This window comes from Ranitomeya imitator, chromosome 2 (assembly GCF_032444005.1).
Source record: "Ranitomeya imitator isolate aRanImi1 chromosome 2, aRanImi1.pri, whole genome shotgun sequence".
Taxonomy (NCBI): domain Eukaryota; kingdom Metazoa; phylum Chordata; class Amphibia; order Anura; family Dendrobatidae; genus Ranitomeya; species Ranitomeya imitator.
This window is the reverse complement of record NC_091283.1, coordinates 77,321,639-77,393,727: the sequence shown is the minus strand read 5'-3', so window position 1 is coordinate 77,393,727 and position 72,089 is coordinate 77,321,639. Positions and strand designations below refer to the sequence as shown.

The following is a 72,089-nucleotide window of genomic DNA, read 5'->3' as shown; positions in this document are numbered from 1 at the left end:
TCTCGTCTGGACTATTGTAACTCTCTACTAATCGGCCTCCCTCTTGCAAAACTCTCCCCGCTCCAATCTGTCCTGAATGCTGCAGCCAGGATCATATTCCTCACCAACCGTTACACCGATGCCTCTACCCTGTGCCAGTCATTACACTGGCTACCCATCCACTCCAGAATCCAGTACAAAACTACTACCTTCATCCACAAAGCACTCCATGGCTCAGCACCACCCTACATCTCCTCCCTGGTATCAGTCTACCACCCTACCCGTGCCCTCCGCTCCGCTAATGACCTCAGGTTAGCATCCTCAATAATCAGAACCTCCCACTCCCGTCTCCAAGACTTTACACGTGCTGCGCCGATTCTTTGGAATACACTACCTAGGTTAATACGATCAATCCCCACAGTTTTAAGCGTACCCTAAAAACTCATTTGTTCAGACTGGCCTACCGCCTCAATGCATTAACCTAACGATTCCTGTGTGGCCTATTTATAATAAAAAAAAAAAAAAAAGGTTCCTCGCATCATGTTCTCATACACTTTATGCAGTATTAGCCCTCTGTGTCTGTACTGCTACATGCTGGTTCATGCAGCTTTACATGAACACCTGAGCCTTACACTATAGCTGGTCCGAATAACTAAAGCAATTGTTACCATCCACCTCTCGTGTCTCCCCTTTTCCCCATAGTTTGTAAGCTTGCGAGCAGGGCCCTCACTCCTCCTGGTATCTGTTTTGAACTGTATTTCTGTTATGCTGTAATGTCTATTGTCTGTACAAGTCCCCTCTATAATTTGTAAAGCGCTGCGGAATATGTTGGCGCTATATAAATAAAAATTATTATTATTATTATATAAACACAGTGTACATACACGCAGGGCCGTATTTGCCACTAGGCACTTGAGGGCACGTGCCTAGGGTGCCAGGATGCGGGGGGGCGCACTTGAGCAAGTTACGTTTTTTTTGTTTATTATAAAGTCCGTGGCTTATATATATATGCCACACACACATGCCCCACATGCATGTGTGTGTGGCATATATATATATATATATATATACATACACATATATATATATATATATATATATATATATATATATAGCTTTCTTGCCACAAAAGGAGGGGGGCCCAGACACATTTCTTGAACAGGCCCCAAGCTGTCAGTGTCCGCCCCTGCCCAGGGATCACTTGTACTTGCATCTTACAGAAGTGAGTACAATTGAGGCTCTGACTGCTGGGTCAGAGCGACGTGAGCAGCGTGATCAGATCATGTGATCACGCTGCTGACGTCGTTCACTCACGCTGCAGAGGTGAACACTGGTGATAAGTGCTCCAGTGGAGCAGAAGACACTGAAGATTAAGTGCACGAGGGGGGGAGCAATTTGAGTGGAAATGGGGTTATTTATTTTGTGCGGGGAGAACAGGAATGGAGATGGGGGATTTATTATGTGTGGGGACAATTGGAGTGGGGATGGAGGGATTTAATGTGAGGGGGAGATTTGAGGACACAAAATTAACCCCTTAAGCCCCGAGGGTGGTTTGCACGTTAATGACCGGGCCAATTTTTACAATTCTGACCACTGTCCCTTTATGAGGTTATAACTCTGGAACGCTTCAACGGATCTTGGCGATTCTGACACTGTTTTCTTGTGACGTATTGTGCTTCATGTTAGTGGTAAAATTTATTCGATATAACTTGCGTTTATTTGTGAAAAAAACAGAAATTTGGCGAAAATTTTGAAAATTTCGCAATTTTCCAAATTTGAATTTTTATACCCTTAAATCACAGAGATATGTCATGCAAAATACTTAATAAGTAACATTTCCCACATGTCTACTTTACATCAGCACAATTTTGGAACCAAAATTTTTTTTGTTAGGGAGTTATAAGGGTTAAAAGTTGGCCAGCAATTTCTCATTTTTGCAACACCATTTTTTTTTTTAGGGACCACATCTCATTTGAAGTCATTTTGAGGGGTCTATATGATAGAAAATACCCAGGGCCGGCGTCAGCACCCGGCGCACCCGGGCAAATGCCGGGGCCCTGGCAAGACGGGGGGCCCATTGGTAGTATCGTTCGTATGTGTACACACTCGTCGGTCAGCGGCCGCCAGCGCGCGTCACTCACTACATCCCGACCACGTCCCCCGGCGGCGCCTTCGCCTTGGCTGCAGGGGGCCGGCTGCCGGGGCACAGTCAGCTGTGTCTCTGAGGACTGAGTCACTGAGGCCATTTCGCTGGCGCTGCGCAGCTGCAATAGCAGCTGCAATACTCACCGCCGCCCGGCCCTCACCATTGGATAGAGAAGAGAGAAGACACTTCCGGTTCCGGGTCGCGACGCTGGCTGGGTCATCTCTCCTCCTTACATCCGGTCGGCGGGCGGAGAGGACAGAGAGATAGAGAGCTGCGGTTCGGAGTTGGACCGTCCGCGGTCCGCGCCGCTGAAGCCTCCCTTCCCATTCCAGGCACAGGCAGTCCAGAAGAATCTATCCGTCCAGGCTGCGTCCACGGTCCACCATCCAGATGATCCAGCACAGCACAGCCAGGAGACTAGGACAGATCCGGACCGGCAGCAGCGCCAAGCAGGAGGAGAAGAGGACGAGCAGCAGCTGCTGCAGCCTGCAGTGAGGATGGTGCACCCTCTCCTGCTGTGTCCACAACGAGGGGGCCAACGAAGCAGTGAGTACTGACACTGTCTGTGTGTGTGAGTCTGTCAGTGAATCATCTTCGGTGAGGTAAGGTTAAAAGAGGGTGAGGGTCCGTCCCAGACCAGTCCCAGACTCGTCCCAGACTCCCAACTCCCGGGCCGAGTCCCAACGCTTCACTTTGCGCTATAATAACTACTGAGTCAGTGGTGGAACTGGAAGTTATAACTTATGACTAAGAAGACAGTAAATGTGAATCTAATGTATTCAGCCAGCCACCTGTGATGTTTTTTTTTTTAACAGATTTAAATCGTGAACTGAAAGTCTGAAAGTCACATCTGTGCACTCACTGTCTGCACATATACATCATGGTTCGCTGACAGTGTAGACTCATGGGCTGTGCGCTATATCCTGCGTGGGCTGTGCGTTATATACTGCGTGGGCTGTGTCTGTGTTATATACTGCGTCACAGTGACTCACGGGCTGTGCGTTATATCCTGCTTGGGCTGTGCATTATATCCTGCTTGGGCTGTGCGTTATATCCTGCGTGGGCTGTGCGTTATATCCTGCGTGGGCTGTGCGTTATATCCTGCGTGGGCTGTGCGTTATATCCTGCGTGGGCTGTGCGTTATATCCTGCGTGGGCTGTGCGTTATATACTGCGTGGGCTGTGCGTTATATACTGCGTGGGCTGTGCGTTATATACTGCGTGGGCTGTGCGTTATATACTGCGTGGGCTGTGTGTAATATACTGCGTGGGCTGTGTGTAATATACTGCGTGCGTGGGCTGTGCGTTATATACTGCGTCTGCGCGGGCTATCTATCGCTCATGTAAGAAGTTAAATCTGGCATTGTACTATACTTTTTTTATTTCTTATCTGTGCATCATGAATCGTGGTATAAATGTGTTAAAGGGGGGGTTGGGGGGGCCCACTGAGACTCGTTCGCCCAGGGCCCTCAAAAACCTGGAGCCGGCCCTGAAAATACCCAAGTGTGACACCATTCTAAAAACTGCACCACTCAAGGTGCTCAAAACCACATTCAAGAAGTTTATTAACCCTTCAGGTGTTTAATAGGAATTTTTGGAATGTTTAAATAAAAATGAACATTTAACTTTTTTCACACAAAATTTATTTCAGCTCCAATTTGTTTTATTTTACCAAGGGTAACAGGAGAAAATGAACCCCAAAAGTTGTTGTACAATTTGTCCTGAGTACGTTGATACCCCATATGTGGGGATAAACCACTGTTTGGGCGCATGGCAGAGCTCGGAAGCGAAGGAGCGCCATTTGGCTTTTCAATGCAAAATTGACTGGAATTGAGATGGGACGCCATGTTGCGTTTGGAGAGCCCCTGATGTGCCTAAACATTGAAACCCCCTACAAGTGACACCATTTTGGAAAGTAGACCCCTTAAGGAACATATATAGATGTGTGGTGAGCACTTTGACCCACCAAGTGCTTCATAGAAGTTTATAATGCAGAGCCGTAAAAATAAAAAATCATATTTTTTCACAAAAATGATCTTTTTGCCCCCAATTTTTTATTTTCCCAAGGGTAAGAGAAGAAATTAGACCACAAAAGTTGTTGTGCAATTTGTCCTGAGTACGCTGATACCCCATATGTGGGTTTAAACCATTGTTTGGGCGCATGGCAGAGCTCGGAAGGGAAGGAGCGCCATTTGACTTTTCAATGCAAAATTGACTGGAATTGAGATGGGACGCCATGTTGCGTTTGGAGAGCCCCTGATGTGCCTAAACATTGAAACTACCCAAAAGTGACACCAATTTGGAAAGTAGACCCCCTAAGGAACTTATCTTGATGTGTTTTGAGAGCTTTGAGCCCCCAAGTGTTTCACTACAGTTTATAACGCAGAGCCGTGAAAATAAAAATTCTTTTTTTTTTTCACAAAAATGATCTTTTTAGTCCCCAGTTTTGTATTTTCACAAGGGTAACAGGATAAATTGGACCCCAAAAGTTGTTATCCAATTTGTCCTGTGTACGCTGATACCCCACATGTGGGGGGGAAGCACTGTTTGGGCGCATGGCAGAGCTCGGAACGGAAGGAGTGCCATTTAGAATACAGACTTAGATGGATTGGTCTGCAGGCGTCACGTTGCATTTGCAGAGCCCCTGATGTACCCCAACAGTAGAAACCCCCCACAAGTGACCCCATATTGGAAACTAGACCCCCCAAGGAACTTATCTAGATGTGTTGTGAGAACTTTGAACCCCCAAGTGTTTCACTACAGTTTATAACGCAGAGCCGTGAAAATAAAAATTCTTTTTTTTTTCACAAAAATGATTTTTTAGCCCCCAGTTATGTATTTTCACAAGGATAACAGGATAAATTGGACCCCAAAAGTTGTTGTCCAATTTGTCCTGAGTACACTGATACCCCATATGTGGGGGGGAAGCACTGTTTGGGCGCATGGCAGAGCTCGGAAGGGGAGGAGCGCCATTTGGAACACAGACTTAGATGGATTGGTCTGCAGGCGTCACGTTGCATTTGCAGAGCCCCTGATGTACCCAAACAGTACAAACCCCCCACAAGTGACCCCATATTGGAAACTAGACCTCCCTAGGAACCTATCTAGATGTGTTGTGAGAACTTTGAACCCCCAAGTGTTTCACTGCAGTTTACAACGCAGAGCCGCGAAAATAAAAAAAATCTTATTTTTCCCACAAAAATGATTTTTAGCCCCCCACATTTTTATTTTCCCAAGGATAACAAGAGAACTTGGACCCCAAAAGTTGTTGTCTAATTTGTCCTGAGTACGCTGATACCCCATATGTTGGGGTAAACCCCTGTTTGGGCGCACCGGAGAGTTCGGAAGGGAAGAAGCACTGTTTTACTTTTTCAACGCAGAATTGGCTGGAATTGAGATCGGACGCCATGTCGCGTTTGGAGAGCCCCTGATGTGCCTGAACAGTGGAAACTCCCCAATTCTACCTGAAACCCTAACACAGCCCTAACCCTAATCCCAACGGTAACCCTAACCACACCCCTAACCTTGACACACCCCTAATTCTAATCCCAACCCTAACCCCAACCGTAAATATAATCCAAACCCTAACTTTAGCCCCAACCCTAACCTTAACTTTAGCTCCAACCCTAACCCCAACCCTAACCCTAGCCCCAACCCTAACCCTAGCCCCAACCCTAGCCCCAACCCTAGCCCTAACCCCAGCCCCAACCCTAGCCCTAACCCTAGCCCTAACCCTAGCCCCAACCCTAACCCTAACCCTAGCCCCAACCCTAATGGGAAAATGGAAATAAATACATTTTTTAAATTTTATTATTTTTCCCTAACTAAGGGGGTGATGAAGGGGGGTTTGATTTACTTTTATAGCGTTTTTTATATCGGATTTTTATGATTGGCAGCCGTCACACACTAAAATACGCTTTTTTTATAGCAAAAAAGTTTTTGCGTCTCCACATTTTGAGACCTATAATTTTTCCATATTTTGGTCCACAGAGTCATGTGAGGTCTTGTTTTTTGCGGGACGAGTTGACGTTTTTATTGGTAACATTTTTGGACACGTGACAGTTTTTGATCACTTTTTATTCTGATTTTTGTGAGGCAGAATGACCAAAAACCAGTTATTCATGAATTTCTTTTGGGGGAGGCGTTTATACCGTTCCGCGTTTGGTAAAGTGGATGAAGCAGTTTTATTCGTCAGGTCAGTACGATTACAGCGATACCTCATTTATATCATTTTTTATGTTTTGGCGCTTTTATACGATAAAAACTATTTTATAGAAAAAATAATTATTTTGGCATTGCTTTATTCTCAGGACTATAACTTTTTTTTTAATTTTTTGCTTATTATGCTTTGTGGCGGCTCGTTTTTTTGCGGGACAAGATGACGCTTTCAGCGGTATCATGGTTATTTATATCCGTCTTTTTGATCGCGTGTTATTCCACTTTTTGTTCGGCGGTATGATAATAAAGCGTTGTTTTTTGGCTCGTTTTTTTTTTTTTCTTACGGTGTTCACTGAAGGGGTTAACTAGTGGGACAATTTTATAGGTCGGGTTGTTACGGACGCGGCGATACTAAATATGTGTACTTTTATTTATTTTTTTATAAAGAAATGTATTTATGGGAATAATATATATATTTTTTAATTTATTTAGCAATTTTTTTTTTTTTTACACATGTGGAATTTTTTTTTTTTACTTTGTCCCAGGGGGGGACATCACAGATCGCCGATCTTACAGTTTGCACAGCACTCTGTAAGATCGGCGATCTCACTGACATCGCTGCAGGCTTACCAGCACCTGCAGGCGACCCGGAAGTACTCCCTGCAGGACCCGGATGCAGCCCCGTGGCCATTTTGGATCCGGGGACTGCAGGGAGAAGACGCTCGGTACACGGTGAGTACGTCACCGTGTACTGATCGTCTCAGGGAAGCACGCAGGGAGCCCCCTCCCTGCGCGATGCTTCCCTGTAGCGTCGGCACATCGCGATCATGTTTGATCGCGGTGTGCCGGGGGTTAATGTGCCGGGAGCGGTCCGTGACCGCTCCTGCACACTGGCACATAGTGCCGGATGTCAGCTGCGATAGTCAGCTGACACCCGGCCGCGATCGGCCGCGCTCCCCCCGTGAGCGCGGCCGATCGCATATGACGTACTATCCCGTCACTGGGAATTAAGTCCCAGGTCACCTGGACGGGATAGTATGTCATATGGGATTAAGGGGTTAAGAGCAAAGGGGAGATGGGGAAACAGTACAGGGGAATGGGGGCATGTATGAGGAAACAGTACAGGGGAATGGGGGCATGTATGATGAAACAGTACGGGGGAATGAGGGCATGTATGAGGAAACAGTACAGGGGAATGGGGGGCATGTATGAGGAAACAGTACAGGGGAATGGGGGGCATGTATGAGGAAACAGTATGGGGAATGGGGGCATGTATGAGGAAACGGTACTGGGGAATGGGGGGCATGTATGAGGAAACAGTACGGGGGAATGGGGGCATATATGAGGAAACAGTATGGGGGAATGGGGGCATATATGAGGAAACAATATGGGGTGATGGGTGCAGTCGGTATGGGGAGTGAACGGGGGAATGTATGCGGACACAGTATGAGTACCGATGTGAAAATTGGATGTGGGCAGATTACAGGGAGTGAGGGTGATGGGATGTGTGCAGACACAGTATGGGGAGTCAGGTGAGCAGGCAGTATAGAAAGTGAGGGGGTAAATATATGAGGAGACAGGATGGTGAACAGTGGGAATGTGAGAGGAGACAGTAACAGGAGGGAGGAGAATAGTGTGAGGAGACAGCATGGGGCAGAAATGTGAGTGGGGGCAGAAAAGTGAGTGGGCACAGAGTTGAAACTGAGTAGTGAGGGCGTAGCATGGAGGGACAGTGTAAGGGCACAGCCAGGAGGGGACAGTATACCAAGGAGGGGGAGTGTGATGAGAGAGTATAGTATAAATACTGGGCCCTATGGGGGGACACAGTATAAGAGGACAATGTGAAGAGGGGGCCGGTATGCAAAGGAGAGGTCAGTGTGAAGAGCATGTACCTTAAGAGGGACAATGTGGAGGTCATATTTTGTGCAGACAATATAGTGAGGGGCAATTTTTTATTCAGGAGCATTAAATTGACACATATCTTTAAGGGAATCATGTGGAGATTTTCTGCAAAAGAACAGAGAAGATGTAAGTCTGCAGAGACAGCTGTGGACGAGAAAACTCATCATGGGGTCTGGACAAGATGAAGAAAAGAAGAATGACTCCAGAGACAACATCATCTATACAATGCCTGGATGTAAATGTTATTTGTGATGCTGACTAACTCTCATGTTTTTATTTATGTTAGGAGCATTAAAGGGGATGTCCAGGTTTGTAATGAGTCTGCAGTCATTCTTTGTGACTTCAGAATTCTGAATTCTCACAGTGCACACTGCACGCTGTCAGGATTGTCTCGTGCTGGCGATTTACATACATGCAGTCACGTGCCGACTAGACATGTGTGGCCTCATTCAATGAAAATGAACTGAGTGAGGCCGGGCACGTCTAGTCAGAATGTGGTCAGAAGTATACAGATCACATACTTGTGCTGACATGACCGTCCACCGACAAGGGAGAATCCTAAAAGTGTGCAGTGCATGCGTTGTGAGAATTCAGAAGCCTGCGATGTCAGGATTAAAGGGAACCTGTCACCTGAATTTGGCGGGACTGGTTTTGGGTCATATGGGCGGAGTTTTCGGGTGTTTGATTCACCCTTTCCTTACCCGTTGGCTGCATGCTGGCTGCAATATTGGATTGATGTTCATTCTCTGTCCTCCATAGTACATGCCTGCACAAGGCAAGATTGCTTTGCGCAGGCGTGTACTATGGAGGACAGAGAATGAACTTCAATCCTATATTGCAGCCAGCATGCAGCCAGCGGGTAAGGAAAGGGTGAATCAAACACCCGAAAACTCCGCCCATATGACCCAAAACCAGTCCCGCCAAATTCAGGTGACAGAGTCCCTTTAAGCTCTGCAGGTTCCAGCAGTCATCACATGGACACTTCGCTCATATGTGATTTTCATACTTATGGTACTGTGACATTGAGCTTCTCTTCTGCTTCTCTGTTTTTCACTGAACATTGAGAGCATTAGGGAGAGGAGCTCGTGGGTACATGACTAAGTGTGCAAATTGCATATGTCCTTGAGGGGGAGGGGGCACCAAAATGAATTCTCTGCTGGTATGCTACTGCGAGCGGTGATTACCGGGTCCGGTGGAGGGATGTCTGTGCACAGGCAGTGAGGCAGGGACTGAGGGTGTGCACTGAGAGAGAATGGAGACCCAGAGACTGCCAGTCCCAGTCTACACCGTAGCCTGGAGCCCTCATTATCGTAGGAATATGTCAGTTAATAAATTGTTTTTCTAAAGCTTTATTGTGTAGTTTTAGGTCAGAGGGATGGTTGGGGATGAGCTAGCAAGGTGCAGGGACAGCAAATGATGGCTACTTGCGGACATGTGCCGCACTTGCGGTTTTGCACTTGCGGTGAGACAAAAAAACACTGCTAGCAGTGTTTTTTTTCTATTGCTGCAAGTACCACATTTGCTGAATCACGGCAAAACCGCAAGTGCTGTACATATCCGCAAGTCCCATAGGGAATGAATGAGGCCAAACGCAGTGTTGCCGTAAGTGATCCGTTAGCATTTGGGTCTGCAGTGCGGTGTTGCGGAATTCTTCCCGTAAGCTCCGCCTACTTCCACATGCATCCTGCGTACCTATCTTTAACATTGGGTACACAGAGACATGCGTTGTATGCGGATGCATCCGCTTGCATTGTTTTGACGTGCCTGCCAAACACAAGAAAATACATGTTGCATTTGGCGGGCACGTAAAAATGACGTTCGCGGACGCATCCACATACAACGCATGTCCCTGCATACCCAATGTTAAAGATAGGTACGCAGGATGCATGTGGAAGTAGGTGGAGCTTACGGAAAGAATTCCGCAGCACCACACTGCGGACCCAAACGCTAATGAGAACCCGGCCTTAGACAACAATGGCGAATATAAAGTCCTGTAAACTATCACATGTCGAGTGCCTTCACCAGTCTTGTGATTTAAGGGGCTGACAACTCTGATCCTCCTTGACAAATGGTGACTGATCTTTTCCAGCCATGGAGAAGTGGAGAAATGTCCTGGGTTTAAATTTGACCAAGGACAACATCTGCAAGGAGTTTGTTGCGTGGTTTTCCTCTGGGTTCACTGGTTTCCACCCACATTCCAAAGACATACTGATAGGGAATTTAGATTGTGAGCCCCATTGGGGACGGCAAGATCATGTCTGTAATGCGCTGCAGAATATGATTGCGATATATAAGCAAAGCATAATAAATGGCCGGATGTGTGAGATTTTGTTTTCAAACATAAGGGAGTCGCTGACTTGACGATCTCTATAATTCTCATAAATTTCAGTGGAGAGAGTAATGGCTGACCACTTCCCCTATAGTAGGGGTCAGGTGAGGTCTGCGATGTAGTAGTGAAATTCTTGTCAACCATAAACGTTTAGTCCAGTACTAACATATTGAAGAACTATCCTTATGATATGTCATCAATATCAGGTTGTTGGTGTCTTTGCACCTGACACCTCTACCAGATTAGCTGTTAGGCTACTTTCACACTTCCGTCGGTACAGGGCCGTCGCAAACCATCGGCCTGGCGTACCTACGGAAGTTGTGCTAAGTTTAGCACAATGTGGGCAGCGGATGCAGCACAATGTGGGCAGCTTTACAACGCATCCATTTCAAACTGAGTGTTTTTGGTTTTACTATTCTCTTTTGTGTCTTCAGGTTTCTTGGTGGTGTGTGAACATGATCATACAGACTTGTTCACTGTGCAAGTAGCCCATGTGTTCCTGTTTCCATAATTGTTCTCTTGTGTCTACAAGACTGGGGAGTTCCACCACTCCTCTTGGGCTATCTGCACAAAAGCTGTTCTACCCTGTATGCACACATGGATTTTTCCTCTCTGAACCCTGTTCACACAGGTTATATACAGATGATCAGGTTTTTAAATACATCAGATAGGGATTGCATACATTAGTTAGGACTGCTCTGATAAGGGTATACCGTGAAGATTGGTAGAGCAGCTTAGTATACATTTTTTGCAAAAAACGTATCAACCAAATACCCTGTTTTTTACATCTTTTACTAGCACTTGCGGATTACTGCAACATTTTTTCAAACTGAGTGTTTTTGGTTTTACTATTCTCTTTTGTGTCTTGAGGTCTGCGATGTAGTAGTGAAATTCTTGTCAACCATAAACGTTTAGTCCAGTACTAACATATTGAAGAACTATCCTTATGATATGTCATCAATATCAGGTTGTTGGTGTCTTTGCACCTGACACCTCTACCAGATTAGCTGTTAGGCTACTTTCACACTTCCGTCGGTACAGGGCCGTCGCAAACCATCGGCCTGGCGTACCTACGGAAGTTGTGCTTAGTTTAGCACAATGTGGGCAGCGGATGCAGCACAATGTGGGCAGCTTTACAACGCATCCGCTGCCCATTGTGATGAGCGGGGAGGAGGGGGCGGAGTTTTGGCCGCGCATGCGCGGTCGAAAATGGTGGACACGTCGCACAAAAATGTTACATTGAACTTTTTTTGTACGTCGTGTCCGCCAAAACACGACGGATCTGTCGCACGACGGATGCGACGTGTTCCCATCCGTCGCGAATACAAGTCTATGGGCAAAAAATGCATCCTGCAAGCACATTTGCAGGATGCGTCTTTTGCCCATAACGACGGATTGCGACGGAGCCCAGAAGACGGAAGTGTGAAAGTAGCCTTATCAGGTCCTTATGTAAGTGCACAGTGTTCAGAGCCTGGATATCATAGCTTTTAACTCTGTATAGAAGGGGATTTTGGGTACTACAGCTTAGTTTCCATTGAAAAGGATGGGATCTGAGCTGCAGTGTGTGTGGAAGGAAAACACCATGAGGAGCAATATCATTATTCTGAAAAATAATCGCTATCTTTAATTTCTTATACCCTCATAATGTCCCTAATCCTTTGTGACAGAACAGGTTGTGTCATTAATGTTACTCCAGCCTATAGGAGTAGTGGAAGTGCATGAATTCATGCTGTGTGTAGGCAATAGATACCGTAATTTTCGGACTATAAGATACAATTTCTCCCTCTAAAAATGTGGAGGAAAATGGGTGGTGCATCTTAGAGTCCAGATATACCTGCTCTGGCTGTGGATGGGGAGGTGGGGGAGCAATGGGGGAACAGTGAGTATTCCGGCAGCTCTCCTCTGCTTGTAGGCAGCACATGACATCACTGTCATGCACTGCTTTCAAGCATTAATCAGTTGCTGGAATCGGAACAGGAAGCTGCGAGGGAACACAGGAGGGTAAATATATATTTTTTAATGCTTTTCTGATGATATGCATACCAGGATGGAGATGGGGGCCCTGCATACCAGGATATGGATGAGGGGGCCATGCATACCAGGATGGGGCTGAGGGGGCCATGGATACCAGGATAGGGATGAGGAAGACCATGCATACCAGGATAGGGATGAGCAGGCCATGCATACCAGGATGGGGCTGAGGGGGCCATGCATACCAGGATGGGGCTGAGGGGGCTATGGATACCAGGATAGGGTTGAGCAGGCCATGCATACCAGGATGGGGCTGAGGGGGCCATGGATACCAGGATAGGGATGAGGGAGACCATGCATACCCGGATGGGGCTGAGGGGGCCATGCATACCAGGATGGGGCTGAGGGGGCCATGGATATCAGGATGGGGCTGAGGGGGCCATGCATACCAGGATGGGGCTGAGGGGGCCATGGATATCAGGATAGGGATGAGAGGGCCATACATACCAGGATATGGATGAGAGAGCCATGCATACCAGTACAGGGTGAGGGGACCATGTATACCTGGATTGGGGAGTTATATATATATATATATATATATATATATATATATATATATATATATATATATATATATATATATATACACACCAGGATCAGGGATATTAGTACAGAATTGTCCACATTTTTTTGTTTCAATTTTTTTTCTACTTTCCTCCTGTAAAACCTTGGTGCGTCTTTTGGTCTGGTGTGTCCTATAGTCCAAAAAATACAGTACATTCTAAAAATGTTCTCCATTGCAAGGGCTGACATATTACTGGATCGCCCCCCCATGGGGCCGTGGGGTACTCGGTACCAGGTCCTTCTGTTCACAGTTGGGGATGTCACAGTGGCTGACCTAGTCCGTGGCCCGTGGGACATCCGTATTGGTGAAGTGTATCCCCAGGGCTTCCCAGTGTATAGATGGTGGATGGTGTGAGGCGCAGTGAAGAATGAGGACACAAGGTTGCAGTCTCTTTACCTTTTACTGAAGACTCCAGCATCCACAGTCCAGGGCACCAGACCACAGGGCAGGCAAAGTCCGGCCGGTTTGGAGGCAAATCCAGAGTCCCCTTGTCCAGCTAGAAATCAGTAGCCTTCCTCTAGCGCCGTGTTGTAGTACCTTACTGCTAAGCTTCTCATAAGGTCCTCACGACTGTTGTAGATGTTATAGATCAGTGGTCCCTAACTCCAGGCCTCGAGGGCCGCCAACAGTGCAGGTTTTCAGGATTTCCTTAGTATTGCACAGGGGTTGGAATCATCACCTGTGCAGATGATCACATTACCACCGATGCAATACTAAAGAAATCCTGAAAACCTGCACTGTTGGCGGCCCTCGAGGCCTGGAGTTGGGGACCCCTGTTATAGATGTTATGTCTCTCTCTCTGTCCCCGGATGGATAGGACAACCCATTTGACCGGTGGCGTGAGGCTTTTTACAGGGACTCTATCATGCCCCGGCCTCTCGTGGGTGCCACCTTGCCTCCTGGGTGTGGGGCGGATCAGTAATATGAAATTAGTTGTCCTGCCGGTCTCTGGAGCAAGGCATAAAGGACTGTTGCTCCCTCGGTGTTCCGGCTATCGGATCCTGCGCCTCAGAAGGAGGCAGCCTGTGCAGGGCAGAACTCCTTCTGGTATCCACTCCTTTGCTATGACTTCTTCACCCTCTCTACAATACAGTTCTCTTTCGTGTCCTTTCTTAGGAAACTGCCGCACTTAGGGCAGGCACAGCTCCGCGTCCTTCAGTCCAGGCCTCTGACAGGCTTCCACCCCTGTCAGGGACTAACCACCTGAGCGAAGCTCAGCCAGCAACTGCCTAACTTCCTCTTCAGGCCACCAGTTTTACCTAAGTGTGAAGAGTGCCCTAATAAATAGGAGCATAGCTCCCCCTGGTGGACTGGGGTATGAAATGTATTGTATGTTTGTGTTACCTGGCAGAGATCTCCTTTATTGCCTCCAAACGTAACATCACTCCCCCTAGAGGAAAATGACATTACTGCAACGACCAGGACCCTGGGGCGCTGCATTACCGTTGCAGCAGCACTGAGGCCCGGTGGTGGAGGGGGCCAGCCTTTGCCAGTGACTATTTCAGCTGGATGCATGTCCAAGGATGCACATTGAACTGAAATGTATTGCACCGCAGGGACCCTCCAGTTCCCTGTATTGCAATACACGCCGCTGGCTAATCCGAGGCCGGCAGCGGACATTAACGTGTTGTGCCTGGGGCGCATGGCAGTGACATCATGTGCCATGGCAGGGATGCTGAGGTCAGCTGCCGGCTCCTGTGCTGACTGTGGAAGAGGACCCACCTGGCATGGTAATGTGGAGGAAGGCGAGTAGGAAAGTTTGTTTGTAATATATTACAAAACAGGGCACATTATACTAGGATAAGGCACAGTTGAACACAGAGAAACACAATCCATTTATGCCAATAAAAATAAAACTAAATTTTATTAACATCAGTTTTTACAATATAAAGAGAAATATATGGAAGAATAAAATGGATACATATAGGTCTCAATAGTGATGACCCAATGTTTCAAACAAGGGGGGCCAAAGGCAGAGCAGGACAAAATGTCATATGTCCAACTACAGTGTAAGAGGAGTTGTGACCTAAATGTACATTACCATGATGAAATAGCCATTGGTTGTCATGTGGCGCTATATAGACCCTTAGGGATACTAATGTATCGTGCAAACAATCAAATAAAGTGCAAGTGCATAAAATGAACTGGGCACAGTTCCTATTAGGGCATATTGCTCAAAGATTAAGCATAAATAATAAGCATAAAAAGCAGTATTTACCTATGTTGCGCATCCTGCCTTGGCGTTGGTCCCGTTCCCCAACGTACGTTACGCGTATGTCGATTCTTCAGCAGGCACAGTGTAGCAGGAAGGGGGCATATACACCAGGATGGGGAAAATTATCCCAGGAGGGATCAAGGATAGGGCACATTGTACCAAGAAGGGGACCAGGATGGGGCACATTATATCAGGATGGGGGCATATATACCAGTGTGTGGCACATTATACCAGAAAGTGGCACATTTCTGAGGAAAGGTCCTTGTCCTTGGGTAGGGAACATTATCCCAGGAAGGAGCCCAGGATAGAGCACATTATCCCAGGAAGAAGACCAGTATGGGGGACATTATTCTAAGAATTAGGCCAGGTTAGGAGACATTATCCCAGAAGGGGGGGACATTATTACTGAAAATGACCTCCCTTATTACTTACCATCCTAATTATGTATGGGGTGGTCCCTTATTATATAGCTTCCTCTGCTGTTATGTACAGTGCTTTCCCATTATTACATACTACTATCTCTTGCTATATATAGCACCATCCCTTACATAGCATATGCTTTTTTTTGTTGATCACTGCGCCCTCTCTTTATTACATGTTCTTCTCTTCTGACATATTAAATGACTGCTGATGGGGAAGCATCTGACCAGACCAGTCCATCACTCCTCCAACAGAAAAGAAGCTTTCCCATGCTCCATCAGCAGTCATTTCAGTTTACATGTAACAAGACAGGACGGTATGTAATAAAGAACAGGGAGCCAAATAAAATCAACAAGAGAATCCGATATTTAAGGGACAGTGCTATACATAACAAGAGAGGGCAATGTGCAATAAGGGGCGGTAATTCACATAATGAGGAGAAACTATGTATTTATAGCTTGGTTGTCATAAAAGGAGGGGCCCCAAACATTTTTTGCGTGACAAATGCAGCTGTGGCACCCAACAGCTGATTATCGGAAGCGCTCCAGGTATCTGGGTTCCCGATGCAGCTATTCGGTAAGTGCTATAACTATTTGGATAAGGAGTTATCCGAAGCTATTTGCTCAGCCCTACTGCTGAGCACATACAGTCATGGCCAAAAGTATTGACACCCCCGCAATTCTGTCAGATAATACTCATTTTCTTCCTGAAAATGATTGCAAACACAAATTATTTGGTATTATCTTCATTTAATTTGTCTTAAATGAAAAAAACAAAAGAGAATGAAGCAAAAAGCAAAACATTGATCAAAAATTGGCCAGACAAAAGTATTGGCACCCTCAGCCTAATACTTGGTTGCACAACCTTTAGCCAAAATAACTGCGACCAACCACTTCCGGTAACCATCAATGAGTTTCTTACAACGCTCTGCTGGAATTTTAGACCATTCTTCCTTGGCAAACTGCTCCAGGTCCCTGATATTTGAAGGGTACCTTCTCCAAACTGCCATTTTTAGATCTCTCCACAGGTGTTCTATGGGATTCAGGTCTGGACTCATTGCTGGCCACCTTAGAAGTTTCCAGTGCTTTCTCTCAAACCATTTTCTAGTGCTTTTTGAAGTGTTTTTTGGTCATTGTCCTGCTGGAAGACCCATGACCTCTGAGGGAGACCCAGCTTTCTCACACTGGGCCCTACATTATGCTGCAATATTTGTTGGTAGTCTTCAGACTTCATAATGCCATGCACACGGTCAAGCAGTCCAGTGCCAGAGGCAGCAAAGCAACCCCAAAACATCAGGGAACCTCCGCCATGTTTGACTGTAGGGACCGTGTTCTTTTCTTTGAATGCCGCTTTTTTTCTCCTGTAAAATCTATGTTGATGCCTTTGCCCAAAAAGCTCTACTTTTGTCTCATCTGACCAGAGAACATTCTTCCAAAACGTTTTAGGCTTTTTCAGGTAAGTTTCGGCAAACTCCAGCCTGGTTTTTTTATGTCCCGGGGTAAGAAGTGGGGTCTTCCTGGGTCTCCTACCATACAGTCCCTTTTCATTCAGATGTCGACGGATAGTACGGGTTGACACTGTTGTACCCTCGGACTGCAGGGCATCTTGAACTTGTTTGGATGTTAGTCGAAGTTCTTTATTCAACATCCGCACAATCTTGCGTTGAAATCTCTGGTCAATTTTTCTTTTCCGTCCATATCTAGGGAGGTTAGCCACAGTGCCATGGGCTTTAAACTTCTTGATGACACTGCGCACGGTAGACACAGGAACATCCAGGTCTTTGGAGATGGACTTGTAGCCTTGAGATTGCTCATGCTTCCTCACAATTTGGTTTCTCAAGTCCTCAGACAGTTCTGTGGTCTTCTTTCTTTTCTCCATACTCAATGTGGTACACACAAGGACACAGGACAGAGGTTGAGTCAACTTTAATCCATGTCAACTGGCTGCAAGTGTGATTTAGTTATTGCCAACACCTGTTAGGTGCCACAGGTAAGTTACAGGTGCTGTTAATTACACAAATTAGAGAAGCATCACATGATTTTTCAAACAGTGCCAATACTTTTGTCCACCCCCTTTTTTATGTTTGGTGTGGAATTATATCCAATTTGGCTTTAGGACAATTCTTTTTGTGTTTTTTCATTTAAGACAAATTAAATGAAGATAATAATACCAAATAATTTGTGTTTGCAATCAGTTTCAGGAAGAAAATGAGTATTATCTGACAGAATTGCAGGGGTGTCAATACTTTTGGCCATGACTGTATCTTTGTTTTTTTTTGGACCGTGTGTTCATGTAAACCACACAGAAACATGTCCGTTTTTTTTAAAAAGCAGCATTGATGACAAGGGCCAATAAAAGTCTATGGGTCCATGTAAAACACATACAGCACATGGATGCCATCAGTGTACAGTCCATGTGCCATCCGTGTGTACGTATTTAACATTGCAAACTATAGGAGAAGCTTTGTAACTTCTCTTTCTTTTGCCAAATAGGAATAACTCTGATGGCACACTGATACTGTTTTTTTTCTGGTACCGGTTTTATAGGGACATGTGAAGGAGGCCTAAGGCTCGGTTCAGAAGAAAGTATGAAAAAAAAATTGTCTATTCCTCACTCTGAAAAAAGGACTATTTTAGTCTTATCCATATTCCATCCACGTGTTATCTATAGGTCTTTTTTTTTACATCTGTATGACATCCATATGGCATTCGTTTTTATACATCAACAGTTAACAAAAGTTACAAACCCAAGTGCAATGTTATATGTCAATAATTGCAGTATTATAGAGATTTGTACAAGATCCTTATTTTTTTTCTTTTTGCCCACCAATAGAGTTGAATGGGTGAATCTCATCCAAAACTACAGATGAGACTACTGAATGCTGCATGTGAAAAAAACTAATCTTATCAACTGATTTCCATAATACTCATTCTAGTGTTGTCTGTGGTCCTAGAATATGGGTCCTAGTGCTGAGTACTGGATTGAAACCATTGGATGAGAATACAGCCAAACAAGAGCACATTTACCTGTGTTTCCAAAGTGCTGTAGATGTGAATTTTTCTACTACCGGTATACAAAATATTATATAGGGGCATTGCTATATGGGAGTACAGAAGTATCTGTACACTGGTGCTGGATGGCTAAAAAGAATTTTAAAAAATTCACCCCCACTGCATAAGGAGACACCGGTATTATAACTGGCAAATGGTAGGTGGAGGTTCTGTACAGATTTATTTAGTAATGGAGCCCAGCCAGGAGTTGGTACTTTTATAGAGAGCTTGTTGATGACTATGTACAATGCCTAAGTCACACAAGGTGCAGTCTAGATATATATAAGTCATCTCTGCAATATTTCTTAGCGTAACCACGGATACTACTTTTGACGAGTAGTTTCACCCCTACTAGAACTCTAAAAAGTCATAGATGGCTAAACAAGCATCATCCATGGAGGCAAACCACAAACACAATAATCCTTGATGATAAAAAAGAAATAAACCAAGACATAAAGATATTATATTTCATAGCAATCTCTTTAGTCAGAAATATGACTTCTCGTCCATTCCTAGGACACGGGGTGGGTGGCACACATCGTGTATGGGCAGTGAACAGATCTTTATGGAATAATCTAAGTAGGTCTTCCTGAAAACATTTTCAGTTGCTTCCTTTCGTCTTTGACTCCGTAGCTAACGCTGCTATCTCTAGATGAAGATGACCATTTTTCAATAGTCTTCCGTTCTCAAATATCATCATGAGAGTTCTTCAGAGGTAAGGCTTGAATGTTTGTTTTTGTAAAGAATAAGGTACTTAAGTTCTTCCATGAAATCAAAGCCATTTTTTGACTATTTCCCCTGATTCAAATATAGGAGAAGCTTATAGCTGTTTTACTGATGAAAATCTTCTAAGCTGATAATTTTGGTCATGCCAAGTCAAAGAAGTCATCACATCAATGTCTCTATGTACAAAGGAAACACTTTGTATATAGTATATGGCCAATTACAGGACCATGATAATAAATGTAAACTCCTGTCACTCTCTTTAATGATGATGGTCACAAATGATGGCTACTTACTTGCCCACTCTATTCACACAGTTCTTCTCCAAATTCAGTTTTTTGGGCCCTTTTTATCTTCACTTGTTACAAATCACTTAAGTGATTAAGCAGCAGGCGGTTTGACATTACAGCTTATCTATAATCTATGTAATGAACTACCAGGGTCATTTTTTGCTGTTTTCCAGTAGAAGCCATTGTGTCCTTTCTTGGAAAGGCCTGGCTAAAGCATTGTTGGATTCTGCCATTTTCTTTCATTTGTAGGTCTTTCGAGTGTCTTGAATTTAAAGTCAAGTCACTATCATGTTGTTCTGATTCACATTTCAAAAGAGCTACAAGACACCTGCGAAACTGAAAAAGAATGAACAGAAAATAAAAAATATCAACATTGTTCACGATTCATACAACAGAAGGTAATGAGTAGAGTTGGGAGGATCAATTTATGGGACTCCGGTCCATTGGCCAATTGAGGTGTCTGTGGCCGCTGGACAGGAGGCTCATGAATCTCTTACCTTCCAGGATCTCGGGAGCGGCTTCTGATTAGAGGGGCTGGCGAAAAGCCATCTATGCATTACTCTGTAATCATGACGTTGCGCCAGTCCAACTAATCAAAAGCCGCGCAGAGGATCCCGAAAGGTAAGGGATTTATAAGCCTCCCATCCGGTGGCCAGAGACTACAGACCCGGCCGATGGTCTGAAGCCCCACAATCCTATCTGCCCATCTCTAGTAACAAGTACATATTCATTAACTTAAGCTTAAGACCCCTAAAAGTGAGTGATGAAGTGGGATACACTAAAACACCTTTGGAACTATTTTTTTAAATTTAACTATGTATTTTGGGCTAAAAATCATTTTTGCATGTTTGTTTAAAAATGTTGCATCTTTGCATTGTACATGCTTCATTTTCAGGCACATTGCTTGGTATAGAATATATTAATTGAGAATCCATCAGTGAGCTTGCTCTGACTTGGAGTTTATATCTCTTTTATCTGTATCTTTAAAAAAAAAAAAAAAACTCTTGTGCTGATTTGTGATCACAGATCACACCAAAGTTGAGCTGATCTTTGGTGTGGTCATAAATCAGCTGAGGGGAGTTCAGAAAAAGATAAAGGAGTTACAAACTCTCTATTAGAACCAGCCCGCTGATGGATTCTCAGGTAACTCATTCTGCAGTTAAACAGTGCAACACTTTGTTCAATGAAAATCAATTGCAAAAATCATTTGTATCCCCGAAAATGTGAATTTAAACAGTAACCGTTTTTTTTTTCTTCATAAATGAATAGTTCATGTAAAAATAAGAAACTTTGTAATTTATCTTATCAGACAAAACTGTTTCTTTGTCCCTTTCTCCTCCTGGACTGATCTTTCATTCTCAAAATTCTCAATCCATAGGTAAAATCTGTCTTCAATGAATATAGATTTTCCCATTACTGAGACAGGAGAGGATAGTTGGTGCTCATAAAATTCTATGGAGAACTGTAACTATCATTTCAGCAGAATGTCTGTGTGTTCCTCTAGATCCTCACTCCTCATTCTATTCCTGTTTCATAGAATTTTAACCCCTTAATCCCATATGACGTACTATCCCATCGAGGTGGGGTGGGCCTTAATTCTCACCGACGGGATAGTACGTCATAGCGATCGGCCACGCTCACGGGGGGAGCGCGGCCGATCGCGGCCGGGTGTCAGCTGACTATCGCAGCTGACATCCGGCACTATGTGCCAGGAGCGGTAACCCCCGGCACACCGCGATCAAACATGATCGCGGTGTGCCGGCGGTACAGGGAAGCATCGCGCAGGGAGGGGGTCTCCCTGCGTGCTTCTCTGAGACGATCAGTGCAAGGTGATGTACTCACCTTGTACCGAGCGTCTTCTCCCTGCAGTCCCCGGATCCAAAATGGCCGCGGGACTGCATCCGGGTCCTGCAGGGAGCACTTCCGGGTCGACTGCAGGCGCTGGTAAGCCTGCAGCGATGTGAGTGAGATCGCCGATCTTACAGAGTGCTATGCAAACTGTCCGATCGGCGATCTGTGATGTCCCCCCGGGACAAAGTAAAAAAAGGTTTAAAAAAAAATTTACACATGTGTAAAAAAAAAAAAAAAAAAAATCCTAAATAAATTAAAAAAAAATATTATTCCCATAAATACATTTCTTTATCTAAAAAAAACAAACAATAAAAGTACACATATTTAGTATCGCCGCGTCCGTAACGACCCAACCTATAAAACTGTCCCACTAGTTAACCTCTTCAGTGAACACCGTAAGATAAAAAAAAAAAACAGCGAAAAAACAACTATCATACTGCCAAACAAAAAGTGGAATAACACACGATCAAAAAGACGGATATAAATAACCATGGTACCTCTGAAAACGTCATCTTGTCCCGCAAAAAACGAGCTGCCAGACAGCATCATAAGCAAAAAAATAAAAAAGTTATAGTCCTCAGAATAAAGCGATGCAAAAATAATTATTTTTTCTATAAAATAGCTTTTATCGTATAAAAGCGCCAAAACATAAAAAAATTGATTTAAATGAGATATCGCTGTAATCGTACTGACCCGACGAATAAAACTGCTTTAACAATTTTACCAAAACGCGGAATGGTATAAACGCCTCCCCCAAAAGAAATTCATGAATAGCTGGTTTTTGGTCATTCTGCCTCACAAAAATCGGAATAAAAAGTTATCAAAAACTGTCACGTGTCCAAAAATGTTACCAATAAAAATGTCAACTCATCCCGCAAAAAACAAGACCTCAGATGACTCTGTGGACCAAAATATGGAAAAATTATAGGTCTCAAAAGGTGGAGACGCAAAAACTTTTTTGCTATAAAAAAAGCGTCTTTTAGTGTGTGACAGCTGCCAATTCTAAAAATCCGATATAAAAAACACTATAAAAGTAAATCAAACCCCCCTTCATCACCCCCTTAGTTAGGGAAAAATAATAAAATTAAAAAAATGTATTTATTTCCATTTTCCCATTAGAGCTAGGGTTAGGGCTAGGGTTTGGGTTTGGGTTAGGGCTAGGGTTGGGGCTAGGGTTAGGGCTAGGGTTAGGGCTAGGGTTAGGGTTGGGGCTAGGGTTGGAGCTAAAGTTAGGGTTAGGGTTGGGGCTAAAGTTAGGGTTAGGGTTTGGATTACATTTACGGTTGGGATTAGGGTTGGGATTAGAATTAGGGGTGTGTCAGTTAGAGGTGTGGTTAGGGTTACCGTTGGGATTAGGGTTAGGGATGTTGTTGGATTAGGGTTTCAGGTAGAATTGGGAAGTTTCCACTGTTCAGGCACATCAGGGGCTCTCCAAACGCGACATGGCGTCCGATCTCAATTCCAGCCAATTCTGCGTTGAAAAAGTAAAACAGTGCTCCTTCCCTTCCGAGCTCTCCGGTGTGCCCAAACAGGGGTTTACCCCAACATATGGGGTATCAGCGTATTCGGGACAAATTGGACAACAACTTTTGGGGTCCAAGTTCTCTTGTTATCCTTGGGAAAATAAAAATTTGGGGGGCTAAAAATCATTGTTGTGGGAAAAATAAGATTTTTTTATTTTCACGGCTCTGCGTTGTAAACTGCAGTGAAACACTTGTGGGTTCAATGTTCTCACAACACTGTTATGATCTGGTGGCCTTGGAGCAGCATGAGACACACTCTGGAGAAGGTGGCACCTGTACTGACCGCAAACCCTGAACTTAGCACTGCAACTAGAAGTAGCCGTGGGGGGTACCTAACACTCCCTAGACCCCTCGACACAGCCTAAGAAATAACTACCCCTAAAGACAGAAACGGGAAAACTATCTTGCCTCAGAGAAAATCCCCAAAGGAAAGACAGCCCCCCACAAATATTGACTGTGAGAGGAGAGGGAAATAACATATGCAGAAATGAAATCAGGATTTAGCATAGGAGGCCATACTAGCTAAAAAGAAAGAATAGGACAGAGTACTATGCGGTCAGTATTAAAACACTAGAAAATATCCACCACAGAAAATACAAAACACCACATCTGACTAAAGACATGGAGAGTATATCTGCATCTCCAGAGAAATAGCTAGGCTGCAAAAAATCAAGGCTATATAGCCCAGCCCAAATTGCAAAAAATAGATACACCTGATAAATGCTGCGATCCAACTACCGCAGCACTACCACTCATAACTACCAGAGGGAGCCCAAGAGCAGAATTCACAACACAACACATCTAGATAAGTTCCTTGGGAGGTCTAGTTTCCAATATGGGGTCACTTGTGGGGGGTTTCTACTGTTTGAGTACATCAGGGGCTCTGCAAATGCAATGTGACGCCTGCAGACCAATCCATCTAAGTCTGTATTCCAAATGGCGCTCCTTCCCTTCCGAGCTCTGCCATGCACCCAAACAGTGGTTCCCCCCACATATGGGGTATCAGCGTACTCAGGACAAATTGGACAACAACTTTTGGGGTCCAATTTATCCTGTTACCCTTGTGAAAATACAAAACTGGGGGCTAAAAAATCATTTTTGTGAAAAAGAATTTTTATTTTCACGGCTCTGCGTTATAAACTGTAGTGAAACACTTGGGGGTTCAAAGTTCTCAAAACACATCTAGATAAGTTCCTTAGGGGGTCTACTTTCCAAAATGGTGTCACTTGTGGGTGGTTTCAATGTTTAGGCACATCAGGGGCTCTCCAAACGCAACTTGCCGTCCCATCTCAATTCCAGTCAATTTTGCATTGAAAAGTCAAATGGCGCTCCTTCCCTTTCGAGCGCTGCCATGCGCCCAAACAATAGTTTACACCCACATATGGGGTATCAGCATACTCAGGACAAATTGCACAACAACTTTTGTGGTCTAATTTCTTCTCTTACCCTTGGGAAAATAAAAAATTGGGGGCAAAAAGATCATTTTTGTGAAAAAATATGATTTTTTATTTTTATTTTTACGGCTCTACATTATAAACTTCTATGAAGCACTTGGTGGGTCAAAGTGCTCAGCACACATCTAGATAAGTTCCTTAAGGGGTCTACTTTCCAAAATGGTGTCACTTGTGGGGGTTTCAATGTTTAGGCACATCAGGGGCTCTCCAAACGCAACATGGCGTCTCATCTCAATTCCAGTCAATTTTGCATTGAAAAGTCAAATGGCGCTCCTTTCCTTCCGAGCTCTGCCATGCGCCCAAACAGTGATTTACCCCCACATATGGGGTATCAGCGTACTCAGGACAAATTGTACAACAACTTTCGTCCATTTTCTCATGTTACCCTTGGTAAAATAAAACAAATTGGAGCTGAAATAAATTGTGTGAAAAAAAGTTAAATGTTCATTTTTATTTAAACATTCCAAAAATTCCTGTAAAACACCTGAAGGGTTAATAAACTTCTTGAATATGGTTTTGAGCACCTTGAGGGGTGCAGTTTTTAGAATGGTGTCACACTTGGGTATTTTCTATCATATAGACCCCTCAAAATTACTTCAAATGAGATGTGGTCCCTAAAAAAAAAATGGTGTTGTAAAAATGAGAAATTGCTGGTCAACTTTTAACCCTTATAACTCCCTAACAAAAAAAATTTTGGTTCCAAAATTGTGCTGATGTAAAGTAGACATGTGGAAAATGTTACTTATTAAGTATTTTGCATGACATATCTCTGTGATTTAAGGGCATAAAAATTCAAAGTTGGAAAATTGTGAAATTTTCAAAATTTTTGCCAAATTTCTGTTTTTTTCTCAAATAAACGCAAATTATATTGAATAAATTTTACCATTATCATAAAGTACAATATCTCACGAGAAAACAATGTCAGAATCACTGGGATCCTTTGAAGCGTTCCAGAGTTATAACCTCATAAAGGGACAGTGGTCAGAATTGTAAAAATTGGCTCGGTCATTAACGTGCAAACCACCCTCGGGGCTTAAAGGGTTAAAAGCACCAACTATCATCTCCTATCTTAGTAATGTGAAGATCTGTCTTCACTGAACTCAGATTTTCCAAAATTTACTCATGAACTGAGAATGAAAAATCAATCCAGGCAAAAAAATCTCTGATAAGATGTATGACAAAGTTACTTATTTGTATGTGTACTATTGATGCAAAATATATGGATGTGAAACCTGGACGACAAAGAAACAAGACAGAAGAAGAATCACCACCCTCGAAATGTGATGCTGGAGAAGGATGTTATCAATAACATGGATGGCAAGAAGATGAAACAAATCAATTTTGGAACAAATCAAGCCAGACATGTCACTCGAGGCAAGGATCACCAAACCACGACATATGAAGAGAGTAATCACTGGAGAAGGACATCATGGTTGGAAGAAAAGAAGGAACAAGGCAAAGAGGAAGATCAGCAACTCTATGGTTTGATACAATAAAGATAATGGTGGAGAAGACCCTGGTGGACCTATCTAGGCTTGCACAAGTTCGATCTGCCTACAGAGCATTCACCTATCAAGTCACCATGACTCGAGATCTGGCTGAAGGCCGTTAATAATAAGCACTATTGATTTATGAAATAAAAACAAATAGTGTTTCAGTGAAAATAATTCCACTGTAGCTAACTATATCCTTTAAGTGCCAACTTTCTAAACGAGTATATTTGTAATGTCTCCCAAGTGGATTACTTACTAATGTACAGTAGCAGCAGGGATGCGATAGGCTTGGCACTGAATTACCTTGAAAGTTGTAATTAAAATGTCATAAAAAGGACTTAAGAACAGTCCTCAAGAGTCTATAAGTAACAATTAGCTAAAAATTACCCTAAGCCTATGAACCTAAAACTCGCTCCTGTCCATCTTCATCCATAAATATTTTATCTTATGCAGGAAGAACTATATTGTTCTTCATTTTCTCCTTTCTTGAGTAATTAGCATTTATTACAGTGGGTTTTCAGAAGCTCCTACGATAATTGACTGGCAAGCAGCATAATAAATACATGCTTGATCTGGTGGTCAGCTCCTTTAGAAACCACAATACATTTTCTTACAAAGGACTTGAATTTCAAAAGAAATAGACATTTTAAATATGTATATATTGTAAAACAAAGTCAGAAATATCATAAAACTATAAATAATATACATAAAAATCTATAATGACCCTCTGAAATCTTACCTGTTTATTCATAAAAATATAAATTAAAGGATTAATAAAAGTGCTGCTCTTGGCGAGAATGGACGGTATGATACTAATTGTGGGCGAGACAGCTCCGGGCTCTCCAAATGTTGTGATCAATGACACTAATCCATATGGTAACCAGCACAGCAAATAACAAGTGACCATGCACACGATCATAAATAATAAATGGTGTTCCCTCTTCTGAGCTGTTGTCAGGTTAATCCTGCACATCTGTGAAAAAAATAATAATATTAAAATATTGAAAGCAAATGACAGAGGCCTTGCATAAATATTTTTGTGAAACATTTTGCTTTGGATGGATCCTGATCAATTTACTCTTGAAAAATGTGATGATATCATTCTTAAAGATGGCTGTCCAACCAGCAGCCACATTGAAATCGCTTGCTGACTAGAGATCACCAGAGACAAGGAAAATCCAAATTTTTAACTCTATAATAAAGATGAATTTACACTGCTTGTTACATTAAAAAAATAATTTTAGTAGGCTTCCACTGGTGGCTTTTGCAAGTTGCCACATTTGTATTATTTAAGGTAGAGCTAAAGGTTTTCTTTTTTTTAATTCTTCCTTTCATTATTCCCCCACTTTTTATAATTTGGCTAGAATTACCTTATTTAGTTATTCATTTTTTTCTGTTAATTTATATATACTTCCCTTCAGTTAGATTATTTGATCATCTCAGACAATCCATCTCAGACAATATAATTTCATGCATGATGCAACTAAAAGAACTGTACCACTGAAGTTGTCTGTAGAGGCAGTGGGGGTATAAGCTTATATCAGAGAGAATGATGATGACTGCACAGCTCCTGTCACACAGTTATAATGTAAGCGATCATAGTTCATCCTCCTGACTGTATGCTTACAATGTACCAGCTTATTTAGGAGACTATAGAGGAAATGATAATCATACTGTCATTCCAGCTAGAGATGAGCGAATATTAGAGTGGAATTAAATTCTATTTGAACGTTACAAAAATCTGCATGAGTTAAAATGAGGACTTTTTGTAATTTGCTTCTGCGTTGATTCAACAAAATGGTGGCAGGCTGGACACTATTTTGTTAAACCATAAAAGACCATCCATACAGTGAAGAATAAAAAAATGCTTCTTGGAGCATGAATAGAGACACTGAATAAGTTATTCATTTACATACACCTTTAGCTGTCAATATAAAGGTACCTTCACACTCAGCGACGCTGCAGCGATACCGACAACGATGTCGATCGCTGTAGCGTCGCTGTTTGGTCGCTGGAGAGCTGTCACACAGACAGCTCTCCAGCGACCAACGATCCCGAGGTCCCCGGTAACCAGGGTAAACATCGGGTTACTAAGCGCAGGGCCGCGCTTAGTAACCCGATGTTTACCATGGTTACCAGCGTAAACGTTAAAAAAACAAACACTACATACTTACCTTCAGCTGTCTGTCCCCGGCGCTCTGCTTCTCTGCACTCCTCCTGCATCCTGTGTCAGCGCCGGCCAGCCGGAAAGCACAGCGGTGACATCACCGCTCTGCTTTCCAGCTGACCGGCGCTGACAGTGCAGAGGAAAGCAGAGCGCCGGAGGCCGATAACAACAGGATTCACCCGGCTCTGCTGCTTACCGGGCTGCTGCATCACTATACCGGGGAAAGGGACCCCGCTTACTGCGCCTCCTCTGCCGCTGCACCTCTGCTACCGCACCTCTGCCACCGCACCTCTGCCGCCACGGTAAGCCTGCATTGCCTGCACGGTAAGCCTGGGACCCCTCTCACGCCATACCTCTCACTGCACCTCCTGATCCCAGCACCTCCTCATCCCAGCACCTCCTCATCCCAGCACCTCCTCATCCCAGCACCTCCTCATCCCAGCACCTCCTCATCCCAGCACCTTCTCATCCCAGCACCTCCTCATCCCAGCATCACCCCACCTCTGCCGACACCTTGCCTCCTGTGACCCTGCTCTGCCACCGCCAGCCCTCAGGTAAGATACTGTAAATTCGGACAATAAGACGGACCCCCATCTTATAAAAAATCTTTTTTTCTGCAATTTTCACCCCAAATTTGGGGTGTGTCTTATGGTCCGGTGCGTCTTATAGTCCGAAAAATACGGTAGTTTTCCAGGTGATTCTAATTAAAGGAAAACTACTTAAAAATTATGTTCCACATTATTAAGCAGGGCACAGATTTCAAGCAATATGGGAAATAAAAAGGATCTCTCTGCTGCTAAAAAGCATTACATAGTGCAATGCCATGGACAAGGTATGAAAACATTAGATATTTCATGAAAACTTAAGAGTGATCATCATATGGTAAAGAGATTTGTGGCTGAATCTGAGCACAGACAGAGTTCATGCAGATAAAGGCATAATGAGGAAGGTTTCTGCCAGACAAACTCATTGGATTAAGAGAGCAGCTGCTAAAAAGCCATTACAAACCAGTAAACAGTTATTTGAAGCTGCTGGTGCCTCTGGAGTCCCTCAAACCTCAAGGTGTAGGATCCTTCAAAGGCTTGCTGTGGTGCATAAACCTACTATTCGGCCACACCTAAACAGTGTTCACAAGCAGAAACGGTTGCAGTGGGCCCAGACATACATGAAGACTAATTTTCAAACAGTCTTGTTTATTGATGAGTGTCAAGCAAGCTTGGATGGCCCAGATGGATGGAGTAGTGGGTGGTTGGTGGATGGCCACCATGTCCCAACAAGGCTGCGACGTCAGCAAGGAGGTGGAGGAGTTATGTTTTGTGCCAGGATCATGGGAAAACAGCTAGTAGGACCCTTTAAGGTTCCTGAAGGTGTGAAAATGACCTCTGCAAAGTATATAGAGTTTCTGACTGACAACTTTCTTCCATGGTACAAAAATCAGGAACGTGCCTCCAGGAGCAAAATCCTCTTCATGCATGACAATACACCATCTCATGCTGCAAAGAATACCTCTGAGTCACTGGCTGCTATGGGCATAAAAGGAGATAAACTCATGGTGCGGCCACCATCTTCCTTTGACCTCAACCCTATAGAGAACCTTTGGAGTATCATCAAGCAAAAGATCTATGAGGGTGAGAGGCAGTTCACATCAAAACAGCAGCTCTGGGAGGCTATTCCGACTTCATGCAAAGAAATACAAGCAGAAACGCTCTAAAAACTCAAGGTCAATGGATACAAGAATTGTGAAGGTGATATCAAAGAAGGGGTCCTATGTTAACATGTAACTTGGCCTGTTAGGATGTTTTGGAGTTAAATAGCTTTTTTGCTCAGTGAATCTGACCTCCTAATGCCCCAAATTCCACAAATGAGCATTTTCAGTTCTTTAAAACATATCAAATGTTTAGAAATTCTACTGTGTCTAATAATTTGGGACAGTGCATTTTGAGTTTTTATTCATTTTGGAGATTATACTGTTATCATTGGGAGGTTCCTTCAATAAAATTCGATGTATACTGTGATGATTACAGGAAGTGGGGGCGGAGCTGTGTCTCTGCTCCTGCTCTCCTGTCTGCCAAAAATGCAAAACAAGCAAAAAAAAAAAAAAAAAGGGAGTTTGGAACCAACTGGAAACTGGACAAAGTCAGGTGGAATACTTGCTGGGAAGTGAGGGAAAGCAAGTTCCAGTATCAATAATGCTGAAAGAATTCAGAGGTAGAAAAAACACTCAACAAGAGTCAAGTAACAGTATAGGAGAGCCATGACAGTTCATGTACATCTTGGACTAGTATATACAATACGAAAGAATTTGGGAATGTAAATAATCAGTTTACTGTAAACTTACCCCTCGGATGACTCGGACAATATGGCCGTAGCTAAATATCATGATGAGTAAAGGTAGGATCAGGCAGAACAGAAAGAGGCACACAATGTAAGATACATTGTTATATGATCTGGAGTTCCAGACTACTGAACAGGTGGTCCCTGAGCTCTCAAGCCCATAACTGCTCCATCCAAAAAGGGGAGGTATTGTCCAAAAGAGAATAGATCCAAGACCCCGCAATACAAATCCAGGCATTTTTGTAGTTGGAGGCATCAACTTTTGTACATTTCAGTACTGTAAGGTAACGTTCATAAGATAACATGGAGAGAGAGACCAGAGAGACGATTCCTGGAATGTAAGCATAATACAAGTTAGGTTATGGAATAATATGGAAATAAATACATCATTAATGTATTCTGCAGTTATACGGCATGCACAGTAACATCTACTGTCGATTATAGGTTGCAGTTGCCAGGATACTGCTTTGTCTGATACATTTGGTTTATACTTCTGACAAGGAACACAACTCAGAACTCATTGTGAAGACCCCAGAGTCTTCATTTGAAAGCAGAGTGAGTGCTAACCCATAACAGGATAAATCCTCTGAAAAGCAATATATCTGCTTAACAATTTTACACTTTATCTAACCACTGATAAAGCTCTCTTTCTGAAAGTGAAATGAAAATTTCACTTAAAGATTTAATTTAATGTACTTTATTGTTTTCCAGCCACGCTACAATATGAAAATGGTTATAAGAATCCAATTTGAATTTGTCCACTGCTCGGACAACCTTGTCTCAATCAGCATCTTTACCCCCAGTAAAATGACAACACATACTCACCACCGGTGACCGCGCAATTCCAGCGGTGTCGGAACTGGCTCTCCTGGGGATTACATCACATTATTATGTCACTCTCCACACCTTCGGACGAATCAGTCATCCAGATGAAGTCAGAGCTATGGCTTGCCACGCGTGATGCCCAGGACAGCTAGTGCCGACACAGCTGGAACAGCATTGGCACTGGAGGTGAGTATAAAGTATAAGTGTTGACATTTTACATGCTGATTGACACATGGGTGTCATGATCCCAATGGCAGGGGATCACAAAAGGACAAGCATACAAAAAACAGAACAAGCTCTAGGGTGATGGAAACTGAGCTGACCGCGATCCTGAACCTAATTCACAACACTAGCAGTAGCCAGGGAACGTGCCTACGATGATTCTAGACATCTCGCGCCAGCCGAAGGACTAGCTTCCCCTATTAGAAGAAACAAATACCTCTCTTGCCTCCAGAGAAACACCCCACAGAAATAGCAGCCCCCCACATGTAATGACGGTGAAATGAGAGGAAAGCACATACGTAGTAATGAAAACAGATTCAGCAAAAATGAGGCCCGCTAAAACTAGATAGCAGAGGATACAAAAGTGAACTGCGCGGTCAGCGAAAAACCCTACAAAAAACCATCCTGAAATTACCTGAACTCATGTGCCAACTCATGGAACATGAGGAGTAATATCAGCCCACTAGAGCAACCAGCAACAAGGAATCACATAACTGCAAGCTGGACTAAAACAAAAATAAAGCAAAACGGGGAACAGGAAAATCAAAAACTTAGCTTGTCCTGATGATTACAGAAGCGGAAAGCAGAGGTAACAAGACACACTGATTACATTGATCGCCGGCGAGGAAATGACAAGAAAGCCAGGTTAAATAGGAAACTCCCATATCCTGATAGAACAGGTGGACACCAGAGACCGCAGAGAACACAAGTCACCCAGTACCATCTGTAACCACCAGAGGGAGCCCAAAAACAGAATCCACAACACATGGGTGTCTGAGTAGTGGACAACACTTTAGGAGGAAACAAAACAATGAAATCAAACAATCCTTTGGTAAAGTTTTCCATACACCTCAAACTTCAGCCGATAGCACTCTTTCAACTTCCCCAAACACACGAAGGATGGCCAAGGGTTCCTTCTTTTCCAATTTAGAGAGGGAAGAAAGCCGCTGCCAGAAACTAATAGATCTTGGATATAAATGAAAAATGTCTAATTTTTCGCTCTGCCCAACATCACTTGATAGATGGCTGACCAATCCTGCTGATATCAATGAGTTCAACCAAGTTTAATCTAATGTGCATGAGCTCCTTAATTGGAAAAATCTGCCGTGAGAGCCGGCTGTTAATTAGCATGACGCCCCATCAACAGAGCAGAGCAGAAGAGACGTCACTGCTCTACTGATGTGATGTCAGCGAAAGGCGCTGAATCGCCAGCCGGAGCATTCCACAACCGCTCTGTGCCAGTGGAGAATGGCGCCAGGCAAACTAGCGGTGATTAACTGAAGGTGGTAAATTGCTTTTTAGACCTCTTCTCCCACAGAAGAAGGCACACCAGCCGAAACGACCGTTGGGAAAGTGGAACCCTCATTCAACAAAGCTAAATAACTGTTTACATTTGTCCACGCATACATTAACTTATTACTTGGTCTTCTGGTGCTATGCTTCATGTCTTCTTGTACTACTTTCATCTGCTTTGTCATTGCACTATATCACTTTATTTAGTGTAGCATGTAGACACTTTTTCATATTTATCTATCAGTCATAGTGACTTATTATGTAACTAGATGGTGGCCCGATTCTACCGCATCGGGTATTCTAGAATATGCATGTCCATGTAGTATATTGCACAGCCCACGTAGTATATTGCCCAACCACGTAGTACATTGCCCAGCCACATAGTATATTGCACAGCGACGTAGTATATTGCCCAGCCACGTAGTATATTGCCCAGCCACGTAGTATATTGGCCAGTCACGTAGTATATTGCCCAGGCACATAGTATATTGCCCAGCCACGTAGTATATTGCACAGCGACGTAGTATACAGCAGAGCCACGTAGTATACTGCCCAGTCACGTAGTATACTGCCCAGTCACGTAGTATATTGCCCAGCCACGTAGTATATTGCCCAGCCACGTAGTATATTGCCCAGCCACGTAGTATATTGCACAGCCATGTATGTAACAGGTTAAAAAAGACTTAAAATAAAAAATAAACATGTACTGCACGCGGTAGCTTCCGGTCCCAGGGTTGGTATGAGCGCAGGACCTGTGATGACTTCGCGGTCACATGACCGTGACGTCATGGAAGGTTCTTCTCGCACAGCATCTTTGCCACCGGAACCTGCCGCTTGCACTGCCGAGGAGAGGACGCGACGGCGGAGGGTGAGAATAACCTTTTTTTAATTATTATTATTTGTAACAGTAGATCTTTTTACTATTGATACTGCATATGCATCATCAATAGTAAAAAGTTGGTCACACAGGGTTAATAGCTGCATTAATGGAGTGCGTTACATCGCGGTCCATTAACGCTGGCATTAACCCTGTGTGAGGGCTGACTGGAGAGGAGTATGGAGCGGGCACTGACTGCGGGGAGGAAGGAGCGGCCATTTTGCCGCCGGACTGTGCCCGTCTCTGATTGGTCGTGGCTGTTTTGCCGCGACCAATCAGCGACTTGGATTTCCATGACAGACAGAGGCCGCGACCAATGAATATCTGTGACAGGAAGACAGACAGAAAGACAGACAGACGGAAGTCACCCTTAGACAATTATATAGTAGATGCCATTAGACTTACTCATTTTCTAATTTTATGCATGCTGTATATAACTTTTGTAGACCTGGTTGAGCTTTGGTGCCACCTTTTGGCTTATTGCCGCATATCACCTGCCCACCATTGCTATTCTTTTATATTGTCCTTAGCATTTAATAAATGTGACTTTTAATATAGTTCTTTGTGTGCATTGTATATGATCTCATGTTTTGGCATACGCTGAACATCTGTTCTTTTGTACTATCCATAAATGCAACCAAGATATTTATATTTAGTTTAGACTTACTTAGTCGTATCTTAGCTAATTGATGCATTTCTGATTCGTCTGACATAGCTTGGTGTAGTTGCATAGTGAGCGGTGTCAGCAGATAAGAATTATTGATATGTTAGTTAGCTAGCTCCGGCATTAGGACAACACATACATGCCAAAAGGTTTGTCTTTATGGATGAGAGATCACTAAAATGCTTGGATGCTTGTTGCTCGAACTGTTCGATTCCTAATGCTTGCATGCTTGTTTCAAGTAAATGGAAAAAGTCCTGAATGGAAGAAGAACAGCATGGGGAAGACTCCTAGAAGCATCTCTGACTCACAGATCGCTGCTGAGAATAGTCTCACACTTTTACTCCACTTTAAAGGGGTGTTCCCATCTACAAAGATCCTATCCCAATATGTAGTTGGTGTAATAATAATAATAATAATAATAGCAGATACCTCCCATTTGAAATGTAGCTTAGTTTTTCCAATTTGCTGTCTCGTTCCTCATAAGCAGGCATTGCAGGACCTTAGGTATCTATGGATACGACCACACTAGCAACTAGCTGTCACTATATCAGTGGCCGTAACCATGGATACCTAAGGTCCTACAATGTCTGCACATGAGGAAAGAGACAAAGTAAATAAAAATAAAAACTATACTACATCTCTAATTGGAGGTATTTGATAACATTATTACACCTACTAGATAATGGTATAGGATCTTGGGAGATGGGAATACCCTTTTAAGGATAGTCAAGAAAACATTCACAATCAACGAGAAACTGGAGTTTACAGGAAAAAAATGTTAAGAAACATTCTTTCCTGTATAATGACTTGTATATATTGCAAAATTTAAACGGATATAAAAGTAAAGCAAAATTTGTTAAAATTATTTTTAATAAAACATTGGAAAGTAATTTATGAAAAGTAATTTATGAAGGAAGATACGCCCTGTATTAGACAATGGGCCTCATACATATTCTGTTCAAATTGTCATGTAGTGGCACTCCTAGACTCATAAAGGCTCTACACTAAGTACAAAGCCTGCCAAAAATTACAAGCAGGGTCATGCATACACTTCTAAAGGCACCAACTGTAGTGCCTCATTCAAATATTGTGAACAAAGTGTAGCTGTGGTTCTCCCACACAAAAGCTCTGTACACAGTGAAAAGCCTGCCAAAAACTACAAGCCGCATCATCCATACAAGGCACAAAGTGCAGTTGATGTACTCCTACATACAAAGGGTTTGCACAAAGTGCAAAGCTAGGAAAAAAATTATAAAGAGGGTCATTCAGTCTGCCATGGATCCTTCAAGGCAACAACTGGCAGACCTCAAATAGTGATGTTTAAAAACACTATATTTGTTGCTATCTTCTGGTGGTGTGGAAAAGTCTGGGCTAATTCAGGCTTTGCTCATTTTTATCAGAGTGAGTCTGTTAGTATTTTCTGTTGACAGCCAAAAACACCTGTCTGTTATGATCCCCCCTACTGGCGCTAGCGGCAGGGCAGCACAACACCTCCAAGCCATAGAGGGAGAGCTCAAGCCAGGTGTCCAGCTTTGAGACCCAATAGTTGAAGGTCCCAGAAGAATAAAGGAGTATGCTGGCTTTATTGGAAAGGTATTACTTTATTATCTTTAAAAACCTTTCCCTCCTTATCAAAAATATCCGATCATCATGGCCTAGATGTTGGGAGGGTGTCATGAAATTGATCCAGGCCTTTAACAGTGTACCCCTGCTGTCACGGGGCTACCGCGACAGAGATGTTCCAGAGAACTGCAGCGCTCTGGGCCTCGTTCACACACAGTGAACAGAAGCTCTTCTCCTGTGTTCTGACCTGGATGCTTTGTGCCAGCAGTGCAGGAGTTAACCTTATTGCTGAGTTGCTGAGAGCTGGGTCTCTCAGCTGAAGTGGATTTTGTGATCTCATCCTCTATATAGACTCAGCCCTGACTACAGCTATTGTCAGTGATCAGTTCAGCTGCCTGGCTTGGAGAGTGTGAAGGAGCGTAGAGTTGGAGTTTGGAGGTATAGTTACAGAGATTGGTGTCTGCAGTTTTGGTTGCATGTTAAACCTGTTTTCCTTCCTAGTTTTTTCCTTCTCTTCCCTTCTCTGTGTTTCCTCTGTGGTTGTGTGAGCATTTGGTGAGTTTGAGACTTTTAGTTACCTTGTCTGTATACCCTGTTAGTTGTTGCATTTATACACTGGTGCAGTCCATCTCCCTTGGGGGTAGAGGGGGCCACTGATAGGGCCTGCACAAGAGACAGGGATATGCTGGCGGCTCAGGCCTCCTAACCATCATAGGTACTCCTGAGATAAGGGAAAGCCAGGGCCCCATTATAGTGGCAGGGACAGGTGCGGGTCCCAGTACGCCGTCCTGCCCCTTTATCGTCATTAACCGCTTGACAGTATCACTGACCTAAAAAATTTTCTTGGTCCAATATGGACTCCATTGCTGCTTTAGCTGGACAATTGCAGCAACTCAGTCTAGAGGTGGCTGACCTCCGCTCGGCGGTTGTACAGCGCACTCCAGTGGCCACTGCAGGGGTTGCTACACCTCCACAAGCTTCGCTGACAGGTTCTCTGGGGGGCGGGACAAATTTGTTACATTCAGGGAGGCCTGTAAATTGTATTTTAGGTTGCGTCCTCACACTTCAGGTTCACACTTCAGGTTCAGAGGAGCAGAGGGTTGGAATTGTAGTATCGCTCCTACAAGGTGATCCTCAGGCCTGGGCATTTTCACTTCCCGCTGACGTTTTGCCATTACGGACTGTGGAGGAGTTTTTTCGAGCCTTAGGCCAAGTGTATGATGATCCTGACCGCGTCTCCCTCACTGAGTCCACAATACGCCATCTTACACAGGGAGACCGGCCAGTAGAGGAGTACTGCTCTGAGTTTCGGAGATGGGCTACTGACACAATGTGGAATGACCCTGCACTTCACAGTCAATTTTATCAGGGCCTATCTGATAAAATAAAACATGTCTTCGCCCTACAGGAGACACCAACCACACTGGAGGCAGCTATGTCTCTTGCAATCCGTGTGGACCACCGCCTGTGCCAGAGACTTAATGAATCGCCGCTATTCAAGGGTAATCCAGATTTGGACTCACCAGAATCTGAGTCTCTAGGAGAACCTATGCAGTTGGGGGGCGCTTCTTGTTCTAAGGGGGCTGCAGTAGTACGGCGTAAGAGAGGTGCATGTTTTTTTTGGCAGAAGGGGTCATTATGTGAATGTGTGTCCTTCTAGAAGACAACCGCCGGAAAACTATTGAGCCCGGGCTGCAGGGAAGTTGGCAACTCGGGTGTACTAGTTTCCTCCTTAGGTAAACCACAATTTTTCCTACCAGCCGAGATTCGTCTTGGTGAAAGTAGGCTCAATATCTCTGCCTTTCTGGACTCTGGGGCAGGGTTTAATTTATTTGATGCTGGGTTTGTTCAGGCACATGGGCTTAAGACTCAAGAGTTGTCTAGACCCATACCTATAATTGCTATTGATTCTGCATGTGTTAGGGGGTTTGCCGTCAACTGTAGTTCTCGGTTTACCATGGCTCACGTTACACAACCCGGTGTTAGACTGGCAGACTCGGGAGATTACTAGATGGAGTGAGTTTTGTCAGGAACATTGCCTGGGCACTCGGCTGGCCGGGTTGATTTCTCAGGTTTTGCCAGAGTTCATCTCAGATTTTGAGGATGTATTATCTGAGGAGGGGAGTCGAGAGCTACCTCCACACCGTCCTTATGATTGCACCATATGTCTCATTCCTGGTGTTAAACTACCTAAGAGTAGGCTATACAACATCTCTGCCCCAGAGAGACAGGCCATGAAGGACTATATCATGGAGAGTCTGGCCAAGGGTCATATCAGACCCTCGTCATCACCCATTGCTGCCGGGTTCTTCTTTGTTAAGAAGGACGGGGGTTTTCGCCCATGCTTAGACTTCCGTGAATTGAATCAAATTACGGTCAGGGATTCTTTCCCGCTCCCTCTTATTCCGGACCTCTTTAATCAAATTGTGTGGGCTAAATGGTTCTCCAAATTAGATCTCAGGGGGGCATATAATCTCATTCGGATGAAGGAGGGGGATGAATGGAAGACGGCGTTTAATACTCCAGAAGGACATTACGAGAACTTGGTTATGCCTTTTTGGTTAAGTAATGCTCCTGCTGTGTTTCAACACTTTGTCAATGATATACTTAGTCACTTAATAGGTAGGTTTGTGGTGGTATATCTCGATGACATCTTAAATTTATTCCCCTGACCTCGAGTCTCATCAGGATCATGTACGGCAGGTCCTTCAGGTACTCAGGGACAATAAACTGTTTGGCAAACTTGAGAAATGCATGTTCGCGGTCAAAGAGATTCTGTTTTTGGGTTATTTCTTATCCTCTACAGGTTTTCGTATGGATCCGGCTAAGGTCAGGGCGGTCTTGGAGTGGGATCGTCCTGAGGACCTTAAGGCTTTACAGAGGTTTTTAGGTTTTTCATATTTCTATCGCAAATTTATTAAAGACTTTTCAGTGGCAGCCAAGCCATTGACAGACATGACCAAGAGAGGCACGGACTTCTCTGTATGGTCCAGTGCGGCCTGTAAGGCTTTGAAACTTTGAAAAAGTGTTTTTCCACTGCACCCATATTAATACAGCCTGACATCACTCAGCCATTTGTGGTAGAGGTGGATGCCTCTGAGGTAGGGGTGGGAGCTGTATTGTCACAGGGGATTTCTCTGAGTAAGTGGCATCCGTGTGCATTTTTCTCGAAAAAATTATCTCCTACGGAGAAGAATTATGATATTGGTAACAGGGAGCTGTTGGCAATTAAATGGGCATTTGAGGAATGGCGTAATTTTTTGGAGGGAGCACTTCACCCTGTCATGGTGATCACTGATCACAAAAATCTGTGGTACTTAGAATCTGCGAAGCGTCTCACACCTAGGCAAGCAAGGTGGTCTCTGTTCTTCGCCAGGTTCAATTTCTACATTACGTACAGGCCAGGAAGTAAGAATGTCAAGGCTGATGCGTTATCCCGTTGTTTCCCGGGGGGTGGTGATAATTGTGAACCAGGTCCTATACTGCAGAAGGGTGTAGTAGTCGCCGCAATTAATTCTGATCTTGAGAAAGAGGTGGTAGACGTACAGGGGGATGCCCCAGCAGCCTGTCCGTTAGGTAAACTTTTTGTTCCAGCTAATCTCCGTCTCAGGGTCATAAATGAGCATCATGACTCGGTTTTGGCCGGACACCCTGGAAGTAAGGTTACCACGGACCTACTCACTCGGCGTTTTTGGTGGTCTGGGGTAAGAGATGATGTACAGGAATATGTCGCTGCCTGCAGTGTGTGTGCGCATTCCAAGTCCTCTCGTTCTCGCCCGTCTGGGTCTCTCCAACCTTTGGAGATTCCCAATAGACCTTGGACTCATTTGTCAATAGATTTCATCACTGACTTACCGGTTTCGGAGGGTAATACAGTTATTTTAGTCGTAGTTGATAGATTCAGCAAGATGTCTCATTTCATTGCGCTCCCCGCGTTACCAAATGCTAAGACTCTGGTACAGGTCTTTATCAAGGAGGTTGTGAGACTGCATGGTATTCCTTCAGATATTGTCTCAGATCGGGGGGTGAAGTTTATTTCCAAGTTTTGGAGGGCTTTCTGCAGTCGGCTGGGGACTCATTTGTCATTTTCTTCAGCTTTTCATCCTCAATCCAATGGTCAGACGGAACGCGTAAATCAAAATCTTGAAATTTATCTCAGGTGTTTCATCTCAGAGAATCAGGAGGACTGGGTTAAATACTTACCGTTGGCAGAGTTTGCTATAAACAATCATACTCATGAGTCTACTGGTAAGTCCCCGTTTTTCGTGGCATATGGCTTTCATCCTCAATTTAGTTCATTTAATAGGAGGGACTCCTCAGGTGTTCCTGAAGAGGAGAGGTTTTCTTCATCCATCACGTCCGTATGGCAAGGGGTTCTTCATAAATTAAAGAGTATGGGTTCCAGGTATAAGAATGCGGCTGATCAGAGACGTGTGGAAGGTCCGGACCTGTGTGTGGGTGATTGGGTTTGGTTGTCCTCGAAAAATATTAAGCCGAGAGTTCCCTCATGGAAATTGGGCCCTAGGTTAATTGGCCCTTATAGGATTGTGGCCGTCATGAATTCCGTTGCTTTTTGGCTGGCTTTGCCTCAGTCATTTAAGATCCATAATGTTTTTCGTCGCTCCTTACTCAAGAAGGTTGTGGCATCATCCAATCCGTCCCCTTCACCTCCATCTCTGGTCCTTGTTGATGGACATCTCGAGTTCCAGATTTTCAGGCTTATGGATTCTCGTTTAGTTCATCAGTCCCTACAATATCTGGTACACTGGAGAGGGTACGGTCCTGAGGAGAGGACATGGGTACCTGCTGCCGATGTCCATACGGTTAGGTTGGTTCGGGCATTTCATACAGCTCATCCTGAGAAACCTGGTCCTGAGGTCCCTCGTAAAAGGGGGGTACTGTCACAGGGCTACCGTGACAGAGAGGTTCCAGAGAACTGCAACGCTCTGGGCCTCGTTCACACACAGTGAACAGAAGCTCTTCTCCTGTGTTCTGACCTGGCTGCTTTGTGCCAGCAGTGCAGGAGTTAACCTTATTGCGGAGTTGCTGAGAGCTGGGTCAGCCCTGACTACAGCTATTGTCAGTGATCAGTTCAGCTGCCTGGCTTGGAGAGTGTGAAGGAGCGTAGAGTTGGAGTTTGGAGGTATATTTACAAAGATTGGTGTCTGCTGTTTTGGTTGCATGTTAAACCGGTTTTCCTTCCTAGTTTTTTCCTTCTCTTCCATTCTCGGTGTTTCCTCTGTGGTTGTGTGAGCATTTGGTGAGTTTGAGACTTTTAGTTACCTTGTCTGTATACCCTGTTAGTTGTTGTATTTATACACTGGTGCAGTCCATCTCCCTTGGTAGAGGGGGCCACTGATAGGGCCTGCACAAGAGACAGGGATACGCTGGCGGCTCAGGCCTCCTAACCATCATAGGTACCCCTGAGATAAGTGAAAGTCAGGGCCCCATTATAGTGGCAGGGACAGGTGCGGGTGCCAGTACGCCGTCCTGCCCCTTTATCGCCATTAACGGCGTGACACCTGCCTCTGCTGTATGTGGTGTTTGTCGCACTCGCCTCTCCTCCTTGGCTAGGCAAGGAGGCCTGCCCCCTGCCGCTAGCATTGTCTGATGGGAATTTTTTCAACATACTTTTCACAATGGTCTTCTGGTATAGCACCATTTTAGTAGACCCCTCTGCCTCAGGAATTGAGATGCAAGGTTCCCTTTTAGCATGGATCTAGCAGGATGAACAACCAGTGCTCTTTTTTGGCCAAGATGAATTTAACACGAGTGTCACAAGAAAGGCAGCGGTATATAAAATAGGCCATATGTGCCAAGCTCCCTACAGCCATCACGTGCCTGTCTCCACCATGATGACTATCCTCCATCTCCTCCTAATCCATCTCCTCTTCCTCAGTCCATCTACGTAGGAGAGATGGGACAAAGCTTGTGTTTGTAGTTGCCTCTGTTGCACTAGCAACCAGCTCTTTTTCCTCTTCAGCTTCCACATACTCATTGTTAACCAATCTGCCATGAGCAGATCAGATGAGGCTGGGTTAAGCAGTATCTAACCATCTCAGGTCTTCATCTCAACCTGGTATGCATGCAAAGCTTCAGCTTTGTCAGCAGCGACTGTTTAAGTAGGCTCAGAAGCAGGATCAATTTGCTGATTATGGTTGCATCACCACTCACCATCTTTTTGGAGTTCTCAAAGTGTTTGAGAACCACACAAATGTCAGACATCCATGCCCACTCTTCAATTGTTATGTGCGGAGGCTGCTCAGCATACCGACGGGCGTGTTGGAGCTGGTATTTAACAACTGTCCTCTGCTGCTCAAAAAGCCTTGCTAGCATGTGCAGTGTGGATGTCGCATACCAGATGGTGAGCAGGCACTTGCATGCACTGCTGCAGCACTACCAGAGCAGTGGCAGCTGTAACAGACTTGCGGAAATGGGCGCTGATGCGATGCATCTTGACCTGAGTCTCTGGTAAATCTGGATAGGTTTTCAGAAACCAATGAACCACCAAATTGAGCACGTGGACCAAGCATGGTATGTATGTGAGCTTGCCAAGCTTCACAGCCAACACTAGGTTATGGCCATTATCACATGACCATGCTTGGTTGTAGGTTCAGTGGCGAGAGCCACAGATCTGTTTGGTCTGCTATTCCTTTCCATAACTCTGCCACAGTGTGTGGTTTGTCTCCTAAACAATTTAGCTTCTGCAGAGCAGGTTACCACTTTGCTGAGGTAGTGCTGCAGAGCTTCCAGTTGATGTGGACAGCAAGCTCTGATAAATTTGAGATGGAGGATGAGGAGGATCAGGAGGGGGTGTTGGAACTTCTGTAGGAGGTGGGGGAAACCCTGATCGAAGTAGGGCCACAATGTTCACCCAGTTTGCTGTTGTCAGTGGTTAAGTGTACAATCCTAGTAACTGCGTAGGTAAGGGCACGGGTGATGTTCCTGGACACATGCTGGTACGAGGGGACACCACACTGGGAGAAAAAGTGGCAGCTGGGGACTGAGTACCAAAGGACGGCTTCCGTCATGAGTCATCGGAATCCCTCCTGGTCTACAAGCCTAAATGGCAACATACCCAGGGTAAGAAGCTAGGAAATATGCCTGAATAGCATTTGGGCCTGTGGATGGGTTACATAGTTATTAAGGTTGAAGGAAGACTATATGTCCATCTAGTTCAACCCATAGCCTAACCTAACATGCCCTAACATGTTGATCCAGAGGAAGGCCAAAAAAACCCATGTGGCAAAGAGTAAGCTCCACATTGGGGAAAAAAATTCCTTCCCGACTCCACATACGGCAATCAGACTAGTTCCCTGGATCAACGCCCTATCAAGGAATCTAGTGTATATAACCTGTAACATTATACTTTTCCAGAAAGGTGTCCAGTCCCCTCTTAAATTTAAGTAATGAATCACTCATTACAACATCATACGGCAGAGAGTTCCATAGTCTCACTGCTCTTACAGTAAAGAATCCGCGTCTATTATTATGCTTAAACCTTTTTTCTTCCAAACGCAGAGGATGCCCCCTTGTCCCTGTTTCAGGTCTATGATTAAAAAGATCATCAGAAAGGTCTTTGTACTGTTCCCTCATATATTTATACATTAAAATAAGATCACCCCTTAGTCTTCGTTTTTCCAAACTAAATAGCCCCAAGTGTAATAACCTATCTTGGTATTGCAGACCCCCCAGTCCTCTAATAACCTTGGTCGCTCTTCTCTGCACCCGCTCCAGTTCAGCTATGTCTTTCTTAAACACCGGAGACCAGAACTGTGCACAGTATTCTAAGTGTGGTCGAACTAGTGACTTGTATAGAGGTAAAATTATATTCTCCTCATGAGCATCTATGCCTCTTTTAATGCATCCCATTATTTTATTTGCCTTTGTAGCAGCTGCCTGACACTGGCCCCTGAATATGAGTTTGTCATCCACCCATACACCCAGGTCTTTTTCATTGACGGTTTTGCCCAGAGTTTTAGAATTAAGCACATAATTATACATCTTATTACTTCTACCCAAGTGCATGACCTTATATTTATCCCCATTAAAGCTCATTTGCCATTTATCAGCCCAAGCTTCTAGTTTACATAAATCATCCTGTAATATAAAATTGTCCTCCTCTGTATTGATTACCCTGCAGAGTTTAGTGTCATCTGCAAATATTGAAATTCTACTCTGAATGCCCCCTACAAGGTCATTAATAAATATGTTAAAAAGAAGAGGGCCCAATACTGACCCCTGTGGTACCCCACTGCTAACCGCTACCCAGTCCGAGTGTGCTCCATTAATAACCACCCTTTGTTTCCTATCCCTGAGCCAGCTCTCAACCCACTTGCACATATTTTCCCCTATCCCCATTATTCTCATTTTATGTATCAACCTTTTGTGTGGCACCGTATCAAAAGCTTTTGAAAAGTCCATATACACTACATCCACTGGGTTCCCTAGGTCCAATCCGGAACTTACCTCTTCATAGAAACTGATCAAATTAGTCTGACATGAACGGTCCCTAGTAAACCCGTGCTGATACTGGGTCATGAGGTTATTCCTCTTCAGATACTCCAGTATAGCGTCCCTTAGAATGCCCTCCAGGATTTTACCCACAGTAGAGGTTAAGCTTACTGGCCTATAATTTCCGAGTTCAGTTTTTGTTCCCTTTTTGAATATTGGCACCACATTTGCTATACGCCAGTCCTGTGGCACAGACCCTGTTATTATGGAGTCTTTAAAGATTAAAAATAATGGTCTATCAATGACTGTACTTAATTCCTGCAGTACTCGAGGGTGTATCCCATCCGGGCCCGGAGATTTGTCAATTTTAGTGATTTTTAGACGCCGCCGCACTTCCTGCTGGGTTAAGCAGGTGACATTTAATTGGGAATTTTTATCACTAGACATTTTGTCTGCCATGGGATTTTCTTGTGAAAATACTGATGAAAAAAAGTCATTTAGCATATTGGCTTTTTCCTCATCCTCATCCACCATCTCACCCAGACTATTTTTAAGGGGGCCAACACTATCATTTTTTAGTTTCTTACTATTTATGTAGTTAAAGAATATTTTAGGATTATTTTTACTCACTCTGGCAATGAGTCTCTCTGTCTCAATCTTTGCTGCCTTGATTTGCTTTTTACAGAATTTATTTAATTTTCTGTATTTATTTAATGCCTCCTCACTACCTACTTCCTTTAATTCTCTAAATGCTTTCTTTTTGTCACTTATTGCGCCCCTTACAGCTCTATTTAGCCACATTGGTTTCCTCCTATTTCTAGTATGTTTATTCCCATACGGTATATACTGTGCACAGGTCCTATCCAGGATGCTAATAAACGTCTCCCATTTTCTTTGTGTATTTTTGTGTCTCAGGATATCGTCCCAGTTAATTGCACCAAGATCCTCTCTCATCCGTTGGAAATTTGCCCTCCTGAAGTTTAGTGTCCTTGTAACCCCTCTACTACACATCTTTTTAAAGGATACATGAAAACTTATTATTTTGTGATCGCTATTTCCCAAGTGACCCCCCAACCCTTATATTTGATATGCGGTCTGGCCTGTTGGTTAATATTAGGTCTAGCAGTGCCCCCCTTCTTGTTGGGTCCTGAACCAGTTGTGAAAGGTAATTGTCTCTCATATTTGTCAAAAACCGATTACCTTTGCTGGAACTGCAGGTTTCTGTTCCCCAATCTATTTCAGGGTAGTTGAAGTCCCCCATAATAATGACTTCTCCTTGAGTCGCAGCTTCATCTATTTGCTTTACGAGGATATTCTCCATTGCTTCCATTATTTTTGGAGATTTATAACAAACCCCTATCAGTAATTTATTATTTTTTCCCCCTCCCCTTATCTCCACCCACAGGGATTCTACATTTTCATTAAATTCACCTATATTATCGCGCAGGATGGGTTTTAATGACGATTTTACATATAGACACACCCCTCCCCCTCGCTTATCTGTATGGTAATTTCTGAACAGGCTATAGCCCTGCAAGTTAACAGCCCAGTCATGGCTCTCATCCAGCCACGTTTCAGATATCCACACCATGTCATAATTATGCTCCAACAACATTAGTTCTAATTCGTCCATTTTGTTGGCGAGGCTTCTGGCATTAGTATACATGCACTTTATGTTCCTCTCTGTACTTCTATTTCTTAAATTATTAACTGTTCTGACCCCACCCCCCAAGCCACCGCCACCCCCAACTTCCTGCCCAGGTCTCTGTCTGCACTATCTTCCCCTCCTATAAAATGAATACCCTCCCCCCCAATTCCTAGTTTAAACACTCCTCCAACCTTCTAGCCATTCTCTCCCCCAGCACAGCTGCACCCTCCCCATTGAGGTGCAGCCCGTCCCTAGCGTAGAGCCTGTAGCCAACTGAGAAGTCGGCCCAGTGGCTGAGAACTTTCTTTTTCATTCCAAGGCCTGGGGTAGGGAAAGCTGAAAGCTGTGCTGGGACAAGTTTTTGTCATTGCCTGATGATGGTGCCCCAGAATGTGCAAGGACAGGTGCAGGGTGGGAAGCATCTGCGCCAGTGTTTTTGACAGGGCACTGGGAAGCAGCTAGAACAGGGGATGAAGCAGTGTGGTCACCCGCTGGCACCTATTGTAGACCCAGATGTTCAGCCCACCGAGTCCAATGCTTAGATGAAATCTGCCTAATCATGCTGGTGGTGGTTAGGCTCTTAGTGGTCAAGCCCCTGCTGATCTTGGCATGGCACAGGTTGTAAATGACCAATTTGTTGGTCTCACAACTCTCTTTGAAGGGAATCTGTCAGAAGGATTGTGCACACTAACCTACACATTGTCAGGTCGGCACGATTATGCTGATTAAAACGATACCTTGGTCGATGAAATCCGTCTTCTGGTTGTTCTTTAATCTTTATTTATTATTTATTTATATAGCACCATTAATTCCATGGTGCCCTACATGAGAAAGGGGTTACGTACAGAGTTATATATATTGTTTACAGTAAACAAATTTACAATGACAAACTGGTACAGAGGGGAGAGGACCCTGTCCTTGCGGACTTACATTCTACGGGATAATGGGGAAGAGACAGAAGGTCTGGGGGTGCGGCAGCTCTGATGGTGGTGAGGCGGCAACTCTGGTGGTGGTGAGGCAGCAGCTTGTGCCCTCGGGCGAGACTGGAGGGGGGTCTGCATATGGTGCTCTGATAAGGTATTCACAATGCAGACTGCTGACAGGTCATTGCTCCCTCAGTGACCTGTCTCCTAGTTTGCATAATGAATACCAGCACATACTGAAGAAAGAGAATGCTTCTGCAGGCAGGTGCCAGCTGTGGCACCTGCGCTGCAGCATAATCGCATGGTTAGTGTCCACGTAATACCCATTTCTGATGTAATTGACCGAGTTAATAAAAATCAGCTTGAAAATCGCACCCACGCAGTAGCAGCAATCTGTGTATATAGAGATCCGATAGTTACTATTGCGCAGGCGGCACCATCTTGTTGGAGAAGAAAAAAAATCCTCCGCCAAGATGACGCCGCTCGCACCTGTGCAGTAGCAGCTCTCAGAGATCGTCGAAGATCAGTGACCTGTCAGCAGTCTGCATTATGGATACCCAATCAGAGTACCACATGAAGACCGCCCCCCCCCCACAGGCCACCCCTGTTATGAACAGGTGATTCAGAACCACAATGGACCTAGTGGTTAAGAGCACACAAAGTGACCTGATAGTTACTAACATAGGACGAGCTCTGAGACGTGGGAACTCTGCTGACCGCAATCCCTAATCCTATCATACCACACTAGAGGTAGCCATGGATTGCGCCTAACGCTCCCTATGCAACTCGGCACAGCCTGAGAAACTAGCTAGCCCTGAAGATAGAAAAATAAGCCTACCTTGCCTCAGAGAAATTCCCCAAAGGAAAAGGCAGCCCCCCACATATAATGACTGTGAGTTAAGATGAAAATACAAACACAGAGATGAAATAGATTTAGCAAAGTGAGGCCCGACTTACTGAATAGACCGAGGATAGGAAAGATAGCTTTGCGGTCAGCACAAAAACCTACAAACAACCACGCAGAGGGGCAAAAAGACCCTCCGCACCGACTAATGGTACGGAGGTGCTCCCTCTGCGTCTCAGAGCTTCCAGCAAGCAAGAAAAACCAATATAGCAAGCTGGACAGAAAATATAGCAAACAAAAGTAACACAAGCAAAACTAGGTGGAGTTAAATAGAGCAGCACCTAACGACTTAACCTCGTCACCTGAGGAAGGAAACTCAGAAGCCGCAGCCCCACTCACATCCACCAGAGGAAGCTCATAGACAGAACCAACCGAAGTACCACTCATGACCACAGGAGGGAGCCTGACCACAGAATTCACAACACACCCCAGAGCAGGAACATATCATTAACTCAAAACTGAAAATAAAGATTAAAGAACAACCAGAAGATGAATTTAATCACCCATGGTATAATTTTAATCAGTATAACGGTATGTAGGTTACTGTGCACAATCCTGCTGACAGGTTCCCTTTAAAAAAATGCCAGATGGGGAATTCCTAACTCTTTTACAGAGAAATTCATGAGTGTTGGTACTTTGCGGAAAAGTTACTTGCCTTCTCCCTGTGGTCACTCCACTGCCTCTTCCTGCCTGTTTCAGTGCTGTCGATCCCTCCCCCTCAGAGATGCTGGCCTCGCTCTGCATGACAGCTTCCCAGGTTGGGTCACTGACTTTGTTTCATCATCCACCACCTCATCTTCCACTGCCGCACCTTGGTTCTCCTGAGTTGGTGACTTAACAACCTGACTTATTGGTAACTGTCTCATCATCGTCTACCTCCTTAGACAAAATTTGCCGTTTCCCACAATCATCTTCTTGTGGTCATGGTTGTTCTAAGTTTTGAGCATCACTAAACAGCATCTCCTCCTGTTCCTCTAGGTACATGCAGGGCGAGAGGCCACAATCACGAAATGATGTTGTAAAAGCTCCTCAGTGCCCTACTTTGGGATTACTGGTCTCCTGGGACTCAACATGGTGGAAGGAAGGGGGATCAGCATGAGGTTTAAGTGATCCAGACTGTTGGCTGTTGAGACTGGACTGTGTGGAAGACTAGGTGGTGCTGGCTATTACCCTGGAAGCATTATCTGCTTACCAATTGACCATCTGTTCACACTGGTATGGCTTCAGAAGAAGTTATCATGCTTCCCTGCAAAGTGGGACATGAAGCTATGTGTCGTGGATGGGTGTGTTTCTTGTACTTCAGCAACAGGTGTAGTCACACCTGCCCCATGTCCTCAGGGTCTGAATGCACCATCATCAGCACTTTCCCATCCCTTACCACACGTCTTGCGTATTTTCTAATTGCTAGGTCTCCAGAAATCAAGTTTATTTTTATTTAAAAATAATAATAATAATTGGTCACCTGCTGCAGGCAAAGTGATTTTTTTTTAGTTTAATACTACCATAATGTAACGCAAAGCACATAATACTCTATGGATAACAACTTCAATCCAGAAAAATTTTTGAACTTTGTTTGGAGTGTTATATACCACTGTAATATAACACAAAGTTTGTCATACTCTATAGATCGACAGATTTACTCACCCTGCCCAGGTCCTGCACTGCTCTCTGCTGTTGCCGTTGTCTCTGATGCTTGACTGCAGTGGTGACATCAAATGAACATTGCTGTAGACAATCATTGACCTCAGCGGCTCCGCTAACATAGATGGCACGAGACGCTGAGCTTAGTGATTGATGGCAGCTCTGTTACCATGATGTCACCACTACAGGAAAGAAAAAAAGATGGAGACAGAAGAGGAGACATGGCACTGAATCTAGGGAGGATATGCAAGTCAAAGTTTATTTTACAAGTAACTAAACGTTTGATGAAAGTAGACAACCCCTTTAGGGCTTTCATACACATCAGATAGTCAAGCGATCATTTGCCAGCTATTTCTACCCACTTGGCTACATGTGACTGTTCAGCTCAGTTGAGTGTTTCTACATTCTCTGAGGAGGGAAACAAGAAGGGAGTATTCAAAATCATACATGACAGATCCTTCTGTTCCCGGACATCTGTAGAGGGAGTTGGGAGTATATTGGTAGAATTGGCTGACTTTAGTCTGTGTATGGAGACCTTTAGAGTTTGGTTTTAACTGTGTATCCTTTTTTCATTTTCTAATAGTAGCTCATCAAGACCTCCGTTTTTTTTCCTGTTCTTTTTTTTTTTTATACGTAGTAAAGTTCCTGACCTTTGTATTTATGTGATTTATTCAGGTCAAGTTTATGGGCAAATAAACAAATCCGTCATTCGGTTCAATATGTCCATGTTTGTTCTTGGCGTGAGGGGCAAGCTTTATTTTTCTAAATTACAATTTGTCAGTAAAAGTAACAAAAGAAAGTTTACACAATGCACATTATCCATTCTTAGTGTTTGAGCTTGATGGCCACATTTGTCATGTTCCCGTAATTGGATATTTTATATGCCTAAAAAAAGACAAAAATGGAAGTGTGAAATTTAGTGTGATAATGTCAAAATCTATTCCATAGGCATAATGAAAGTATTGGTTAACATATCTTGGATTAATACCATCACTCAGTATTGGTAATGAATTCAAGGGTAACCATTAACCAGATTAGGAGGCAATATTTAGATATAGTTACTGGATAGTTCTGGGTATTTCTTGAGTTCCTATAAATGATTGGGTGGGTTATATAATCGATGAAAGTTGATCATATTTACTTGATTGTGCGCATCTTAATGGATGGTGTCAGTTATGTTTAGTATTTGATGCCGATCTCTTGTTATAGAAGGTCAACAAATCACTATCGGGGGTCCAAGAGCTCTCGGATTCTGAATGATCCCTTTCGGAGCTTACACTGGGTTCTGTTCTCACAGCTCGATTTCTGTGGCCTGATTTAACATACAATTTGTGGAATGTTGTAATTTGATGAAAATCTCTTAATTTTCAATAATTATATAACGTAACTAGCACTTTAAAGGTTTCAGGATTTTTCTGCAGTTTAATCTCTATTTCAAGTCAACAAACTAGGAGTGACGTAAAAAGAAATTTATTTCATCTATATCTTTTTCAAAAGTGCGATTGATTTTTTAATAAGAAAAAAAGCTTTCCGTAATCTGGTAAATATTTAATCATATGCACTGAATTTTGTGTTAGAAGACTTAGCCAGCCCTTCATATTCAACATCGTCCTGTCTGTATTAGATAAAATTGGGAATCAGGGCAGCATGGTGGCTCAGTGGTTAGAATCATAGCCTTGCAGCAGTGATAAGGTCCTAGGTTCAAATCCTTCCAAGGACAACATCTGAAAGGAGTTTGTATGTTCTCCGCATGTTTTTGTGGATTTTCCCTGGTTTCCTCCCACCCTCCACAGACATACTGATAGGGAATTTAGATTGTGAGCCCCAATGTGGACAGTGCCGATAATGTCTGTAAAGTGCTGTGGAATTAATGAAATGCATTATCTGTCCTCCGTAGACCAACATTGAACTTACTTGCCACTTCCCACCAAGACCATGTGAGCGATTTGAACAGTTAGTGTAAACTGTACACTCATTTGATTCATGGGTATTCCAATAATTCCAAAAAAACTTGCGCAGCTCCTGCAGACAGGTTATCAACATTTGTATGCTGAAAGAAGAAGCCTACCTTCCCTCAATCACATAAGGTTGTCATTAGATGAAGATTATTACTCTCCTAATGCAGAGGTTTCTGAACACAACGCTAGTGAATAAAGCCAGATAATTACAGCTAATCCTAAATTAGTCTTCTTGGAGAATACAATGCTGGGAAATTTAGTAAAAAAACATAAGAACTGTGCAAAAGTTTTAGGCAAGTGTGAAAAAAAATGCTGAAAAGTAACAACGAATTAAAAAAACAGAAATGTTATTAGTCGATGATAGAGAAATCCAGGCTCTGTGTGGCTGAATCATCACTTCCAGGACTCTTTGTTCTTCTTTACGCTGAAGATAGTTCTTAATGACATTGACTATGTTTGGGGTCATTTTCCTGCTGCAGAATAAATTTGGAGTCAGACGCCTCCTTGATGGTACTGCATGATGGTAGAGCATGTGCCCGAATGCTTGCATCCCTTCAAAATTGACATATGTCCAGCAGTGCCTCCAGTTCAGAACTGGTAGCAACTAGTGGGACTCAGTAACATTAATTTAAGGTCCAGAGAAGTCTGTCCAAAATTAGTCTTCATGAAAAAAATTGCAGCCAAAAGTCCAAACCATCAATATAGAAACAATGACCAAATGATTTAATTATGCAATAAAACATAGCAAATGGGGTGCAGTAAAATGGCAACCGATGCTTTGGACTGATGAGTTACATGTCAAATATTTGGCTATAACAGAAGTCAGTTTGTTCACAAAAGGGGTTGGAGAGCGGTACAGTGAGCGTCTGCAGGAAGAGTGGAGCATGGTGGAGGTTTCTGGCAATATTGAAAATGCATTTCAAAAGATTGAATTAGGGATTTGGTCAAGATTAATGGTGTCCTCAATGCTGAGAAATAAAGGCAGATACTTATCCATCATGCAATACCATTAGGAAGGTGTCCGATTTGCTCCAAATTTATTCTGGATCAAGACCACAACCTCCAATATACAGAGTAAGTTATTAAGAACTATCTTCAGTGTAGAGAGGAGAACTATCTTCAGTGTAGAGAGGAAGGAATCCTGTAAGTGATGATATGGCCTCCGCAGAGCTTTGATCTCAACATCATTAACCTGTGTCAGATTATATGAAGAGACAGAAGGGTTTGACAAACCTACATACTGTACATAGAAGAGCTATGGATAGTTCTCCGAGAAGTTTAACCTGTTTCCAACATCGGGCGTAAATGTGCGCCGATGTGCCCACATCTTTCCCAGCACATGTCAGCTGTTTTGAACAGCTGACATGTGCCTGGAACAGCTGCGGGTAGAATCGCGATCCACCCGCAGCTATTAGGCCATTAAATGCCGCTGTCAAAACACAATTGTGCCGGAAATCCGCCCATCGGTGACCCCCGTTACCCCGTTACATGATGGCGGGTCACTGATGGGTTAGAATGACAACCAGAGGTCTCCTGGAGTCCTCTATGGTTGTCACTGCCAGATTGCCCGGTGGTCGGCGCTCAAAGCAAGTGAGGTATTCTGCTACATACAGGTGATCTGATCATCGCCTGTACATAGTAGAGCCGATCGGGTTATGGCAGCTTCTAGTCTCCCATGGAGGCTATTGAAGCAAGTTAAAAGTGGAAAAAAATGTTTTTAAAAATATAAAAAAAATGTATAAAAAATGTACAAAAGTTCAAATCACGTCCCTTTCGCCCCATTCAACATAAAACAATAAAAAAAAAAATCAAACATTCATTGGTCAGGAATGAAATTACTAACTGGGCTTAAGGTAAGGTCTGAACATGATGGAGGAGAACTAGACAAAGCTAATGAGATGAACGAGTATTTCAACAGGTTTAGCAGTACATGTGCACTGCCAACTGATAGTGGATGGGAATTGGGTGCAAATTCTGCAGCATCGATATTGGAGGATGAGCAGACTAATTTTAGAGTATCCGAAAATTATGTTTAAGTCACTTAACATTGGTAAAGCTGCAGGACCTGATGGACTCAGCTCACGTGTCCTTAAAGTTTGTGCAGACCAGCTGTGTACTGTCTTTACACGCCTATTTAATGGAAGTATACAAACACAGAGGGTACCTGTGTTATGGAAAACTTCCTGTCTGGTGCCGGTACCCAAGACTTCTTCTCCTGCAACCCTAAATGACTATCGTCCTGTAGCCTTAACATCTCACGCTATGAAGGCCTTGGAAAGATTAGTGCTTGCTCACTTAAGACCAAGGGTCAATGCTTTTATCGATCCCCTTCAGTTTGCCTACCGACATAGATTGGGGGTGGATGATGCTATTCTTTCTCTGTTACATAGGGTACATTCATTTCTGGAGACTGATGGAACCACGGTGCGAGCGATGTTCTTCGATTTCTCGAGTGCATTTAACTCCCTGCAGCCACTTTTACTACACAAAAAGATGACTGATATGAAGGTGGAGGAGGGGATGAGAAATTGGATAACTGACTACCTATCAGATCGGCCACAGTTTGTACAGATGGGAGCAGTTGTGTCAAGCAGATTATTGAGCAGTGTAGGTGCCCCCCAGGGAACGGTGCTTGCGCCCTTTCTAGTCACACTGTATACTTCAGACTTTCAGTATAAATCTGAACTTTGCCACCTTCAAAAATTTTCGGATGACTCTGTGGTTGTGGGATGCATTAGGGGAGATCAGGGGGATGAGGAATATAGAAGGGTGGTGTCGAATTTCGTGGATTGGTGCAATGGTAACTATCTGCAACTAAATGTTAAGAAAACTAAGGAGTTGGTGGCCAACTATAGCAGGATTAAGGTGGAATGCTTAACGATCACTATTGTTGGTCAGGAGGTAGAGCAGGTGGAGAGTTACAAATATTTGGGGGTCCATTTGGATAGCATACTGGACTGGAGATGCCACTCAGAGTCTGTCTACAAGAAGGGGATGAGCAGATTGTATTTCCTAAGGAAACTGAGGTCTTTTAATGTGTGCAGCAAAATGTTAGAAATGTTCTACCAATCTGTAGTGGCAAGTGCCATCTTTTTTGCAATCACGTGCTGGGGTAGTAGTGTGCGGGCCTCTGATGCTAATAAGCTGAATAAGATTATCAAGAAGGCAAGTTCTGCTGTCGGCTGTAATCTGGACTCTCTTGAGGAGGTAGTGGAGAAAAGAACTCTGAAAAAGTGTATGGCAATTATGAACAATAATGCACATCCACTATATGAGCTATTCATGAGACAGAAGAGCACCTTCAGCAACCGGCTAATACTTCTGAGGTGTAAGAAGGAAAAATATAGGAAATAGTTTGTGCCAACTGCCATGGGGATGTACAACAATAACATTAGGGTTAAACCACCAAGGTGAATGTCTACTTATTTCTCTACAATTCAGTTTACTTGTTGTGTATGTCCTATTCTAATGTATAATGTATAATGTTCTTCTGTCAACTCCACTGTCATGTCAACTATGTAATTCCTTTATGATTTTTATGATTTAAGTTGTGCTGCTGTGATACTATAATTTCCCACGGGATCAATAAAGTGTATCGTATCATATCGTATTTGGTATTGCTGCGTTCAGAATCCCCCAGATCTATCAATAAAAAAAAGGATTAACCTGATCGCTAAATGGCGTAGTGAGAAAAAAAAGAAAAATGCCTGAATTACCGTATATACTCGAGTATAAGCCGACCCGAGTATAAGCCGACCCCCCTAATTTTGCCACAAAAAACTGGGAAAACTTATTGACTCGAGTATAAGCCTAGGGTGGAAATGCAGCATTTACCGGTGAATTTCAAAAATAAAAATAGATCATTATTTCCCCATAGCTGTGCCATATAGTGCTCTGCACCGTTCATATTGCCCCATAGATGCTGCACAGATGCCCCATATAGTGCTGTGTGCCGTTCATATTGCCCCATAGATGCTGCACAGATGCCCCATATAGTGCTGTGTGCCGTTCATATTGCCCCATAGATGCTGCACAGATGCCCCATGTAGTGCTGTGTGCCGTTCATATTGCCCCATTGATGCTGCACAGACGCCCCATATAGTGCTGTGTGCCGTTCATATTGCCCCATTGATGCTGCACAGACGCCCCATATAGTGCTGTGTGCCGTTCATATTGCCCCATTGATGCTGCACAGATGCCCCATATAGTGCTGTGTGCCGTTCATATTGCCCCATAGATGCCCCATATAGTGCTGTGTGCCGTTCATATTGCCCCATAGATGCTGCACAGATGCCCCATATAGTGCTGTGTGCCGTTCATACTGCCCCATAGATGCTGCACATAAATCTGTGCCATGGCCGCTGCTGCTGCTGCAATAAAAAAAAAAAAAAAAAAAAAACACACATACTCACCTCTCTTGATTGCAGCTCCCGGCGTCCGGTCCCGGCGCCTCCATTTTCCCGGCGTCTCTGCTCTGACTGATCAGGCAGAGGGCGCCGCGCACAGTATACGCGTCATCGCGCCCTCTGACATGAACAGTCAGAGCGCAGACGCCGGGAAGATGGAGCGGCGCCCGGCGGCTGGAACGGGGACAGGTAAATATGCCATACTTACCTAGTCCCAGCGATCCTGACGCTCCCCGCCTTCCTCCCCGTCTTCTGTGCTGCAGCCTCTTCCTGTCAGCGGTCACCGGCACCACTGATTAGAGAAATGAATAGGCGGCTCCACCCCTATGGGAGGTGGAGCCGCCTATTCATTTCTGTAATGAGCGGTCCCACGTGACCGCTGAAGAGGGGAAGAAGCTGCAGCACAGAAGACCGTGGGACGGCAGGGACAGCGCGAGGATCGCTGGGACTAGGTAAGTATACCTCAGCGCCCTCACCCCATCACCCGCCGACCCCACCGCTACCGTGACTCGAGTATAAGCCGAGAGGGGCACTTTCAGCCCAAAAATTTGGGCTGAAAATCTCGGCTTATACTCGAGTATATACGGTACGTTTTTTGGTCGCCGCAACATTGTATGTAAAATGCATTAACGGACGTTCAAAAGATCATATCTGCACCAAAATGGTATCATTAAAAACAACAGCTCGATGCGCAAAAAGTAAGCCCTCATCCAACTCAAGATCACTTAAAATGGAGACACTATGGGTATCGGGAAATGGCACAATTTTTTTTTTTTTTTAACAAAGTTTGGATTTTTTTTTCACCACTTTAATAAAAAAAAATAACCTAGACATGTTTGGTATCTATGAACTCGTAATCACCTAGAGAATCATAATGGCAGGTCAGTTTTAGTATTTAGTTAACTTAGTAAAAAAGAAAAAAAAAAAACAAGTGTGGGATTGCACTTTTTTTGCAATGTCACTGCACTTGGAATTTCTTTCCCCATTTTCGAGTACACAACATGGTAAAACCAATGCTGTCGTTCAAAAGTACAACTCCTCCCGCAAGAAACAAGCCCTCACATGGCCATATCGACCAAAAAAAGTTATGGTTCGGAGAAGAAGAGGACCAAAAAATGAAAATGAAAAACAAAAAATACCTCTGGTCATTGAGGGGTTAAAATAACCACCTGTTTAACTTCCTTTGAAAACCGTGTGCACATAACAGGTTTGATGTGGTAATACCTGGTGTAACAGCCTGTGTAACTTCACCCTCAATGTTTGTGTGTGAAGGTGCAATATGTCTGTCAGTGCAGTATGACTGTTCAAACTAAGGCCAGTCTCACACGTCCAGATAATTCCGGTACCGGAAAAATCGGTACCGGAATTATCCGTGTCCGTGTGCTGGTGCGTTTCTGTGGCACACGTGCGGCACACATGTGAAGCCCGTGTGCCCACTGGGTACCACACACACCGTGCTGGGTACCACGCGCACCAGCATCTGGTGCTGAAGCCGCGATTCATATCTTCCCTGCAGCAGCGTTTGCTGTAGAGAAGATATGAATAATCGTGTTTAAAATAAAGTTCCATGTGCCCACCCCCCTCCCAACCCCTGTGCGCCGCCCCCCCCCCCCCCCCCACTGTTATTACAATACTCACCCGGCTCCCTCGCTGGCTGGCGCTGCTTCCTTTCCTGGCCGCACCTTCTACTGTATGAGCGGTCACGTGGGGCTGCTCATTTACAGTAATGAATATGCGGCTCCACCCCTATGGGAGGTGGAGCCGCATATTCATGATTGTAATGGTCGGCCCCACGTGACCACTGATACAGTAGAAGATGCGGCCAGGACAGGAAGCAGCGCCAGCGAGGAAGCCAGGTGAGTATTTTAACAACAGCGGGGGGAGGCGCACAGGGGGTGGGAGGGGGGTGGGCGCATGGAGCTTTATTTTAAACACGATTATTCATATCTTCTCTACAGCAAACGCTGCTGCAGGGAAGATATGAATCGTGGCTTCAGCACCAGTGGGGGGACAGCGTTTACCGTAGCGCTGTCTCCTGCACGGCACACGGACTGCACACGGACAACGTCCGTGTGCGGTACGTGTATTACACGGACCCATTGACTTTAATGGGTCCGTGTAATCCGTGCACTCCCACGAACACTGACATGTCTCTGTGTTTGGCACACGGAGACATGGTCCGCAAAAAAAATCAATGACATCTGCACAGATGCATTGATTTTAATGTGTCTACGTGTGTCAGTGGCTCCGGTACATGAGGAAACTGTCACCTCACGTACCGGAGCCACTGACGTGTGAAACCGGCCTAACATGGCGGGGCCAATCATTTACATACACCATCACACCTGCTTGTTCTCCTGCTATCTTCTCCCTACTCTTCTTTGATTGACAGCTCTGGCTTCATAGAGACCGAGAAGGGCAGAGATAGATGGAAAGGTGTATATAATTGACTGGCCCTGAACGCCTGTGCTTGGTTTGAACAGTCATTCTCTGCTGACAGAATCCCTTTAACCCCTTTCTGACATCGGACGTACTATCCCGTCGAGGTGGGGTGGGCCCCTATGACCACCGACGGGATAGTACGTCAAGCGCGATTGGCGGCGCTCACGGGGGGGAGCGCGGCCGAGTGTCAGCTGCCTATCGCAGCTGACAACCGGCACTATGTGCCAGGAGCGGTCACGGACCGCCCCCAGCACATTAACCCCCGGCACACCGTGATCAAACATGATCGCGATGTGCCGGCGGTGCAGGGAAGCATCGCGCAAGGAGGGAGCACCCTGCGGGCTTCCCTGAGCCCCCCGCAACAACGCGATGTGATCGCGTTGCTGCGAGGGTCTTACCTCCCTCCCTGCTTGTTCCAGGCCCGGATCCAAGATGGCCGTGGCATCCGGGTCCTGCAGGGAGGGAGGTGGCTTCACAGAACCTGCTCAGAGCAGGCACTGTGAAGCCTGCAGTGCTGTAAGTCAGATCGGTGATCTGACAGAGTGCTGTGCAAACTGGCAGATCACCGATCTGTGATGTCCCCCCCTGAGACAAAGTAAAAAAGTTTAAAAAATGTTTTCCAAATGTGTAAAAAAAAAAAAAAAAAATATTCCTAAATAATGAAAAAATATATATATGTTATTCCCATAAATACATTTCTTTATCTAAATAAAAAAAAAAACAATAAAAGTACACATATTTAGTATCGCCGCGTCCGTAACGACCCCACCTATAAAACTGGCCCACTAGTTAACCCCTTCAGTAAACACCGTAAGAAATAAAAAAAAAGAGGCAAAAAACAACGCTTTATTATCATACCGCCGAACAAAAAGTGGAATAACACGCGATCAAAAAGACAGATATAAATAACCATGGTGCCGCTGAAAACATCATCTTGTCCCGCAAAAAACGAGCCACCATACAGCATCATCAGCAAAAAAATAAAAAAAAGTTATAGTCCTGAGAATAAAGCAATGCAAAAAAAATTATTTTTTCTATAAAATAGTTTTTATCGTATAAAAGCGCCAAAACATAAAAATTTTTATAAATGAGGTGTCGCTGTAATCGTACTGACCCGACGAATAAAACTGCTTTATCAATTTTACCAAACGCGGAACGGTATAAACGCCTCCCCCAAAAGAAATTCATGAATAGCTGGTTTTTGGCCATTCTGCCTCACAAAAATCGGAATAAAAAGCGATCAAAAAATGTCACGTGCCCGAAAATATTACCAATAAAAACGTCAACTCGTCCCGCAAAAAACAAGACCTCACATGACTCTGTGGACCAAAATATGGAAAAATTATAGCTCTCAAAATGTGGTAACGCAAAAAATATTTTTTTTCAATAAAAAGCATCTTTCAGCGTGTGACGGCTGCCAATCATAAAAATCCGCTAAAAAACCCACTATAAAAGTAAATCAAACCCCCCTTCATCACCCCCTTAGTTAGGGAAAAATTTAAAAAATGTATTTATTTCTATTTTCCCATTAGGGTTAGGGTTAGGGCTAGGGCTAGGGCTAGGGTTACAGTTTGGGTTGGGGCTAAAGTTACAGTTAGGGTTTAGATTACATTTACAGTTGGGAATAGGGTTGGGATTAGGGTTAGAGGTGTGGTTAGGGTTACTGTTGGGATTAGGGTTAGGGATGTGTTTGGATTAGGGTTTCAGTTATAATTGGGGGGTTTCAATGTTTAGGCACATCAGTGGCTCTCCAAACGCAACATGGCGTCCCATCTCAATTCCTGTCAATTTTGCATTGAAAAGTCAAACGGCGCTCCTTCCCTTCCGAGCTCTCCCATCCGCCCAAACAGTGGTTTACCCCCACATATGGGGTATCAGCGTACTCAGGACAAATTGTACAACAACTTTTGGAGTCCAATTTCTTCTCTTACCTTTGGGAAAATAAAAAATTGGGGGCGAAAAGATAATTTTTGTGAAAAAATATTATTTTTTATTTTTACGGTTCTACATTATAAACTTCTGTGAAGCACTTGGTGGGTCAAAGTGCTCACCACACCTCTAGATAAGTTCCTTAGGAGGTCTACTTTCCAAAATGGTGTCACTTGTGGGGGGTTTCAATGTTTAGGCACATCAGGGACTCTCCAAACGAAACATGGCGTCCCATCTCAATTCCAGTCAATTTTGCATTGAAAAGTCAAATGGCGCTCCTTCGCTTCCAAGCTCTGCCATGCGCCCAAACAGTGGTTTACCCCCACATGTCGGGTATCGGCGTACTCAGGACAAATTGTACAACAATGTTTGGGGTCCATTTTCTCCTGTTACCCTTGGTAAAATAAAACAACTTGGAGCTGAATTAAATTTTTTGTGAAAAAAAAGTTAAATGTTCATTTTTATTTTAACATTCAAAAAATTCCTGTGAAGAACCAGAAGGGTTAATAAACTTCTTGAATATGGTTTTGAGCACCTTGAGGGGTGTAGTTTTTAGAATGGTGTCACACTTGGGTATTTTCTATCATATAGACCCCTCAAAATGACTTCAAATGAGATGTGATCCCTAAAAAAAAATGGTGTTGTAGAAATGAGAAATTGCTGGTCAACTTTTAACCTTTATAACTCCCTAACAAAAAAAATTTTGGTTCCAAAATTGTGCTGATGTAAAGTAGACATGTGGGAAATGTTATTTATTAAGTATTTTGTGTGACATATCTCTGTGATTTAATTGCATAAAAATTCAAAGTTGGAAAATTGCGAAATTTTCATAATTTTCACCAAATTTCTGTTTTTTTCACAAATAAACGCAGGTACTATCAAAGAATTTTTACCATTGTCATGAAGTACAATATGTCACGAGAAAATGTCAGAATCACTGGGATCCGTTGAAGCGTTCCAGAGTTATAACCTCATAAAGCAGGGGTCCCCAACTCCAGGCCTCGAGGGCCGCCAACAGTGCAGGTTTTCAGGATTTCTTTAGTATTGCATCGGTGGTAATGTGATCATCTGCACAGGTGATGATTCCAACCCCTGTGCAATACTAAGGAAATCCTGAAAACCTGCACTGTTGGCGGCCCTCGAGGCCTGGAGTTGGGGACCACTGTCATAAAGGGACAGTGGTCAGAATTGGAAAAATTGGCCCGGTCATTAACGTGCAAACCACCCTTGGGGGTAAAGGGGTTAATCTCACCCAGGGTAACATTTTGTCTGCCACTGGTGAGAGTACAGTCAAAAAAGATTGCCGCACACTCAAGACTGGTAAGATGCAAAAGGTGTATGCCAATTTTATTGAAGAAAACAAAACAAAAAAGAAGTGGTTGCCACATTCATATTCATTTGAAATAGACAAAAACCCGACGTTTCGACCCTCCCGGGTCTTACTCATGGGGTTACTCAAGTCCTTTGACATAGATGCATAATAGTGGCAGTGGTAGGGGGTGTACGACCGATCCCTTGTTAAGGCACAACCTTATAATAAAGCCAGTCCGGGCAGAAGTGTCCCGGGAGCACAGAATCTGGGTGGTGAGGGCCGTTAGACACCTAGTGGGTCTGAAAAGGGTCCCTGGGAGGATTAGCGGCGCATCCCACGCCTTGCTGCGATGTCCTGGGGGGAGACCCGGGAGGGTCGAAACGTCGGGTTTTTGTCTATTTCAAATGAATATGAATGTGGCAACCAGTTCTTTTTTGTTTTGTTTTCTTCAATAAAATTGGCATACACCTTTTGCATCTTACCAGTCTTGAGTGTGCGGCAATCTTTTTTGAATGATTGACTTGACCTCACGGTCAGTTTACCAGCACCTCCTTGTCCCTGACCTGAGTGCACACCATTTTCCTTGTCTACTGGTGAGAGTACAAACAGTCGAACTCCAACTGATAATTTTACCAAGAAGTTCCACCCATTGTCCCCATATTAGAGCTGAAACATGGATTCTGATCTTCCATAGTAGTGGAGAGTTACAGAAACTATGGAGAATGCTCACTTGAATGTAAAATAGTGACTACCGCCTCTGACCAACTTTCGACATTCAATGGAAGGCAAGTCCCATATTTGATGTGGAGGGCTGCACACATGCCCCATAATGGGGTAGGTTGAGTTCCGATGAGCAGTGGAGTCTCACCATTAACTCCTAATGATCATATTTTCTGATATATCAGCATATCGGTGCCTAAATGGGCAATCCATCATCTGAGAGCCATCGCCTGCCTGTGCTGGACCGACATCTCATGACTCCCCATACACGAGTACAGGGGAGAAGGTCAGACTCATCTGGCAGCGGCTCATCTGCCCTGAAAACAAAAGGATCGACAGTTTATATTTCAACCGCCCGATCCTTCTCTCCTTTGACATCACCAGAATGTTTATCTGCAAAGTTTTCAGACATAAACCCAAACCTAGATCCTGCTCACAGCCCCATTACTCCGGATTTCTTCTCTTTTAATCCCAGCCACAGTGCGCAAAACAGTCAGAGACGCAATTTCCTATAGAGCAGCAGGATCACAGTCGTCGTCATCATCATCACCCCTCATAGACCAGCACTGCAATTACAGCTGAAGTGCTTGGATAGGGGATACCTTGCTGATTGCTGGCGGTGTGACTGCTGGGACCTCCAGTGATGTTGATATCAGGACTCTATAAAACCCTGTCCTGAATGGAGCGGAGGTGCACATGCACGACAGCCACTGATTTCATCACCAATGGGACTGTTGAAGAAAGCCGAGCGCTGTACTCGGCAGTTCCATAGACAATGAATGGAGGCTGCACAGAATGACTCAAAAGACTGAGTTATGGCACTTATTAAGGGTACACCTGATTTTAAGAAAATTGTACAAATTTGTGACATCCTCACTCCAAAAAAGAAAACAGGCTAGAACTCTGATAGTTGTAATCTTAGTTTGTGCCTCGTGCAAGTCACAGTTCCATGTATAAGAGAGAATCGCCAAACGGTGCAAGACATAGCGCCCCCATAATAATAGCCGCACAGGTACAACGCACCCATAAATAATCCATAGTGCCCACCTGAAAGAGCCAGTGCTCCCACAATCACAGCGGGAATCCACAGGGATCACTAGTGGAGGCCACTGACTCCCAGCTGTACTGGGGGCACCTGCTCCCCAGGAGGTTGGGCCATTCTGGGAGAACAGGGAAGTATGCTGCTGTGAATGAAGCCCCAGGTTACTCATAAAACCAGCAGCAGAATAATATTCAGAAGTAGCAGAGATTCATTTAGCGTTAAACTATTTATTTTGGATAAATAACAAAGAGCCAGGTTTATTGCAGTCCTATGTAAAAGCACAGCCACGACCTGGCAAAAATGAGCAAACTCAGCTCTGCTCCATCTGTAAGTAAAATCCCAGGTTACTCACCAAACAAGGAGTTGCAGAAGCCATACCACTTACATCCCTGCGGTCCTATCAGCCACCCACCAGATACACTGGCTGCAAAGCTGAGTGGGGTCCCAAAGACACAGACCAGCAGGTCACTGACACTGATGTTCAGCAGGATCATATTAATGGGGGTCCTCACAGCGTCAAACTTCACAAAGATCAGCAGCACCAGAAAGTTGTAGAGAGATCCCAGCAGCAGGATGCAGCCCAGGCACACAGCCACCACATTGTGAGCTGTCCTGCTGAGCCCAGCTGCTGAGGGCTCCCTGCTGTCCCCAAGGCTGACATTGAGCAAGCCTGGGGCATGCGGCATCTCTCCTGGTCAGCACCCTCTGCTGCAGCTGATTATTAGGGGGCCAGGTGTAATGCAGCTGCGGGAGCATCCAGGGGTGCACGAGCTCCCCCTGCTGGCAGCTGGCGGCGCTGCATCGTCAGATTGTATTGACAACAAGTCAGCAGGGAAGCCGCTCACTGGTCTTGGATCTGCAGTTAACCCCTCACTGACTGGCAGTTTTGGCCAGCATATAAGTAGATATACTAGATGGAATTCGTAACTTGTTTTACTTTGAGTATTCTAGAAAACAATATGTTAAGTGATGACAATAAACAATTTTAAAATCTGATTATAATTGTATTTACTATATAATTGTCTAAGGCTGCCGTCACACTAGCAGTATTTGGTCAGTATTTTACATCAGTATTTGTAAGTCAAAACCAGGAGTGGAACAAATAGAGGAAAAGTCTAATAGAAACATATGCACCACTTGTGTATTTATCACCCACTCCTGGTTTTGGCTTACAAATAGTGATGTAAAATACTGACCAAATACTGTGACGGCAGCCTAAGACAATTATATAGTAAATACAATTATAATCAGATTATCGCAGTACGACCGCGAATTGGCGCAGGATTTGAAACACGCGTCACTAATTGGTCGCGGTTGGCTGAATCCTGAGTATTCAATGTATTATTCTAAAATCTTCATAAATAAACTACATACATGTTCTAGAATACCCAATGCGTTAGAATCGGGCCACCATCTAGTATATATATATATATATATATATATATATATATATATATATATAAAACTAGTTTGTGGAGTAATAATGGTGAGCAGAAGATACGTACCTTGATAGTTTAGTATTTGCAGCTAAGGAAACCATCTTAAAGCTATTATATATATAATATATACAGTTCTTATAATTTACACTTTATTTAATCCACTTTGTAATCATTGTTTGTTTTTGCGCAGTGTATCCCCCAAAAGCCTCAGCCGACAGATTTGGGTTTTATAATAATGACATAATACAGACAATTTTGGATTTTCTATCACGATTGTGTCGTAAATACAGCTTAAAATAACCCCAATCATCCTACAGTTCCAGCAGAGAGGATGGGATATAGAAATCTCCTGCCGCCAGGCTTCCTTTTATGCATCGTGAACTGACCCGTGGTGCGTGTTTGAAACCCGCAACATGTCAATGTAATAAAAACACATAAAAAAGCACGTAGTCTGCACAGAAATCCGTCTTCCGGATTTCTTGATCTAGCACAGCAGCGCTGACTACTACTCTTATCCTCCTACGAATTGTAATCTGCACATGACTGTATCAATAAAGTTTTTGTCAAAGCCAAATACTATGGCATAACTTTACTTAAAAGATGACACAGAAAAAAAGAGAAACTGCAGTGATAATAATGCCTGTCTAAAAACGCACTAAAAAATGGAATGAAAAAACTCAATAGGTAAAATAATTTAGCAATAGGTGCAGAAAGTCGGCAACATCGGAAGCGCACCAAAAACTCACGGTGTGAACGTAGCCTTAGTGCACAGCAGAGAACCGCGGAGAGGGAACGCACTTTGAGAGGAAACTATCAAGACTTTAGTGTCTTTTTTTACATCAAAAAGTATAACATTCGGTTGCACTGCATTTCTGTACAAAAAAATAAGCCCATTTGATTTTACATTGTTTTTCCCAATTTGGAAACGTGGGTGGGAAAACAGACATGGTCGGCTATGCAGAGAGGACTAAGCAAGATTCTTATATTGCAACTTTTAAAATAAATCCCCCCCAAAATTAATCACAATTCTTACTCCAATAAGAAAGCGGGGCGTTAACTGAAGAAACAGCTCTGGATAGTAGTGTTATATTTATAGGGGGGCTACAATTATCAAATCAGAGGCGTAGCTAGAGCTTTTGCCGCCCGGGGCTGTTCCCGAGTTTGGCGCCCCCCCTCTCCCCCGGCTCAATACACACAAAGGTTACCAAAAATGGTTTTCCTGTTTTGTAGAACTTAAACTGGGCCTAATGGTGTCACCCCCACATGCCAAACCTGTGACTTAATACCACCACACCGTGACCAGACCACATAGTGACCGAATAATACTACATACAAGGGACAAATACCACAACACCATTTCCAGACCACATATTACCACCACATAGTGACTGAATACTACAATACTGATCAGTAATAAAAAAAAAAACAACACAATACTATCACCATAAGTGCCAGTATTCACAGGAGATCTGTACTTAGTATGCAGTGTCTGTGTAGAGGTAATACAGAGATCACTGGTGACATTGTACACAGGACCTCTGTATATAGTATACAGTGTATAGTGTCAGTGTATAGGTAACACTCACTCACCAGTGACGTCTCTAGGTGAAGTCCTTCATCTTTCATCCAGCACAGACAGCCATCATTCCTTCCAGCCAGGACTCGTTTCTGCAGGAAATAACACAGTTATCTCGAGCTCCGCTTGCAGAACACATTACTTAATTTTTCACAACTTCTACATTACACCACATGAAGACAAAAAGGCTATATAGTGTCACTCTGCACAGTAACAGGACCGCCCCCCCATTTAAAACAGTATACTCAAAAAATAAAATAAATACATCACTGCAGTAATAATATCCCTTAATTAGCCCCTATGGTAACACTATTCCCCACCCTGGCCCCGTTTATCTCATTCCTGGCTCCAGCCATATGTTCTCGTATCCTGCCCTCATGACTATCCATTCTACACCATATGATCTCCCCATCCTGCCCCATATGATCTCCCCATCCTGCCCCACCAGCCTCCATCGTATCCGTCCTGCCCCATGATCCAATCCTGCCCCGTGTCTCCAATCATGCCCCAAGTCCTGCCCCCAGTGTGTCCAGCAATCTGCCCCAGTGTGTCCAGCATATTACCCCCATGTTGTCCAGCAATCTGCCCCAGTGTGTCCAGCATATTACCCCCATTGTGTCCAGCATATTACCCCCAGTGTGTCCAGCATATTACCCCCAGTGTGTCCAGCAATCTGCCCCAGTATGTCCAGCAATCTGCCCCATGGTCTCCTGTATTGCCCCAGTGTGTCCAGCAATCTGCCCCATGGTCTCCTGTATTGCCCCAGTGTGTCCAGCAATCTGCCCCATGGTCTCCTGTATTGCCCCAGTGTGTCCAGCATTCTGCCCCATGGTCTCCAGTATTGCCCCAGTGTGTCCAGCATTCTGCCCCATGGTCTTCAGTATTGCCCCAGTGTGTCCAGCAATCTGCCCCATGGTCTCCAGTATTGCCCCGGTGTGTCCAGCATTCTGCCCCATGGTCTCCAGTATTGCCCCTGTGTGTCCAGCAATCTGCCCCATGGTCTCCAGTATTGCCCCGGTGTGTCCAGCATTCTGCCCCATGGTCTCCAGTATTGCCCCGGTGTGTCCAGCATTCTGCCCCATGGTCTCCAGTATTGCCCCAGTGTGTCCAGCATTCTGCCCCATGGTCTCCAGTATTGCCCCAGTGTGTCCAGCATTCTGCCCCATGGTCTCCAGTATTGCCCCGGTGTGTCCAGCATTCTGCCCCATGGTCTCCAGTATTGCCCCAGTGTGTCCAGCAATCTGCCCCATGGTCTCCAGTATTGCCCCGGTGTGTCCAGCATTCTGCCCCATGGTCTCCAGTATTGCCCCAGTGTGTCCAGCATTCTGCCCCATGGTCTCCAGTATTGCCCCAGTGTGTCCAGCAATCTGCCCCATGGTCTCCAGTATTGCCCCAGTGTGTCCAGCAATCTGCCCCATGGTCTCCAGTATTGCCCCGGTGTGTCCAGCAATCTGCCCAATGGTCTCCAGCATTGCCCCCAGAGTCAGACATAAAGAAAAAAAAAAAAAGTAAAATCCTCACCTCTCCCGTTCCTAGCGCAGGTCCGATGCAGTCAGCGTCTCTCCGGCTCTGCGACGCTCAGGACAGAGAGGCAGAGCGGCGCGCACAGTAATGACGTCATCGCGCCCTCTGCTCTGAGACGTCGCAGAGTCAGAGGACGCTGTAGCTGCCGGCGCCGCAGGAACCAGGAGAGGTGAGTATAGAGCGGGGGGCGGGGGCCCAGGGGCGGGGGGAGCCTGGTCGTGGCGGCGGACGGCGCCGCCCGAAGATTTAAAGGGTCGTCTTTTTTTTTTCCCTTTCTCCTGCAGCGCCGGCCGCCCCCCGCATTGTGCCGCCCGGGGCGGACCGCCCCCCCCGCACCCTCCTTCCTACGCCACTGTATCAAATATCCACAGAAACGTTGATAAATTTGGCCCAAGTTAAAGGGACACTGTCACCTGAATTTGGAGGGAACAATCTTCAGCCACGGAGGCGGGGTTTTCGTGTTTTTGATTCACCCTTTCCTTACCCGCTGGCTGCATGCTGGCTGCAATATTGGATTGAAGTTAATTCTCTGTCCTCCGTGGTACACGCCTGCACAAGGTGCCATCTTGCCTTGCGCAAGTGTGTACTATGGAGGACAGAGAATGAATTTCAATCCAATATTGCAGCCAGCATGCAGCCAGCGGGTAAGGAAAGGGTGAATCATACACCCAAAAACCCCGCCTCTATGGCTGAAAATTGTTCCCTCCAAATTCAGGTGACAGTATCCCTTTAAGGCAAGTTTCATACAACTGGGCAAAAATATAAAGAAGGTCATGTATGCAAATTGTAGACGTGACTGGCGCCAAGTGCAACTCCGCGTGCCCGTCCAAATGTGGGAGGAGTGCAGGGGCCACCTGCTATGTACGTGCACTAGCCTGATCTGTCACATGGTCCCCTCTGACCTGCAGCACATGAGCCCAGATTCCAGCAATCCTAATATTATGGTATATGCAATTGGAAAGAATGGAAACGTTAGACTCACAAAACTGGAAGTGGGATGTTGGCACGATATAAGCAACTGGAAATTAAAGGAAATCTGTCAGCAGGTTTTTGTTATGCAATTTGATGGCAGTATGAAGTAGGGGCAGAAACCCTGACTCCAGCGATGTATCACTTAGTTTACTCCGTACAGCAGTTGTGATAGGGAAGGTGCACATGAGCGTATTTTTTGTTATCCGAGAAAATCAATTATGCAAATGACACTCCGAGGGTGGTCCGATTTTTTCGATTGAGGAGAAGATGGTGAAAAAATTCTCCATCTTCTCCATTCTGTGAGTGTGTGACATGTATGTTTTCTTACCGGGGCGGTATAATTGAAGATATTTGTACTCACACCTCAGTAATCTCTGTACTCGTTCTAAATAGATTTGTTTCTTTATAGTTAATGTTGCTAACTAATGTTGTCACTGTTGTTTGAACATGGTTAAGAGACTGATATGCCGCTAAGGCCGTCACACTAGCAGTATTTGGTCAGTATTTTACATCAGTATTTGTAAGTCAAAACCAGGAGTGGAACAATTAGAGGAAAAGTATAATAGAAACAAATGCACCACTTCTGCATTTATCACCCAATCCTGGTTTTGGCTTACAAATACTGATGTAAAATACTGACCAAATACTGCTAGTGTGACGGCAGCCTAAGATGTGAGAGGAGGTTTTTATAAAAAGTGAAAGACAGGAAGAGGAAGCACGGCCATCTTGAGCAGGGTCTGCAGGAATGAGGAGTGTATGTGGTTGTGCTGGAGAGGGATACAGTGACATCCCCTCCTGACTCAGTTAAAGGGAACCTGTCACCTGAATTTGGCGGGACCGGTTTTTGGTCATATGGGTGGAGTTTTCGGGTGTTTGATTCACCCTTTCCTTACCCGCTGGCTGCATGCTGGCCGCAATATTGGACTGAAGTTCATTCTCTGTCCTCCGTAGTACATGCCTGCGCAAGGCAATCTTGCAATGGTGCTGACACAGCAGGCAGCGAACTCCAGGCAGGACTTGTTTTCTCTATGTTTTCTGGAAGAGGAGTCTCTCTATGGGACAATATAAGATGGAGCAGTGATTCAGCTCCAATACACTTTGTCCACGGTACATTCACTGATGTGTATATATATATTTGGCTAATTTTGTAATATTCTTCATATAGTAGAGGACGGACCTTTCCTCTAGTTTCTTCAGACTATACTGGGACGGGAGGGGAATATTTGGTTGGGAAATATGAATAGAAATATATATTCTTAAGATTGTGAACCACTGTGCTGAACCGCAGGTGAGCCCGTGCTTTGCACTCATTTAATTAAACCAGTTTTTCTCATGGTGTAATAAGGCAATAGCGGCCGGTTCAGATCGGCTTGCCAACAGGTATATTCACATAGAGAAAATAGCACAAACAGTTCTCTTGGGTGCCGAGCTGTCCAGCACAGTAGATATAGCCTCCTGGCAAAATGTTTATTTGATGTGTTACCTTTGTGCGCTTAGCAAAACCAAGTAGGAATATCTTTGTTCCCAAGTAAAATAGTTACTGAAAGTGGACTGTGTGGAAATTAGTCCTTTTTTCGTCTGTGACTCCGCTGTATCTTGAACAACACCCTCAGTGCATGATTTACAAGTCAGACTGCACTCAGATATTATTCGAGTGCAGTCGCATGTTTCCTTGGACTGATTGACTTGCATGGCCGAGTGCGATAAGACTATCGGATTAAACTCGGGCATGCTGCATTTTTTTTCCTTCAGAAATATGCACGGCCCCATAGACTATTTAGTCCGATGCTTTGTCGGATCACAAGCAGACTGAAAATATGCTTGTCCTTGCCGTCTATATAGTTACATTTTTCTCTGCTGCAGGTTTAGCAGATCTGTATAACTTTGCCCACACCTCTGATTAGCAGTTTTCCGTGTACATTGTATCATGGTTGCTAATAAGTGCTAAGGGCATGGATGGATCAATTGTCCTACAGTGATAATCTCCTGCTGATAAAACATTGATTGTTTTGAAGCACTAACATATAGCCTTGCAAGCAGGGCTGCCACTAGAAATTTCGGGGCCCCATACTGGCAAACTTTTCGGGGCCCCCTTGAGACTCCGCCCAGGCTCCACCCCAGCCCCGCCTCCAGGCTCCACCCCAGCGCCGCCTCCAGGCTCCACCCCTCGGACTGTCCACAGTCCCACCGCTCTCTCTTGGAAAAACTCCACTTCTCACCTATCACACATTGACAGTTCCCATCACCAGATCACACATATAGCCGGCAGCTTTTGTTTTGGCCAAAATATTTTTTAAGCCGCCACCATAACAAGGTAGACACTTTTGGCCGGGCCCTACTCTGCTGTAACCTATTAAATATTTGTTAAAATATGCTATACAATTTAGGTATATTTTTATTTATTTTTCAATTTTTAAAAGGAAGGAAGGAACAAATACCACAACACCATGACCAGATGACATATTACCACCACAGGGATCGAATAATATCACATACAAGGAACAAATACCACAACACCATGTCCAGACCACATATTACCACCACATAGTGACTGAATACTACAATTCTGATCAGTAATTTAAAAAAAAGCACCATACTATCACCATAAGTGCCATTATACACAGGAGATCTGTAATTAGTAAGCAGTGTCTGTGTACAGATAATATAGTGATCATTAGTGAAATTATACACAGGAGCTCTGTATACAGTATACAGTGTATAGTGTCAGTGTATAGGTAACACACTGACTCACCAGTGACGTCTCTAGGTGAAGTCCTTCATCTTTCATCCAGCACAGACCGCCATCATTTCATCCAGCCAGGACTTCTCTCTGCAGGAAATAACACAGTTATCTCGAGCTCCGCTTGCAGAACACATTACTTAATTTTTCACAACTTCTACATTACACCACATAAAGAAGGCGACATAGTATCACTCTATACAGTAACAGGACCGCCCCCCATTTAAAACAGTATACTCAAAAAATAAAATAAATACATCACTGCAGTAATAATATCCCTAAATTAGCCCCTATGGTATTAATATCCCCCATCCTGGCCCTGTGTGTCTCATTCCTGGCGTCAGCCAGATTTTCTCCCATCCTGCCCTCATGAGTATCCATTCTGC

General features: G+C 44.2%; 1 pseudogene; it reads right to left on the bottom strand.

Moving 5' to 3' along the window:
* Positions 1 to 19,551: 19,551 nt before the first annotated feature.
* Positions 19,552 to 64,138, bottom strand: LOC138666261 (opsin-3-like; annotated as a pseudogene).
* Positions 64,139 to 72,089: the final 7,951 nt, after the last annotated feature.